Genomic DNA, 72,089 nt, shown 5'->3' on the forward strand with positions numbered 1-72,089 from the left:
TTGGCCCCTAAAATGCAATTTTAAATCATGCAACATTTTTCTAGGAGCAAATAAAATCCCGAATAAACTCAAATAAAAACCCAAAAATGATTTTAACATTTTTCCTCCGATATTTCAATTATTTTGGAGAAGTCATATTATCTCCCCTCATTTATTATTTTAAAATGAAATATTTTCCGGAGAGAAAATAATTAAAATCAAATCCTCGTCTTCACTATTTGATAAAATTTCAAATATGAAAATTAGAAAATCCCCAACTCTCTCCGAAGGTCCTTGAGTTGCTTAGGATTTCGAGGATTGCAAAAGAAAAAGCAATAAAATATGGTATGCATGTATGACCTATGTATAACATGCCAAATTGGAAATTTGGGATGTTACGAAACCTACCCCCTTAAGATGAATCTCGCCCTCGAGATTCAGGTTGGCTAGAAAATAGGTGCGGATGGTCCTTGCGAATATCTTCCTCTCGTTCCCAGGTGGCTTCCTCCTCAGAATGATGACTCCACTGAACTTTGCAAAATTTGATCACCTTGTTGCGAGTGATTCGGCTATCAAACTCAAGAATCTTAACTGGCTTCTCCTCATAGGTCAGGTTATTATCTAGTAGAATCGCCTCCAACGGTACTGTATCATTCAATGGTATATCGGCCATCTCAGCATGGCACTTCTTCAGCTGTGATATGTGAAACACATCGTGAACTCCTGACAATCCTTCTGGTAACTCCAGCTTGTAGGCAACTTCTCCCATCCGTCCCAAAATACGATACGGTCCTACGTATCTCGGGGCTAATTTTCCCTTAACTCCAAATCGTTTTACTCCCCTCAAGGGTGATACTCGTAGATAGGCTCTATCTCCAACTTCATAAGTTACTTCCTTGCATTTTGAGTCTGCGTAACTCTTCTGTCTGGACTGAGCAACCTTTAGTCTGTCTCTGATCAGTTTGACTTTCTCCTCTGATTCTTTGATCAAATCTGGTCCAAACAACTGACGATCTCCTACCTCGTCCCACATCAATGGTGTTCTACACCTGCGTCCATATAGAGCTTCGAATGGTGCCATCTTCAAACTGGCCTGGTAACTGTTGTTATAAGAAAACTCTGCGTACGGCAAATTGTCATCCCAACTAGATCCATAATCTAGCGCGCAAGCTCTTAGCATATCCTCCGAAATCTGATTAAATCTCTCTGTCTGTCCATCGGTCTGCGGGTGAAAAGCTGTACTAAACTCCAATCGGGTTCCCAAAGTCTGGTGTAGCTGATGCCAAAACTTTGAAGTAAACTGGGTCCCTCTATCTGATATGATGCTCCTTGGAACTCCATGTAAACATACGATCCTGGTCATATATATCTTGGCCGACTTCGCACTGGTATATGTTGTTTTCACCGAGATGAAATGAGCTACCTTAGTCAATCGATCCACAACTACCCATATAGAATCATATCCTGTCTTGGTTCTGGGTAATCCAGTAATAAAGTCCATACCAAGTTTGTCCCACTTCCATTCGGGTATTGGCATAGGCTGTAACAGTCCTGCTGGCTTCTGATGTTCTGCCTTCACTCTCTGACATACATCACATACGGCTACATACTCGGCAATATCCTTCTTCATTCCAGTCCACCAGAAACGTTCCTTCAACTCCAGATACATCTTGGTGTTTCCGGGGTGAATCGAGTATGGTGAGTCATGGGCCTCCTGAAGTATCAACTTCCTGATCTCCAAATTGTTGGGCACATAAATTCGGTCCTCAAACCATAAGGTATCGTGCTCATCTTCGCGAAAACCTTTGGCTTTACCTTCGCCCATCCTCTCTCTTATCTCGGCAATCTCTTTGTCTTCCTTTTGAGCTTCTCGAATCTTGTCCAACAGTGTTGACTGAACTTCCATTGTTGCAAGAAAACCTCTTGGAACAATCTCCAATCGAAGTTCCATGATCTCTGCAGCTAATTCTTTTGGCATTCCATTGCTCACAAGAACATTAGCATAACTCTTCCGGCTCAAAGCGTCTGCTACGACATTGGCTTTTCCTGGATGATAGTGTAGCTTCATGTCGTAATCCTTTATAAGTTCCAACCATCTCCTCTGCCTGAGGTTCAACTCCTTCTGTGTGAAAATGTACTTCAAGCTCTTATGATCCGTGTACACATCACAACGGTTTCCAATAAGATAATGTCTCTAGGTTTTTAGTGCATGCACCACGGCTGCTAACTCCAAATCATGCGTGGCATAGTTCAACTCGTGTGGCTTCAGTTGTCGTGAGGCATACGAAACAACCTTTCCTTCCTGCATAAGCACACATCCAAGTCCCAAGCAAGAGGCGTCACAATACACTTGAAACTCCTTATGTATGTCTGGCAAGGTCAGCACTGGGGCTGTAGTCAATCGTTCCTTCAGCTCTTGAAAACTTGTCTCGCACTCCTCCGTCCATTTGAACTTAGTATCCTTCTTCAGCAATTCAGTCATTGGTTTAGCAATTTTGGAAAAATTCTCAATGAATCTCCGATAATATCCTGCTAGTCCAAGAAAACTGCGGATCTCGCCAACTGAAGTGGGTGCCAACCATTCAGTGATCGACTGAACCTTACTGGGATCTACTGCTATACCCTCTCCTGATATAACATGCCCAAGAAATCCAACTTCTTTCAACCAAAATTCGCACTTGCTGAATTTGGCATATAACTGATGTTCCCTGAGTTTCTCGAGAACCAAACGCAAGTGTTCTGCGTGCTCCTCTTCGTTCTTCGAGTATATCATAATATCATCAATGAATACCACAACAAACTTGTCCAAATACTCCATGAATACCTTGTTCATCATACTCATGAAATAGGCAGGGACGTTAGTCAGTCCAGATGACATGACCGTATACTCGTATAATCCATACCGAGTGGTAAACGCTGTCTTGGGTATATCCTTCTCTCAGATCTTCAACTGATGGTATCCTGATCATAGATCAATCTTCGAAAACACCTTAGCTCCTTGTAACTGATCAAATAGATCATTGATCATTGGTAAGGGATACTTGTTCTTTATTGTTACTTCATTTAGAGCTCGGTAGTCAACAACCATCCTTAGGGATTTATCCTTCTTCTCCACCAAAAGTACTGGGGCTCCCCAAGGTGATGAGCTTCTACGAATGTAACGTTTCTCCAACAACTCCTTAATCTGCTTCTTAATTTCCTCCAGATCATTTGCTGGCATCCGATAGGGTCTCTTGGATATCGGTCCTGTTCCTGGCAATAGCTCTATCAAGAACTCGATGTCTCTATCCGGTGGCATACCTGGTAACTCTTCGGGGAAAACATCCGGAAAATCCTTTACTACAGGTACTTCCTCCTATACAACTCCCGTGAGGGTGTTTACTTGGCTCCTCCTAGGCACATGCCTAGATACATACTTAACCCTTGTTCCTTCCGGGGTGGTAAGATAAATCGACTTACTAGCACAGTCAATACTTCCTTCATACTTTGACATCCAGTCCATACCTAATATCACATCCAATCTTTGTGACTCCAAGATAATTAGGTCGGACGGAAATACATGCGTGCCAATGATTAGGGGTATCTGGGTCCACCATCTGCTAGCCATGTACTCTGATCCCGGCGAGCTCACTAAGAGGGGTGTCCTAAGGGTTTGGGTTGGCAGCTTAAACTTTTCCACAAATCCCCTTGATATGTATGAATGCGATGCACCAGTATCGAAAAGAACAATAGCGGTAAATGACTGAACCAAAAACTTACCTATTACCGCGTCCGGCTGCTCTTCAACCTCCTCCACGTTAACGTGGTTCACTTGACCTTTGTTGAATGGATTGGGCTTCTTCCCTGCGCTCCCGTTTCCATTCCCATTCTTTCCTTCAGAGCAGTCATTAGCGTAGTGCCCTGTCTTCCCGCACTTGTAGCAAACGACTTGGCTTAAGTCCCTCTTTGCGGGTGTGGATGGGTTAGAGCGGTTCTGATTGTTGGCTCCATTCCCATTCCCGTTCTTCGCACCATTATGGTTATGCGATCCTCCTCCAGCATGATTATGTCCTCCATGGTTATGAACAAGTCCTCCTGAGTTCGGAGTCAAACGGGGCTTCTGGTGAGCTCTTGAATTGTATTTTCCTTGTACATACTTCCTCTTACGATTATCAATCTGTTGCTACTTCCCTTCAATCATCAGGGCCTTGTCTACCAACTCCTGGTAGTTGTTGAAGGTTGCTACCATCAATTGCATACTCATCTCATCATTCAGCCCTTCCATAAACTTCTCCTGCTTCGTGGCATCTGTGGCCACATCATCAGGGGCATAACGTGACAACTTGCTAAACTCATCCACGTACTGACCAACAGTACGATTCCCCTGGCGCAGGTTGCGAAACTCACGCTTCTTCATCTGCATAGCTCCAGTCGAGACATGGGCAGTGCGAAAGGCCTGCTGAAACTGAGCCCATGTGACAGTGTCGATAGGATAGGTGGCTGTGAAATTCTCCCACCATGTTGTTGCAGGTCCATCCAGTTGGTGTGCGGCAAAACGCACCTTCTCAACATCTGTGCATCCAGCGGTGGTTAACTCCCTTCCAATACGTCATAGCCAATCATCTGCAACTATTGGCTCAATGCTACTAGAGAACACCGGCGGCTGTAACCTTAAGAAACGGGCGAGGTTATCCACTAGCGGCGGGTTGTTGTTGTTGGCATTGTTGTTATTGGCATTGCCCTGGTTCTGAACTAACAACTGCATCAGGGCATTCTGCTGCTGAATCAACTGGGTGATCTCCGGTGGGAAAACAAAATCGGGGTTTCTTCTCGGAGGCATCTGATGGGTTTAGATGGAAGAGATTTAGAATAGAAAAAGATCTAGGGGAAACACTACCCATATGTATATGAGGCAAACACAAGCATTCATTCAATCAATCAAGCAAGGGCATACAAAGCGGTCTAGGACTATCGCAAAAGTGCTCACTACTACTAGTTACATGGGGGAATACTAGTATCATATGGTGGTCATCTAAAAATTTTGATCGGTGGAAGACTCCATGATGTCTGCTCCAGCTTCATCTTCGTAGTCATCATCACTTGAATCTGAGTCGGTGTCGTCGATGATGATGTAGTTGAAGGAAATATGCCCTAGAGGCAATAATAAAGTTATTATTTATTTCCTTATATCATGATAAATGTTTATTATTCATGCTAGAATTGTATTAACCGGAAACATAATACATGTGTGAATACATAGACAAACAGAGTGTCACTAGTATGCCTCTACTTGACTAGCTCGTTAATCAAAGATGGACCTATTGCAGGAGCAGATGCAGACGTTATGAACGTTTGGCTAGCTCAATATGATGACTACTTGATAGTTTAGTGCATCATGCTTAATGGCTTAGAATCGGGACTTCAACGACGTTTTGAACGTCATGGAGCATATGAGATGTTCCAGGAGTTGAAGTTAATATTTCAAGCAAATACCCGAGTTGAGAGATATGTAGTCTCCAACAAGTTCTATAGCTAAAAGATGGAGGAGAATCGCTCAACTAGTGAGCATGTGCCCAGATTGTCTGAGTACAACAATCGCTTGAATCAAGTGGGAGTTAATCTTCCAGATAAGATAGTGATTGACAGAATTCTCTAGTCACCATCACCAAGTTAGTAGAACTTCGTGATGAACTATGATATGCAAGGGATAACGGAAACAATTCCCAAGCTCTTCGTAATGCGGAAATTGACGAAGGTAGAAATCGAGAAAAACATCAAGTGTTGATGGTAGACAAGACCACTAGTTTCAAGAAAAGGGCAGAGGGAAGAAGGGGAACTTCAAATAGAATGGCAAGCAAGTTGCTGCTCAAGTGAAGAAGCCCAAGTCTGGTCCTAAGCCTGAGACTAAGTGTTTCTACTGCAAAGGGACTGGTCACTGGAAGTGGAACTACCCCAAGTGATTGGCAGATAAGAAGGATGGCAAAGTGAACATAAGTATATTTTATATACATGTTATTGATGTGTACTTTACTAGTGTTTATGGCAACCCCTCAGTATTTGATACTAGTTCAGTTGCTAAGATTAGTAACTCGAAACGGGAGTTGCAGAATAAACAGAGACTAGTTAAGGGTGAAGTGACGATGTGTGTTGGAAGTGGTTCCAAGATTGATATGATCATCATCGCACACTCCCTATACTTTCGAGATTAGTGTTGAACCTGAATAAGTGTTATTTGGTGTTTGCGTTGAGCATGAATATGATTTGATCATGTTTATTGTAATACGGTTATTCATTTAAGTAAGAGAATAAATTGTTGTTCTGTTTACATGAATAAAACCTTATATGGTTACACACCCAATGAAAATAGTTCGTTGGATCTCGATCGTAGTGATACACATAATCATAATATTGAAACCAAAAGATGCAAAGTTAATAATGATAGTGCAACTTATTTGTAGCACTGCCGTTTAGGTCATATTGGTGTAAAGCGCATGAAGAAACTCCATGCTGATGGGATTTTGGAATCACTTGATTATGAATCACTTGATGCTGGCGAACCATGCCTTTTGGGCAAGATGACTAAAACGCCGTTCTCCGGAACAATGAAGCAAGCAACAGATTTGTTGGAGATCATACATACTGATGTATGTGGTCCGGTGAATATTAAAGCTTGCAACAGGTATCATTATTTTCTGACCTTCACAGATGATTTGAGCAGATATGGGGATATCTACTTGATGAAACATAAGTTTGAAACATTTGAACAGTTCAAAGAATTTCAGAGTGAAGTGGAAAATCATCGTGACAAGAAAATAAAGTTTCTACGATCTGATCGTGGAGACAAATATTTGAGTTACGAGTTTGGTCTTCAATTAACACAATGTGGAATAGTTTCACAAACTCATGCCACATGGAACACCACAGCATAATGGTGTGTCCGAACATCATAACCGTACTTTATTAGATATATAGTGCAATCTATGATGTCTCTTACGGATCTACCACTATCGTTTTGGGGTTATGCATTAAAGACAGCTACATTCACATTAAATAGGGCACCATCTAAATCCGTTGAGGCGACACCATATGAACTATGGTTTGGCAAGAAACCTAAGCTGTCGTTTCTTAAAGTTTGGGGTTGCAATGCTTATATGAAAAAATTTCATCCTGATAAGCTCAAACTCAAATCGGAGAAGTGCGTCTTCATAGGATATCCAGAGGAAACTATTGGATACACCTTCTACCACAGATCCGAAGGCAAGACTTTTTTTGCTAAATTCGGAAACTTTCTGGAGAAGGGGTTTCTCTTGAAAGAAGTGAGTGGGAGGAAAGTAGAACTTGACGAGGTAACTGTACCTGCTCCCTTATTGGAAAGTAGTACATCACAGAAAACTGTTTTTGTGACACCTACACCAGTTAGTGAGGAAGCTAATGATGATGATCATGAAACTTCAGAACAAGATACTACTGAACCTCGTAGATCAACCAGAGTAAGATCCGCGCCAGAGTGGTACGGTAATCCTGTTCTGAAAGTCATGCTACTAGATCATGATGAAACCTACGAACTATGAAGAAGCGATGATGAGCCCAGATTCCGCAAAGTGGCTTGAAGCCATGAAATCTGAGATGGGATCCATGTATGAGAACAAAGTATGGACTTTGGTTGACTTGCCCGATGATCGACAAGCAATTGAGAATAAATGGATCTTTAAGAAGAAGACTGACGCTGATGGTAATGTCACTGTCTACAAAGCTCGACTTGTCGCAAAAGGTTTTCGGCAAGTTCAAGGGATTGACTACGATGAGACCTTCTCACCCGTAGCGATGCTTAAGTCCGTCCGAATCATGTTAGCAATTGCCGCATTTTATGATTATGAAATTTGGCAGATGGATGTCAAAACTGCATTCCTGAATGGATTTCTGGAAGAAGAGTTGTATATGATGCAACCGGAAGGTTTTGTCGATCCAAAGGGAGCTAACAAAGTGTGCAAGCTCCAGCGATCCATTTATGGACTGGTGCAAGCCTCTCGGAGTTGGAATAAACGTTTTGATAGTGTGATCAAAGCATTTGGTTTTATACAGACTTTCGGAGAAGCCTGTATTTACAAGAAAGTGAGTGGGAGCTCTACAACATTTCTGATAAGTATATGTGAATGACATATTGTTGATCGGAAATAATGTAGAATTATTCTGTAAAGCATAAAAGGAGTGTTTGAAAGGAGTTTTTCAAAGAAAGACTTCGGTGAAGCTGCTTACATATTGAGTTTCAAGATCTATAGAGATAGATCAAGACGCTTGATAAGTTTTTTCAATGAGTACATACCTTGACAAGATTTTGAAGTAGTTCAAAATGGAACAGTCAAAGAAAGAGTTCTTGCCTGTGTTACAAGGTGTGAAGTTGAGTAAGACTCAAAGCCCGACCACGGCAAAAAATAGAAAGAGAATGAAAGTCATTTCCTATGCCTTAGTCATAGGTTCTATAAAGTATGCCATGCTGTGTACCAGATCTATTGTATACCCTGCACTGAGTTTGGCAAGGGAGTACAATAGTGATCTAGGAGTAGATCACTGGACAGCGGTCAAAATTGTCCTTAGTGGAATAAGGATATGTTTCTCTATTATGGAAGTGAAAAAAGGTTCGTCGTAAAGGGTTACGCCGATGCAAGTTTGACACTAATCTAGATGACTCTAAGTCTCGATCTAGATACATATTGAAAGTGGGAGCAATTAGCTAGAGTAGCTCCATGCAGAGCATTGTTGACATAGAAATTTGCAAAATACATGAGGATCTGAATGTGGCAGACCCGTTGACTAAGATTCTCTCACAAGCAAAACATGATCACACCTTAGTACTCCTTGGGTGTTAATCACATAGCGATGTGAACTAGATTACTGAATCTAGTAAACCCTTTGGGTGTTGGTCACATAGCGATGTGAACTATGGGTGTTAATCACATGGTGATGTGAACTATTGCTGTTAAATCACATGGCGATGTGAACTAGATTATTGACTCTAGTGCAAGTGGGAGACTGAAGGAAATATGCCCTAGAGGCAATAATAAAGTTATTATTTATTTCCTTATATCATGATAAATGTTTATTATTCATGCTAGAATTGTATTAACCGGAAACATAATACATGTGTGAATACATAGACAAACAGAGTGTCACTAGTATGCCTCTACTTGACTAGCTCGTTAATCAAAGATGGTTATGTTTCCTAACCATAGACAAAAGAGTTGTTATTTGAGTAACGAGGTCACATCATTAGTTGAATGATTTGATTGACATGACCCATTCCATTAGCTTAGCACCTGATCGTTTAGTATGTTGCTATTGCTTTCTTCATGACTTATACATGTTCCTATAACTATGAGATTATGCAACTCCCGTTTGCCGGAGGAACACCTTGGGTGCTACCAAATGTCACAACGTAACTGGGTGATTATAAAGGAGCATTACAGGTGTCTCCAAAAGTAGATGTTGGGTTGGCGTATTTCGAGATTAGGATTTGTCACTTCGATTGTCGGAGAGGTATCTCTGGGCCCTCTCGGTAATGCACATCACATAAGCCTTGCAAGCACTGCAACTAATATGTTAGTTGTGAGATGATGTATTACGGAACGAGTAAAGAGACTTGCCAGTAACGAGATTGAACTAGGTATTGGATACCGACGATCGAATCTCGGGCAAGTAACATACCGATGACAAAGGGAACAACGTATGTTGTTATGCGGTCTGACCGATAAAGATCTTCGTAGAATATGTAGGAGCCAATATGGGCATCTAGGTCCCGCTATTGGTTATTGACCGGAGACGTGTCTCGGTCATGTCTACATTGTTCTCGAACCCGTAGGGTCCGCACGCTTAAGGTTACGATGACAATTATATTATGAGTTTACATGTTTTGATGTACCGAAGGAGTTCGGAGTCCCGGATGAGATTGGGGACATGACGAGGAGTCTCGAAATGGTCGAGACGTAAAGATTCATATATTGGATGATATGGTTAGGCCAAGGGGTCAAGCCCATGAGGCTTTAGATCGGTGCAAAAGGAGTTTTGCGGAGTCCAGGGGGCCAAACGCCGGAGACCCTGGCGTCTGGCCCTGGGCCAGATGCCGAGGCCCATGGCGTCTGGGCCAGACGCCAAGGATTGTGGCGTTTGGTCCTGGAGTCCGAGTGGGACTCTTGCCTTTCGGGAAAAACCGACTTTGAGGAGGCTTTTGCTCCAAGTTTCGACCCCGGGGCTCAACATATAAATAGAGGGGCAGGGCTAGCACCAAAGACACAACAATTGATCCATTGGATCTCTTAGCCGTGTGCGGTGCCCCCCTCCACCATAGTCCACCTCGATAATATCGTAGCGGTGCTTAGGCGAAGCCCTGCGACGGTAGAACATCAAGATCGTCACCACGCCGTCGTGCTGACGGAACTCTCCCTCGACACTCGGCTGGATCGGAGTTCGAGGGACGTCATCGAGCTGAACGTGTGCTAGAACTCGGAGGTGCCATAGTTTCGGTGCTTGATCGGTCGGGCCGTGAAGACGTACGACTACATCAACCGCGTTGTGCTAACGCTTCCGCTTACGGTCTACAAGGGTATGTAGACAACACTCTCCCCTCTCGTTGCTATACATCACCATGATCTTGCGTGTGCGTAGGAAATTTTTTTGAAATTACTACGAAACCCAACAGTAGTTGTCTAGACGAATGAGGTCTTCTTTCGGAACTGGTCCTCCCATGAAAATTCCGGTCTTCTCGACTAGGTCATCATTCTTCTCCAATAGCGTCTTGATTTCCTCCTCATATCCATCACGTGTGAACTTAAGTTCTTCCTCCAGCTCGATGATCCTGGTCTTCGCTTTCTTTAACTCGATCATGTCTGCGCACATCTGGTTCTCCTGACGTCAAATGTGCTGGTTTTGCTCCTGGATAAAGGCTGCGACAGATCTATCCTTCCTGGTGCTGATCATCTCCCATTGTTCATCTCGGCGCCCACATATTTGATAGGTGGTATCCTCTAGTTCTTTGTTGTAGATTTCTCCAATGCGTCCCATGGTAATATGAGCTTCCATACTCTTGCCAAGGCTCCAGGTGGGTGCTTCGAAAGAAAACTCTATAGGTTTGGAATTTGGCAAGAACGTCCTTCCTGGAACTCGTACTTGAATCATCCAGCGCTCTTCTTCCGGTAGGGTGGCGTTGTTCGTCCCGGCGAAGCTTGGTATTCCAATATTCAAGTACCTAGTGACTTCCCTCAAGTGGCGTCCAAAAGGTGTGTCTTCATCTGGTTGTGCAAACTTGGTCTTCATCTCCTTCATCCTAAAGGGTGGAAAGAGAAGAGGAGTCAAAAATGAGAAGAGAGTGTGATCTATGGTTTATCTTAGTGGTCGTGTCCTACACTCAGCGTGTGCTCTGATACCATCTTGTAGCGACCCGACCTCAGACGGTCAAGTCTCTGTGCTTAGGTGTCATCCCTGGATCAGTAATGCTGACACTACACAGTACTTCGAAAGATTTATAACAGAGTAGCAATCACACACTTATTACATCGAATGTCTCAAAAGAGAACTTATTACAATAATATGGCTTAAGGCCATCTAATGCGATAACAGCGGAAGGCTTGGAAGATAAAGTGAGTCCATCAACTCCAACGGCATAACTGAGCTGCACGACAACGACCTACGAACCTTACTCATCGTCTGAAAAGTCTGCAACATAATACGTTGCAGCCCGAGAACGGGTCAGCACATGGAATATGCTGGCAAAGTAACACAAAAGAGCAATAACAGAATAATGCTACTACTACATGCATATTTGGCTGGTGGAAAGCTCTATGGTTACAGTTTTTGCAAAAAGCCAATTTTTCCCTACTACAAAGGAATCAATTTTAATTTAACTATCATGGTAGTTGAAACATCATTTGAGAAGGTAACCCCAACTCAATGATCCCAATTAAAAAGTACTTAACAACCCATCAATATTAATTTTAAGAGTGTTGAGATACATGCGAATACTCAAGTACTAGATACTCAGAATTGTCCATAACCGGGGACACGGCTAACCATGATTAGATTGTACACTCTGCAGAGGTTTGCGCACTTTTCCCTGCAAGACTCGATTGCCTCCGTTGATTCTCGCACTGCATGGTGTTTGAGAGACGGATGACCGAGACACAGTCTTTCAAAAGCATTAACTCTCTACTCCGGGCAGACCATACCAAACCTACAAACCCACTACCTGCTGATCCACCTCTTCAAGAGCTTCACACAACTTACTCAAACTATGCTAGAGCCCATAATAGCTTGCGGCTGCACACGAAAGTTTCTAGCATGAATAGACTCAGTTCCCTTTGAGCCTGGGTGGCGGTCCATAGGAGAATCACACGGTAACCCCGAGATTTCCAAAAATAAAACAGGCAATCACTGGTAACCCCAGGTGCCTCAATCCATCCAGATGTGTATTAAAGTTGCCACCTTAAGTAAACCATTAAGTTACAATCTCACACCTGTCATGGATATCACTCAAACCCAATCCACATCTACGAGCATAGCATGGCAATATAAGCATAACGTAGAAGTAACTCCCAAGGGTTTGATAATAAACAGGGCAATAGGTTCTACCTCAGCAACTACTTCCCAATACCCACATGTTAAAGACATCCTAGTCATGCAATGTTTGAGGGTAGAAACTAATGCATAAAAACTGGGTATGAAAAGAGTATGATCAATGTGTTACTTGCCTTGCTGACGATCCGGGTATCCTAGAGACTCGTAGTAACACGCTTCGCACTCCGGGAATTCTAGCGCAAGCAAACAATAACATACATAAGCAACAATCAAAGATGCACAAGTAGAACTCCAGATAAAAAGAGTCTGACCGGAGAGTTCAACTTAAGAACTTCGGTTTTGCAAGAAGAATCAATCAAACGAAACAACGAAACTCAAACGGCAAAAGAAACAACGTCGTTTTACTAATCTGGATCTAAGCCAAATTTTACAGAAGAAAAATCTTGTTTGAGTTGATTATTCGGAAAGAGGGTTTCGAGACGAAACTCCAGGCGCTTGAATCGCCTGATTTCAATAAACGAGCGAAAAGATAAACATGTTTGAACATCGGATCAGAAATCGCGATCAGAATAATCGTGGAATAAATCCGATAAAAAGAAAAGCGACGAACTGCTAAACGAACGAATGTTCGTTAACAGAAACTAAACAGTGATCGCGTTCGTTAGAACGAACGGACGAAGAGACATTCGCTAAGTAAATAAACCGACGAAATAAACCGATCTATATATATATATAAAATGATCTAGGGGTTTTAAAAAACCGAAGGGTTTAATTAAGAAAACCGGCGGCGGGGTCGGGTACCTCCGGCGAGGCTCGTCCGGCGGGGCGGCGGCTCCGGCGGGGCTCGGGTGGCTGCGGGGTGGTGGCTGGAGGCGGCGGCGACGCGGGGCTCCGGCAGCGGCTCCGGCGGCAGTGGATCGGGGCTCGGGGCGGCTCGGGCTCCGGTGGTCCCTAAAATGATTTTAAATCATGCAACATTTTTCTAGGAGCAAATAAAATCCCGAATAAACTCAAATAAAAACCCAAAAATGATTTTAACATTTTTCCTCCGATATTTCAATTATTTTGGAGAAGTCATATTATCTTCCCTCATTTATTATTTTAAAATGAAATATTTTCCAGAGAGAAAATAATTAAAATCAAATCCTCGTCTTCACTATTTGATAAAATTTCAAATATGAAAATTAGAAAATCCCCAACTCTCTCCGAAGGTCCTTGAGTTGCTTAGGATTTCGAGGATTGCAAAAGAAAAAGCAATAAAATATGGTATGCATGTATGACCTATGTATAACATGCCAAATTGGAAATTTGGGATGTTACATATTGGTTGGAGTATCACCCAACATGCTTGTAATCCACCGCCACTAGTTAATGTTGTTGGAGAAACAGAAGCATTGCCGAAGAAGATGTTGTATTTGCCAAATCAATAGCCAGCCAATAGATCTACTTGAAAGACACATCAACTCCCAAGATCTGAAGAGAGTCAATAGATCTTGGAACACAAAATATCGCAACCCTTCGTCTTCGCTAAACCGGACGTCGTGGGTGTATGGAGAGACCAGAGATACCTTATTCCAACACGCCATTGCTGCCACCACCTTGTCGATATCTCCGGAGAAACAAAAACCTAATAAGTAATAACAAAATGAGAAGGATGGGCCAGCACTCCTCTTGCTGCCGCCGAGGCCCCTGGACAGGCAAGAGGAGTGGGACCGAGGCTCGGCGTGCAGGAAAGCTTTGACGGCTAGGGTTGGGAACCTTATGCACCACACACAAAACCATAAATCTCTCCTCCCCTTGAAATTTACCGTCGTGGTACCCACCCGCTAATCTTAAATCAATAGATTTGCTCCACGTCAGCCCATATGATGAATCACGTAAAAACTGACCTTGGCTCTAGCAATACTCAGCTCGGCTTGTTTAAAAACACATAACTAGCACATTATGTAAAAAAAAAGAACACAACGAGCTCAGTGATTGGCAGAACCAGAGGAGGGATATCGCATGCATGTGAAACGTCTATTTTGCCCTAGGTTGAATAAACCAGATTCTCTCAAAGGATTGTTGATGCATTCATATGCTGACAGCTTAGTTTCCATGACTATTTTCATAAGTAGAGCATGTATATACAAGTCTAGGACTTAAATCCAGATGGTTAGGACCTCCAAATACAATGATTGTAACAAGTGGTAGTTTTTCCTTAAGCAGATGACTTAGATTCAATGATTGTAACAGAGGAATGGTGGTAATTGAATCCAAATAAAAATTTCAACACGTGTCTGTCGAACGAGCAGTAATCACCACCGATGCTACCCGTAGCACAGATCGCAAAGCACAAGACGGCAGATATCTCGTAGACCGGGTTCACGAATATTCTCTTGCCCACCCTGCGCCCAATCTCGTCACCCCCAAACCCCATCCATCCCTTCCTCCTCCGGAGCAGCCTCCTCGCCGACGAAAGGGGCGGAGAACTTTCCAGAAGGTCAGGAAGAAGGATGGGCGAGTTCGACGATTACTGGGCGCGGGCGTACAGGGGCGACCCCGCGGTGCCGCACTCCGACCCGCAGCGGCTCATCTCCACCTGGACCGGCGCCTTCGCCCTCGGCGCCGCCGCCTGCGTCCACCACCACGTCACCGGCCTCGCCTCCAACCTCAAGTCCCTTCCCCACAGGCATGCCGTTCTACCTAGCACCTATCACCAACCGCCCTTCACGCTTAGGTTTATATGAATTTTTGTCTTCTTGATTGAGATTGATTGGCATCATCTATCTATATATCTAGAGCTTCAGTGAATTACCCACCCTTCTTACTGGATTTAGGAGTACCGGGTTATGGGAATTATGTTCTTATGATTGCTGTTTGAACGGGGTTAATGCTCGGTTTGATGTATGTAACGTATTGTGCTGGTGGATTCCAGATTGGATAAGCGATATATATGTTCTTGAAGGTACCTTTATGATCGATCTATATGTGTCTGGAAAGATTATCTGAATTGTGAAAGAAATAGTCGACCTGGTCGTCAGCACTCGCTCTATTTGCGGTCTTCCTTGTAGTATCAACAGATGCCATATCTCCATTGGATATGCTTTGCTTGGGACTAGGAGGTCTTTTCCTCGATCAAACGTTTTCCCCTGGTTATACTAGTAAATTGAGATCCCTTAACCTTAGCTTCTTTATGCCGAGCCTAGCCATGCCCCAGCTAGTTCTTGCTATCTTTATCTTATTTACATACCTGCCCTTCTGGCAGTGTTTAGACTTGCATTACTTGGACACAGGTGTTATAATACAGCATGGACTGGAGTGTCTTATATGGTAAACAAATTAGACAACTAATATGTTACTCCCTCCGTCCCATAATATAATACGTTTTTGCAAGCTAACAAGCTTCGGCTGAAGAATTGGGTGTATGCTTCAGACCAGATTGTGTGCCATGCAAAGGTCACATGTGGCATGCCACCATGATATGTTTTTTTTTCCTTAGCATTGCTTATAATTATGTTCTTGCTAGGTTGTCAACTATGTACTTCGCGTTTTTAGTGAAGTTTGATCGTTATTTTTATTTCCCACACAACGTTTTGTGAAATTTATGTTTATGCATGCTAATAGTATCTGACTGGTTTAAACTGCAGATGGTATATGGGACCTAATTTTGTACTAGCTTAAGTAATGGTACAAGAATTGACACAGAAAATCATTTTATGAATAATCTTGCCATAGTTCCTTATGTCTATCCTTTTATAAGGTTAAGGGTGCATGGGGCTGTTGAACTTGATTTTTTTATGGAAGAACTATATGGAGCGCCATAGTAGTTTCAGTGTGCGCTGAAATAAATTTATCCAGGAAAGGAAAACAGCAAAGTTGAAGCGGAGTGAGCAACATCGTGCTCATAAATATGTAAGATGGTGCCGAGAGCTCTGCTGCCAAATTTATTAAGCTGATATAAACTTTTAATTCAGCAGCCGAGTTAAATAAAACCATTATCAAATATCAAGTGATTTTATCCTTTCCATTTAATATAAATATGGTTGGTGTATCTAATGCACCATTCTCTTCAAAAACTTGTGTTATACTAAGAAACGTAAACAATTATACTGGCTAGTGCATTTGTGTTTATAACAATGGCAAAGATGGTATTTATATACATGTATAATACCATGCACTTCACCGTTGAAATGTGTAGATGTAGAAAATTAGTTTACCCTACAGAGAAGATACTAGTTGTGGTTATTAGTTAGTCTATATTGGTGATGTTCTAAAAGTCCATGGTTGTGGACAAGGTGTGTTTGGTATGGTGTACCTATTCCTCTGGCAAGCCACCTGCCCATTGCATAGTGGCATGCACTATAGTTTGAGTAACCTCTTGTGTTCATGAAGCCTGCGTTCTCAAGGTGCATAATCTACAGCTCCACGACCGGTGGTACTTCTTGGCAACCTCAATTATCGACCGCTATCCTGACCTTGTTCTGAGGAGCTCAAGTGCACTGGGCTCATAGTTCCTCAAGTTGTCCGCATCCACTTCATTCCGTCTGGGAGAGTTGATCTACCTCCCCTACAGCTTGTTGCACTTCTGGATGAGCCCTCTGTGATGCTGTTGAACTTGCTGAGGCTTAAGAACACCGTCTTGACCTTGCTTCCTAGTGTGATCTTATCCATTGTTTCATCGAATAGGACTGGATGCTCTCTAATCCTATAGTAAGACTCCTTGTGCTACACCATGTGCCCATACACTCGTCTTTGTCTTCAACACTCTCAAGCACCTCCATTCCAGCAAGCCACTTCTATTTTGATGTTTTGACATCAACATTCTTTATAAACTAGTTGCTGCTCTTGGAAAAAGGACTATTATGCAGAACTATTTCATTATGTTAAGTAGTAGTGAGGTTATTCTTGACTGCCGGGATTGAACTGTTGAGTATTCAAAAGTCTCAATCCAAGAAAACACGAAGGATGGCACCCATTTGTGTTATTGACTAGCAAAAGCATGTCTGCACCTGGAATTATGGGATAGGCACGTGTGATTTGCACACTTGAGTTTTACATTCAAGTTGTTTATTTATAGGGGGAGGGCGGGAGGCCGATCTAAGATGCGGCATTTTGTCAAAATTTCCACCATACATATCTGATGTTTTGCTAGTTGAGCTACCAATTGATTGTCAAAATTGTCAAATAAACCTTTTATTTTTAGACAAGTCACTATGCTTGTGAGATCTCCACTATATTTTTGTGGTCTTCATAAAATCTGCCTTTAAAATTATTATGTCTTAGAAAAAGGTTTACTATAACGCATGTTCTGTCCATTCAATTGGGTATGCGGTTTGGATATTGATTTGGTTGGATTGGCAACAAAGCTAGTGCGTTAAAGGGGATTTTCTGTATATTCCTGGACCTGCTGTTTCCAAATCCTTTATAACTGTCTTGAGTTTAATCATATGATTTGCTCATCTCAGCTGGCAAGACATGACAATGATGCTCGATCAGAAGCGCTGGAAGAAAATTCTTGACAAGAAGCAGCAACAAGCTTAAGGTGAGCTTTCTTTCAAACCATCTTTAGTTTGCTGCATTTTTTAAAACAATTTCCAAGTAACTGTAAGTTAAACCTGATCCATTTTCGCTCCTGTCAATATAATTCGCCATCCACTCCATTGCTTGCAAATTACTCCCTCTGTAAACTGATATAAGACGTTTTAGTGGTGCCCTTGTCGCCATGTCTTGACTTGTTTGGGGCTCTTGTTCATTGCAGTTCCATAACCTTCATCGCTTGGGCCACAGTTGGAAGAGCTCCTTTCTTTCTGGCTGTTGGGCATGGCAGAGGAAGTTCTGCATCAGTTTGGTTTCGTGGATAGAGTTTTCTACCTATTGTTTTTCTTTCATATTGTTGGAACCTCATTCTTGAAGTTCAACGTGTAAGGGGTTGTATTCATCTGCTGCCGTTGTGATCCACTATTAAACAGCACCTCAGATGACATTGATTTATCGAGAAAAGTGGCGTGTTTTGGTGATACTAAGCGTAGATTTTGCACGGCCCGTGTGATGCGTGACATGTTTTAGTCCCTGGAAAAAACCGCACACAACGCCAGCAGAAGCTGCATCCTCCATCGTTAAAGTATATACTCCGCATCAATTGGGTATGAGTACACTGCATCTTGTCTCACCGCTCCACATGCCATTCATCGTGCGTTAGACGACTCTACTGTCCTCGTCCAGGACGAACTAGCAGCTTCTCTCATGCGTGTCCCCTCATCCGCATTCTCGTGGCCGCTTCTCAACACGTAGGCGGACTGTCACGGACACGCGCCACCTCCAGTATCACACGTGTATGCATGAGCCTACCCACGCCTTAAAATTAGCTGACGCCGCGTCTCTCCCCTCCTCTCCTCTCCACCATACTCTAGCGCTTTCCCGAACACAAAACTCGCACAGCATCGAAGATGGCGGCCTCGTGCCACGACGTGGACGTGCCGGGGAAGCCGACGGAGACGGGGACGGCGCTGCTGGAGACGGCGACGGGCGCCATCCAGGGGTTCGCCCCGATCAACCAGATCCACCAGCACCTCTGCGCCTTCCACTTCTACGGGGACGACATGACGCGGCAGGTGGAGGCGCACCACTTCTGCGCGCACCTCAACGAGGACGTGCGGCAGTGCCTCATCTTCGACGGGCCGGAGGCCGGCGCGCGCCTCATCGGCCTCGAGTACATCGTCACCGGGGAGCTGTTCCTCACGCTGCCCGACGAGGAGAAGCCGCTGTGGCACACCCACGAGTTCGAGGTCAAGGGCGGCGTGCTCTTCATGCCCGGCGTGCCCGGCGTCGTCGAGCGCCGCGACCTCGAGGTCGTCGCCAGGACCTACGGCAAGACCGTCCACTTCTGGCAGGTCGACCGCGGCGACGCCCTCCCGCTCGGCCTCCCGCAGATCATGATGGCGCTCACCCGCGAGGGCCAGCTCCGGCAGGATCTCGCCGACTGTAAGCGCGCGGCGCCGAGTTCACCGTGATTTCCTTTTTGGTTTCTTGGTTCGTGCACCGAGTGTCGTGTCGGCTTACTGATGATTGTAACGTGGGTGCAGGTGTGGAGAAGAAGTTCAGCGTGTCGTTCCACAAGGAGAGGGAGAACAGGGCGTACATGAGCGGCCCGGCGCACGGCATCCACCCGCTGGCCAATGCGGCTGGGAAGGGCTTGAAGACAGAGATCCGCGAGGTCGATCTTCCGGCTGCCAATACCGGAGCCAGGATTTTCACCTGATCTGCCCTTGGCGTGCGTACGTGTCCGCGAGATGGGTGTATGATAGCCGGAGATATATAGGGTAGTTAATAAAATGTCTCCCACCCTTTGTTTTTCCTCTTGGAAATGGAGTGAGTGCTCGAAGAATTGACTTTCGAAAAACAGTATAGGCAGTGGCGGAGCGAGGAACCGGATGTAGAGTTAGAAGGAATCAAATGAATCAACAACCTCTTTATAAGAGCCAAACCATATTCTACTAAGATTTTCCCTACATTTCCAGAGATTATTTAGAAGATAAACAAGCACTCGGCGAGAACAACATCTGTTTTCATATTTTTATAAGAAGCTGAAACTAATACAGAACCCCGCAAACAAATACTTCCTCCGTCCGCTTTTTGACATTGTACTCCTTCTATAAACTAATATAAGAGCGTTTAGATCACTAAATAGTGATCTAATATATTAGTTTACATAAGAACGTTTAGATCACTAAAGTAGTAACCCAAACGCTCTTATATTAGTTTACGGAGGGAGTACTACTGAAAACAACAAATACTACTGAAAACAACAAATACAACAAATACTACTGAAAATGAATACATACTACTGAAAATGAATACATAAACCTTCTGCACAACAATACTAGTGAAAACTAATACAGAACCCTGGAAACAAATCTTCCGAAAACATGTACTTAAGGAAACAACAAATAACCTTATGCACAACAAGGATCCGGCTTGCCTGCTTTCATTCGTATTCCTACTTCATCCTGTGACTGTCTTTTTTTTTCTAATCTAATCATCTTTCCTCTGATTTTAAAGGGATGGGGTCGGACCTTATTTTGTTTCAATCAAAACAAGCCATATACGCGGAAGTACAGATGGGCACACGCAAGGGGAGCAGGCAAGTCTCGTTCACACAACAATACTACTGAAAACATGTACTTAAGGAAACAACAAATAACTTTATGCACAACAATACTACTGACAATAAATACAGAAACCTTCTTCACAAAGTGAAACGAATACAGAAACCCCCAAAACAATATATAATTACTTCCTTTGTTTTTCAATATTTGTCTTTTTACAAATTTTAAATGGCTACACATACGGATATATATAGATATATTTTAAGTGTAGATGTCCATACAGATATATATAGATGTCCATACAGATATATATATATAGACATATTTTAAATATAGATTCATTCATTTTATTTTGTATGTAGTCACTCGCTGAAGGACAAATATTTAGAGAAAAAAATAAACATTTAGGAACGGAAGGAGTACTATCGAAGAAAAACAAAGTAACAAGTACTATCGGAAGAAAACAAAGCAAATACGACAAAAAAAAGGAGAAAACCAATACAATATTCAACTTTCGCAACACAAACACTTGAAGGCATTTTTGAGAAACCACACTTTGAAGGCATCGAACAACAAAAAACAATGAACACAAAACCATGGCATAACAGTGTTAGGTCAAATCGTAAATAGTGCTCTAGTGACGATACTCACGGTAATACTAGTTAGCTCACACATGGGCCAGCATGTAATAGCTGGCTAACATATGGGCCATAACAAGTGCGGAGAAGAGAGAAATTATATTTATTTAAAAGTTGATTTTTTTGGATAATATGTCACATCATATTTTTAGGGATTGCTAATTATTGAACGGAATTGTTAGTTATTAAAGATAAAACTAACAAATATTCATTGTAGGTAGTTTTTAATGTTATCTTTAAATTACACAAGTTATATGTAAGACTTAAGATAAGATTAGCTTATCAACCATGGTACATGTCAAGGCTTAATTTTCCTCTTAACACAATATGTCTCAGCTCTGCGCTCTTAGCTATGTCTCATCATATTTTTAGAAATAAAATTAATTATTAAAGATAAAATTAAAAAATACCTCATTATAGACCTATTTTTATTGCCATTTATAAATTACATGCAAGACTTAAGATAAAATTATATCATATACACATATTCAAAATGAAAAATCTGGTTCCAGGGAAACTAGAATTGAATTGAAATTTTGTTTCCATGCTTGTTCTACGAGAAATATCGTTCTTTTTTTATATATATTTTGGTAAGTATTCTGGCTTCTATCCTCTAATTTTTTTTAATTTCCATTTTTTCTCTCAGTTTCCTTTTTTCCACCGGAACACATTTTCAAATAAATGATAACATTTTCCAAATGCACATTGTACATTTTTTAATGGCAATACATACTTGTTTAAAGTATGCGCACATCTTTTTATATTGCATAGGCAGTGCAAGGACATTTTCTGGAACATGAATATTTCCTGAAAATGTCATGTCCATTTTTAATAGAAATAAATTTTCTTTTTTACCTACTCAAACATTTCTTACATTGTATCATTCTTTTAAGAAATTCACAAATATATTTCTGAATAAACAATTTTTTGAATCTATTAAGAAAAATACATGATATTTCCAAAGCTAGGGAGCCACTGATTTTTCTGGATCCGGTTATTTTGTAGCTAGAGCCTGAGGCCCAGCTGGCGTACTCGTATCCATTGGAGAGCTAAATGGGCCGTCGGCTTGCTGGACATTTTTGCGCCAATTCACCAAAAAAGGCGTGCAATAGGAGCTTCTACCGAAATTACTAGTTATAAGGGTTACCCTAAGCAAAGGTCACTCCCACCTTCTCAAGGTCACTCCCACCTTCTCACGCGCTGATAAATGACACATTGTATGTACGTCACTTGCTGGAACCTAGTTTTATCTTTTAAACCACGCGTCTAAATCTTAAACCGTTTTTAATGTTGGATTTCTCGCATCGAGATCTTCAAAACTATATCCCATATTAATAGGTTTGAACAAACTTCTCTTCATGAATAAAACTGGAAACCCAAAAAATCCAAAAAAGGTACAATACAAAAGAAATATAAAATTATGAAAAACCAGAAAAAAAATAGCAACAATAGAAATGAATGACAAAAAAGGAAGAAAAAAGGGAGTCAGAAGCACTTTTTTTCTTCATGTTTTTACCCTCTCCGAGAATCACATATCTGTTTCTCGCGGAAGCAAATCTGTGCTTTTCGTTAAAGCACAGTTTTCTTCCCGAGAAACACAACCGCACTTTCACGCAAGCAAATTTGTGCCTACACGAGAAGCAAAACTATGCCGCTCGTGGAAGCAGGAAAAAACCCACACATTAATGTTGTAAACTTTTCCTTGTCTGAGAAACACAACTGTATTTCTTGCGAAAGTAAGTTCGTGCCTCCATAAAAAACAAATATGAGCTTCTTCTGGAAGCACAAAAAAATCGCACACAAATTTCTCTCTCTTTCTCTCTCTCCAAAACCTAGGGAAAACTGGATGAAAACCGAAAAGCCAAAAAAAACCAAGAAAAAATCTATCTAAAACCCAAAAACATGTACAGATTTTTTTTTAGAAGAAGCACCCATTACGAGACATGTGACAGGGGCTGGAGACACCACTTGGCATGCTCTAAGAGCACTAAATATGACAGCTGGAGGTCCCCCATAAGGGGTAACCTCCAGTTAGTTGCTCTCTGCTTCCACAATTTTTTTTGAAACAACTCTGCTTCCACAATTGTTCACTAGTAGTCTCGTGTTGGCACAGCGCGGCTGTGTGCTGCCTACAACGATTCCAAGCATAGGGTTACCTGTAGAGAGCCATTGCTGGGCCGGTCCAGTAACCATGTGGCTGCATCATGCTGAGGTCACACGTTTAAAAAAAATGCATGTGATGACACTTCAAAAATATATTCATACAATGAAAAAAATGGTCAGGTAATAAAAACAAATGTTTCATACATTTTTTTGCATTCACGAGTTTCAAAAATGTGTATACAATGTACTTTTTTTTGTGTAATGTAAAATATATATTTTTTAACATTAAAAAATACACATGACATTTTAAAAAGGGTTTTACAGTGTAATTTTTCTGGTAGGTAAAAAATGTTTAGTTCTTTAAAAAAATATAGTTGACATTTTAAAGAAATATTTATGTGTTTTCCAAAAAAGGATTGCGAAACTTTTAAAACATTTATACAAAAAAAAATCTTTACGTAGTTTTAGAAAGTTCCATGCCATTAAAGTATTTACAACATGTATTTGAAAAATGTTACCATGTATCCGAGAATGCATTCAAAATATGTATTTAAAGAAATGCACATCATGACAAAAATGATCATGTATTTGAAAAACATCTAACATGTATCAAAAAGATATTTCATGTGTTCTCTAAATTTTACATTGTTTACTCTGAAAAAGCAGATATGTGTTAAAAAAGTTAAAAATAAGAAAAAAGATAAAAAAAAACTGACAAAGAAACAAAGAAAAGCAAAGTATAACAAAGAAAAATAGAAGAAAACCGATGAAAACAAAGAAAAAACAAAAGACAATGACAAATAAAAAACTGTAGAAAGCCGGAGCAGAGCGAACCTACAACGACACGGTCGACGAGTGCTAATAGGCCGACCCAATAGTCGCTCACCCATAGGCGATTCCTGATAGGAATTGGTACAGGCGAGACATAGCTCTTGCGGTGTTGGCGCTGCGTTTACAGGTTTTGTAATACATTTGTCGTTAATCTGTTGCACAATTTTCTATCCCCTATCAAATGGGCCCACCCAGTCTCAAACAACCCCGATTTACTAGAAGAGCTCCAATTCTTGGGAGCTTAGTAACTTTACTACAGGTTAATGCGTGCTTCGGTGCATCATTCTTCACTTGTGGAATTAACTCTTTTTTTCTCTAGCAGGTTATTGTGGTTGGGTTTTTTCTTTTGGATTATCTATATTGGCTTAGGTTTTAATTATGTTCTGATGCTGTATTTTTCATTCGTATATCTTGTTGTGCTACTGTTATAGACGCTATTTTTTCGGAGAGAAAAGCGGAGTTGTTCGGTGCGTGGCGCTGGCCTTACACACTTCTGTCTCGGTGTTAGTCGATGGCGATTGTGTGAGCCCCTTGGAAGCTCTTATTTCACGGTCAAATCGTGAAATTGTTAATATAACACTTAAATGGCTGGCCCGTGAAGCCCTCCCTCGCTCAGTTTGGCTTTCTGAGGAGGGCGTTCAAGCTACTTACCGAGGAGGGTGTTTAAAACCATGTTGCGCAATAGGTCTCCAAACCAAAAAGCGATGTCCCTAAGCATATTGAAAGCCTAGGACCCGTATTTTTTGTCCTGCCCGACGAGGACAAAGAGTGTCTTTTTCGCTTTGGACCTTTCACGGTAGACCTCGACCTAAGACACTTTTGTGGGAGGATAAGTGGTCACGAAACACTACTCTCCAAAAATAGTATCCATCCATGTACCGTATTTTCCGCGATAAGAATGATACTCTTGCGCACGTGCTCAACTCCACCCCGCCGGATGTATCATTTAGGCGGGATTTGGTTGGCCCCTGTCTTGTGTCATGGCAACATGTGTTATCCTGTTTGGAATTAGCTAACCTAACACAAGGATAGAATGTGTTTCTTGGAATCTCACTACATCTGATTATGTACCTTGCCTTCATGCACTCAAACATTTCAGTGGGTAATAATAAACAAATATAGAAATCAAAGATACCATTAAAAGTTAAGATTTTCATGTGGTATCTTCGAAGGGGAGTTGTGCTCACTAAAGACAACCTCACTCATCGCAACTGCAAGGAAGCAAGAAGTGTAGCTTTTGTATCAAAAATTAAACACCTCTTCTTGCAATGCAAGTTTGCGTGTTCTACATGGTCAGTCATCCAAACAACGTTCAATTTGTATCCACTCATAAGTGTTGTCAATGTATATAGCCCCTCACTTCATGAAATATCTGATAGGTTTAACACTCTAGCGATGGTGATATCATCTATCTTATTGTGGTCGCTCTGGCTATGTAGAACTGATATTACTTTTTAATGGCAAAAAACTCTCCTTTGCAAGTTACTTTCTGTTGTATATAATGGCCTTGTACGCGATCTATGCTACTTCAAACGGAGTCCCAATCGCTATTCAAGATGATGTGTATGTGGTTGAACCGGATAGCCAGAAGTTTTTTTACCAACATGGGCGGCAGCATAATCTTCGGATCGGTCCACCTCCTCCTTCGACATAAGCATATTGTCGGTCTCTATGACTTTATTGCTGCCATCGTATCTTTTTATTTCATTTGTTGTGTACATCGTAGCAATGCGGAAGCTGGGTATCACTCGGTGTGCTATCCGCTTGATAATACATTTTGAGTTAATGAAACCGTCCTTTATCAAAAATAACTTAGCTCGTTTCTCTTTGCAAGGGATGCCAAGTTTGGCCGTTAAACCTCCACGATGCTTTATATATGCCTGTAAACATATCTAGTTAAATATAAGGCAAAAATTTCTCGAAAAAAGAGGGGATAGGACAGACTGGTGTTCATGATGGGGTGATGATATTTCTCAACTGTGAGATGATGAGAACGAGGTTCTCACCGCCCCATTTTCGGAGAAGGAAGTGCTTGAGGCTATTTCGTAAATGAAAAATAACAAAGCACCTGGTCCGGATGGCTTCCCAGTAGTTTTATAAGAAATATAGGGATATTTATTAAAGGCGACTTGATGCCTATGTTCCTTGATCTATTTAATGGTCATTTACAATTATTTAAATTGAACTTTGGAACGATGACCTTGTTACCAAAGAAGGAGGAAGTGATTCGCATTGAGCAATTCAGACCGATTTGTTTGCTGAATGTGAGGTTCAAGATTTTTACTAAAGTGGGTATGAATCACCTGAGAAAGATATCACATCTTGTTGTTCAGCGAAGCCAAACTGCTTTCATGCTAGGACGCCACATTCTCGAGGGAGTGGTCGTCCTACATGAAACCTTGCACGAAATCCATTCGAAGAAACTCGATGGAATGGTCTTCAAAGTGGACTTTGACAAGGCTTATGATAAAGTGAAATGGCCATTCTTACAGCAGACTTTGCGTATGAAAGGGTTTGATCCGGCTTGGAGGAAGCAGGTCGAATCATTTGTACAGGAAGGCAGCGCTAGAATCAAGGTTAATGACGATATTGGTCATTTCTTCCAGACGCAAAAAGGTCCAAGGGAGATTCGATGTCTCTGATCTAATTTAATGTTGTCGTTGATATGTTGGCCGTTATAATCAACAGAGCGAAAGAGGACGCTGGGTAGGTGGTCTCATCCCACATTTGGTGGATGGGGTGTAACCATTGTACAATATGCAAACAACACTATTATTTTCATGGAACATGATCTAGCTAAGGCAAGAAACATGAAACTAGTTCTATGCCTTTTTGAACAACTGTCCGGACTGAAGATCAACTTTAATAAGAGTGAGTAGTTCTATTTTGGATGTGCCAAAGAATAACAAGATCATTATAAATAGTTGTTCGGCTGTGAACCAGGTTCTTTACCTTTTACTCACTTGGGGATCCCAATTCATCATCGCAAGCTCACTAATAAAGAGTGGAAGTGTATCGAAGATTGATTTGAAAACAATTTGAGTTGCTGGAAGGGCAAACTCTTATCTTATGGAGGAAGACTGGTTCTGATAAACTCGGTGCTCACTAGTATGCCGATGTTCCTCCTTTCCTTCTTTGAACTAATAGTAGGGGTAAGGAAAATATTGGATTTTTTTATCAATCTCGCTTCCTATGGAAACTCGATGAAAATAAAACTAAATATAGGTTGGCCAAATGAGACTTTATCTGTAGACCAAAGGACCAAGGTGGCTTGTGTTGGGGAACGCAGCAATTTCAAAAAATTTCCTACGATCACGCAAGATCTATCTAGGTGATGCATAGCAACGGGAGTGGAAAGTGTTGTCTACGTACCCTCGTAGACCGAAAGTGGAAGCGTTATGACAACGCGGTTGATGTAGTCGTATGTCTTCACGATTCGACCGATCCTAGCACCGAAGGTACGACACCTCCGCGATCTGCACACGTTAAGCCCGGTGACATCCCATGAACTCTAGATCCAGCTGAGGTCGAGGGAGAGTTTCATCAACACGATGGAGTGTTGACGGTGATTATGAAGGTACCGGCGCAGGGCTTTGCCTAAGCACTACGATGATATGACCGAGGTGGAAATCTGTGGAGGGGGGCACCACACAGGGCTAAAAGATCAACTTGATCGATTTGTGTCTCTATGGGGTGCCCCCTCCCCTGTATATAAAGGAGTGGAGGAGGGGAGGGCCGACCCTCTATGTCGCTCCCAAGGGGGGAGTCCTACTCCTAGTAGGAGTAGGTTCCCCCCCTTCCCTAGTTGGAGTAGGAGAAGAAGGAAGAGGGAGAGGGAGAGAAGGAAAGGGGGCCCGACCCCCTCCCAATTCGGATTGGGCTTGGGGGGGGGGCATCTTGGCCTCCTCCTCCTCTCTTCCACCATGGCCCATTAAGGCCCATTGACTCCCCGGGGGGTTCCGGTAACCTCCTGCTACTTCGAAAAAATGCCCGAACCACTCGGAACCTTCCTGGTGTCCAAACATAGCCTTCCAATATATCAATCTTTATGTCTCGACCATTTCGAGACTCCTCGTCATGTCCGTGATCACATACAGGACTCCTAACAACCTTCGGTACATCAAAACACATAAACTCATAATATCGATCGTCATCGAACGTTAAGCGTGCGGACCCTACGGGTTCGAGAACTATGTAGAGATGACCAAGACTCATTTCCGGTCAATAACCAATAGCAGAACCTGGATGCTCATATTGGTTCCTACATATTCTACGAAGATCTTTATCGGTCAAACCGCATAACAACATACGTTGTTCCCTTTGTCATCGGTATGTTACTTGCCCGAGATTCGATCGTCGGTATCATCATACCTAGTTCAATCTCATTACCGGTATGTCTCTTTACTCTTTCCGTAATACTTCATCCCGCAACTAACTCATTAGTTACAATGCTTGCAAGGCTTATAGTGATGAGTATTACCGAGAGGGCCCAGAGATACCTCTCCAAAACACGGAGTGACAAATCCTAATCTTGATCTATGCCAACCCAACAAACACCTTTATAGACATATGTAGAGCACCTTTATAATCACCCATTTACATTGTGACATTTGGTAGCATACAAAGTGTTCCTCCGGTATTCGGGAGTTGCATAATCTCATAGTCCGAGGAACTTGTATAAGTCATGAAGAAAGCAGTAGCAAAGAAACTGTTACGATCATAATGCTAAGCTAACGGATGGGTCATGTCCACCACATCATTCTCCTAATGATGTGATCCCATTCATCAAATGACAACACATGTCTATGGTTAGGAAATATAACCATCTTTGATTAACGAGCTAGTCAAGTAGAGGCATACTAGGGACTATATGTTTTGTCTATGTATTCACACATGTACTAAGTTTCCGGTTAATACAATTCTAGCATGAATAATAAACATTTATCATGAATTAAGGAAATAAACAATAACTTTATTATTGCCTCTAGGGCATATTTCCTTCAGTCTCCCACTTGCACTAGAGTCAATAATCTAGATTGCATAGTAATGATTCTAACACCCATGGAGTCTTGGTGTTGATCATGTTTTGGTTGTGGAAGAGGCTTAGTCAATGGGTCTGCAACATTCAGATCCATGTCTATCTTTCAAATCTCTATGTCCCCTTCCGACACTTGATGACAGATGGAATTGAAGCGTCTCTTGATGCGTTTGGTTCTCTTGTGAAATCTGGATTCCTTTGCCAAGGCAATTGCACCAGTATTGTCACAAAAGATTTTTATTGGAACCGATGCACTAGGTATGACACCTAGGTCGGATATGAACTCCTCCATCCAAACTCCTTCATTTGCTGCTTCCGAAGCAGCAATGTACTCTGCTTCACACGTAGATCCCGCCACGACGCTCTGCTTGGAACTGCACCAACTGACAACTCCTCCGTTCAATAAAAATACGTATTCGGTTTGTGACTTAGAGTCATCCGGATCAGTGTCAAATCTTGCATCGACGTAACCGTTTACGACAAGCTCTTTTTCACCTCCATAAACGAGAAACATATCCTTAGTCCTTTTCAGGTATTTCAGGATGTTCTTGACCGCTGTCCAGTGCTTCCCTCTGGGATTACTTTGGTACCTCCTTGCTATGCTTATAGCAAGACATACATCAGGTCTGGTACACAACATTGCATACATGATAGAACCTATGACTGAAGCATAGGGAATGACTTTCATTTTCTCTCTATCTTCTGTAGTGGCCGGGCATTGAGTCCGATTCAACTTCACACCTTGTAACACAGGCAAGAACCCTTTCTTTGACAGATCCATTTTGAACTTCTTCAAAACTTTATCAAGGTATCACTACTAGGAAAACCCTTACCAGTAGCGCTGTTTTTTTGCTATTAGTAGCGCGGGTAGGTGCGCTACTGCTACGGTGATACAGCTATTTTATAGCAGTAGCGCTTGTTTTGACCCGCACTACTGGTAAATGAGCGCTGCTGGTAATATTTTGGCCCGCGCCACTGCTAAAGTTTATGTTTTTTTTTTCATATTTTGGCGCTGTACATGTTTAAATAGATATATCTTTTATACAATAACAACTCATCATGAACTAGTCTTTTAAATAGCATATTCATTACTACTAGTCATCACCACCAAACAATGTTCGTCAATGAGACATCATATATATAACAAGTTGGTCACTAGTCATAATCACAACTCCTCATCCTCCTCATCAACTCTAGCTAACACATTGTAGCACATAATAACACATTCTACCTAGGACCTACTTTACCCTCTCTTAGGTAAAATATCATAAAACAAGATAGGCATTGACTCTTTATTAAGGAAACTGGACTCTCCATAATGAAGAACGGAGATCATCCTGTCTCCCAGTCTTGGCCTACGCACAATGTTGCTTCCAAGTAGCTCTCTACGATGGTCGAAACATTTTTTCCAATCATTTATTATCATGGCTTCCTCGCTTTTAGAAATCCGGTATGGACATGAGTGATGTGGATACTGCGGCTGACCTGGCCGTGGTGGCCATCATCTCATGACATCAGCGCGACCTCTTGGCAACATCAGATAAGGCACACAATCCATCGGGATTTTCTGTTAAAAAACATAGTAATTACTTTGTAGTTAGCAATGTAGTTTAGTTTTAGAAAAAATTATGCAAAAGATGCACGAATGTCGTAATAGTAGAAAATCTTACCATGCTATCTCCATTGATGTTACCGTAGCACACCGTGTGCACTAGTGGCACATATTGACCATAATTTTGAGGAATTCGATAATAGCTATTGTAATTCTCAAGATCAGTAAAAAATGCGATAAGACCATCTTTCTCCTTATAAGTTAATTGTGCTTCATCATTGTAGTAGTAGGTTCTGTCTACCATCTTCCGTACATTTTTTGAAATAAGCTGTCAATGAATAAGCTCAAATACTTTGAAATAAACAATATAAATTACTTAATAAATATGTTTGATAAACTCACACAGCGGTAGAACTGGAAGCGTGTCAACAAGGACCCAAATGGTCATATTCTTTTCGTCGATGTCAGGATCACCAAGATCGAAGGTGACAAGCATACCCTCATGAAAATCATACGCCTTGCAAAGGGCTTCCCAATTTAGGCAACCAAAATTGGATGAGTTCACAGAATTGTATAGTTTTACAGCAAAATCATAACCATGATGGGTCCTTAGTTGAATTATCTTTGTCTCCATGCTTTCATGATCTTCAAAACCCATCTTCTCCAAGACATAGCGTCTTGCATGGCATGGGATAAGCTAGTCGAATTGTAAAAGACGGAAATTACACGTTGAAGAAGCAGAGAAGTCGTGCAAAAATAACAAAAAACACTTGTCATCGTTGCGTACCGTATCAACATCGAAGGTCTCTTGGAGCTTGATGCTGAAGCGCCGACCTTCCACCAGGTGAGGCATGTCGCACAGACCGCGCTCATCTTCGCAGTAATCGCACATATCGAATTCCCTTTCGTCGTCAGACATTTCCTAATAGGTAATTAATAATCCATCATCGAATACATATATAATAGTTTGTAGCAAAGATCATCATATAACAACTAGAAGACCTAAAATTTGTAGTTTGTAGTACTTTGTAGAAAAGATCATCATCGAACCTAGTTTGTAGCAAATATCATCATATAATCCATCATCGAATACATATATAGTAGTTTGTAGCACAAACCACGCTCATCTTTTGCATTCAATAAGCAAATAACTAATAGGTAATTAATAATCCATCATCGAATACATATATAGTAGTTTGTAGCAAAGATCATCATATAATATCACTAATACATCTCGAATAATAGCTCCTCTAGGTTCAGTGGGCCGCGATGGACACCCAAAGAGAAGGAACCATCACAGGATCATAGCTCCGGTGAGGTCCCCAAAGAATCTGCCAGGTATTCGAGAACCTGCCGTTCTCCAACGAAACCAAGTAGCGGTGGATGTGCGTGTTCTCTGTGACACGGTGCTGTACCACCTGCGCGGGGGAATCAAGCCTCTGCACCGATGCAGGCCCACGTGACCGCCACCAAAGAAGCCCCGGGTTGACGACGGGCTGGCTCCTCACTAAGCTGCGCTCACTAGAAGGTAGCACAACCCAGTACCAGCCCGGCGGAGCCCAGTCCCGGAAATGGCCCCTCAGCTCAAGCAGGAGTCCTCCGCCGAGTCGACGACAAGGATGCGGGATAGGCATCATCGTCGTCGATAACAAAATGCTTAATCATGAAACAAAATTAATAAACACTTAGCAAAATTCGGCATGACCTTTGCTAAAAGCAGGACATATTGAGCGCCTAAAATTTGCCAGAATGTAAATGAATTGACATTTCTGGCAAAACATAGGCCACTCGGAAAAATATGACATGTCCAAAATGTGACATGTTCAAAATATGACATGTCCACTACATATTTGCATATAATAGGAAAAATTGCTTTAACTAAAAAATAACAACAATTGCTTTAACTAAAAAAATACCTAGAATTCTGTTAACTACACCTAAAACAACTAAAACACCTAAAATTTTGTTAACTACACCGAAAACAACTATAACACCTAAAATTCTGTTAAATACACCTAAAACACCTAAATTCTATTAACTACACCTAATTAAAAACCTAGCTAATTTTCTGTCCTAACTTTAAAACCTAGCTAAATTTAAAAACCTAGGGTTCATACAAATTAACTAGGGTTCATACCTAATCTGTCCTAGCTAGGTTTCGATCATAACCTACATTATTCTAAAAACCTACATTTTTTCAACTATATAGGATTCAAAATAACTACTCACTAATAACTATAACTAGGGAGGGAGGGAGGAGGAGGAAGGAGGGAGGAGTACCTCTTGGTGGAGGAGAGGGCCGGCGCGCGCGGGGGGGGGGGGGGGGGGAGGGGGGACCGGCGGAGGAGGATGGCCAGTGCGGGGGGGGGGGGGGCAGGGGAGGAGGGCCGACGTGGGAAGGGCGACCGATGGGGGAAGAGGGCCCACACAAGGGAGGGCGGCCGGATCGGGGGATTGAGGGATTCGATCTGTGAGTGTGAGTGAGTGAGAGGGGAGGGGCGCGTGGGGGAAGCAGAGGTGGGCTTAGCGGCAGCGCGGGGAAGGAGGCCCAGCACTATAGCTAAAGCTGCAACAGTGGGCTGAGAGCGTGGCCCATCAACAACAACGCTGGACAGGATATCCCGTGCTACTGCTAACCCTTACTTGCAGCACTGGTGTTGTCAGGCGCTACTGCTAAATAGCAGTAGCGCGGGGTCTTTAGCCAACGCTACTGCTAAATGTCTACCTATAAGCATTTTCCTAGTAGTGTATGTGCTTTGTGAAAGTCCAATTAAGTGTCTTGATCTATCCCTATAGATCTTGATGCCCAATATGTAAGCAGCTTCACCAGGGTCTTTCATGGAAAAACTCTTATTCAGGTATCCTTTATGCTATCCAGAAATTCTATATCATTTCCAATCAACAATATGTTATCCACATATAATATCAGAAATGCTACAGAGCTCCCACTCACTTTCTTGTAAATACAGGCTTCTCCAAAAGTCTATATAAAACCATATGCTTTGATCACACTCAAAGCGTTTATTCCAACTCTGAGAGGCTTGCACCAGTCCATAAATGGATCGCTGGAGCTTGCACACTTTGTTAGCACCCTTTGGATTGAAAAAACCTTCTGGTTGCATGATATACAACTCTTCTTCCAGAAATCCATTCATGAATGCAGTTTTGACATCCATTTGCCAAATTTCATAATCATAAAATGCAGCAATTGCTAACATGATTCGGACAGACTTAAGCATCACTACGGGTGAGAAAGTCTCATCGTAGTCAACTCCTTGAACTTGTCGAAAACTTTTCGCAACAAGTTGAGCTTTGTAAATGGTAACATTACCGTCTGCGTTGGTCTTCTTCTTAAAGATCCATTTATTTTCTATGGCTTGCCGATCATCGGGAAAGTCCACCAAAGTCCACACTTTGTTCTCATACATGGATCCCATCTTAGATTTCATGGCTTCAAGCCATTTCACGGAATCTGGGCTCATCATCGCTTCCTCATAGTTCGTAGGTTCATCATGGTCTAGTAACATGACTTCCAGAACAGGTTTATCATACCACTCTGGTGCGGATCTTATTCTGGAAGACCTACGAGGTTCGATCAGAAGCTTCATGATCATCATCATTAGCTTCCTCACTAATTGGTGTAGGAATCATGGGAACTGATTTTTGTGATGAACTACTTTCCAATAAGGGAGAAGGTACAAATACCTCATCAAGTTCTACTTTCCTCCCACTCACTTCTTTCGAGAGAAACTCCTTCTCTAGAAATGATCCATTCTTAACAACAAAGATTTTGCCTTCGGATCTATGATAGAAGGTGTACCCAACAGTTTCCTTTGGGTATCCTATGAAGACACACTTCTCCGATTTGGGTTTGAGCTTATCAGGTTGAAGCTTTTTCATATAAGCATTGCAGCCCCAAACTTTAAGAAACGACAACTTTGGTTTCTTGCCAAACCATAGTTCATAAGGCGTCGTCTCAACGGATTTTGATGGTGTCCTATTTAAAGTGAATGCAGCCGTCTCTAAAGCATAACCCCAAAACGATAGCGGAAATCAGTAAGAGACATCATAGATCGCACCATATCCAATAAAGTACGGTTACGACGTTCAGACACACCATTTCACTGTGGTGTTCCAGGTGGCGTTAATTGTGAAACTATCCCATGCTGTTTCAAATGAAGACCAAACTCATAGCTCAAATATTCTCCTTCACTATCAGATCGTAGAAACTTTATTTTCTTGTTACGATAATTTTCCACTTCACTCTGAAATTCTTTCAACTTTTCAAATGTTTCAGACTTATGCTTCATTAAGTAGATATAACCATATCTGCTCAAATCATCTGTGAAGGTAAGAAAATAACGATACCCACCACGAGCCTCAATACTCATTGGACCGCATACATCTGTATGTATTATTTCCAACAAGTCAGTAGCTCGTTCCATTGTTCCGAAGAACGGAGTTTTAGTCATCTTGCCCATAAGGCACTGCTCGCAAGCACCAAGTGATTCATAATCAAGTGATTCCAAAAGTCTATCAGCATGGAGTTTCTTCATGCGCTTTACACCGACATGACCCAAACGATAGTGCCACAAATAAGTTGCACTATCATTATTATCTTTGCATCTTTTGGCTTCAATACTATGAATATGTGTATCGAGATTCAACAAAAATAGACCACTCAACAAGGGTGCATGACCATAAAAGATATTACTCATATAAATAGAACAACCATTATTCTCCGATTTAAATGAATAACCGTCTCGCATCAAACAAGATCCAGATATAATGTTCATGCTCAACGCTGGCACCAAATAACAATTATTTAGGTCTAAAACTAATCCTGAAGGTAGAGGTAGAGGTAGCGTGCCAACTGCGATCACATCGACTTTGGAACCATTTCCCACGCGCATCGTCACCTCGTCCTTAGCCAATCTTCACTTAATCTGTAGCCCCTGTTTCGAGTTGCAAATATGAGCAACAGAACCAGTATCAAATACCCAGGCGCTACTACGAGCATTAGTTAAGTACACATCAATAACAAGTATATCAAATATACCTTTCACTTTGCCATCCTTCTTATCCGCCAAATACTTGGGGCAGTTCCACTTCCAGTGACCAAGCACTCAGTTTTAGGCTTAGGTACAGGCTTGGGTTTCTTCTCTTGAGCAGCAACCTTTTTGCCGTTCTTCTTGAAGTTCCCCTTCTGCCCTTTGCCCTTTTTCTTGAAACTAGTGGTCTTGTTGACCATCAACACTTGATGCTCCTTTTTGATTCTACCCTCGCAGCCTTTAGCATTGCGAAGAGCTCGGGAATAGTCTTGTTCATCCCTTGCATATTATAGTTCATCACGAAGCTTTTGTAGCTTGGTGACAGTGATTGAAGAACTCTGTCAATGACACTATCATTAGGAAGATTAACCCCCAGTTGAGTCAAGTGGTTATGGTACCCAGACATTCTGAGTATGTGTTCACTGACAGAACTATTCTCCTCCATTTTACAGTTGTAGAACTTATTGGAGACTTCATATCTCTCAATCCGGGCATTTTCTTGAAATATTAACTTCAACTCCTAGAAAATCTCATATGCTCCATGACGTTCAAAACGTCGTTGAAGTCCCTCTTCTAAGCCGTAAAGCATGGCACACTGAACTATCGAGTAGTCATCAGCTTTGCTCTGCTAGATGTTCTTAACGTCATTAGTAGCATCTGCAGCAGGCCTCGCACCCAACGGTGCTTCCAGGACATAATTTTTCGGTGCAGCAATGAGGATAATCCTCAAGTTACGGACCCAGTCCGTGTAGTTGCTGTCACCATCTTTCAACTTAGCTTTCTCTAGGAACACATTAAAATTCAAAGGAACGGTAGCACTGTCATTTGATCTACAACAATATAGAGATGCAAAATACTATCAGGTACTAAGTTCATGATAAATTAAAGTTCAATTAATCATATTACTTAAGAACTCCTACTTAGATAGACATCCCTCTAATCATCTAAGTGATCACGTGATTCAAATCAACTAAACCATGTCTGATCATCACGTGAGATGGAGTAGTTTTCAATGGTGAACATCACTATGTTGATCATATCTACTATATGATTCACGTTCGACCTTTCGGTCTTAGTGTTCCGAGGCCATATCTGCATATGCTAGGCTCGTCAAGTTTAACCTGAGTATTCTGCGTGTGCAAAACTGGCTTGCACCCGTTGTATGTGAACGTAGAGCTTATCACACCCGAGCATCACATGGTGTCTCGGCACTACGAACTGTAGCAATGGTGCATACTCAGGGAGAACACTTATACATTGAAATTTAGTAAGGGATCATCTTATAATGTTACCGCCATACTAAGCAAAATAAGATGCATAAAAGATAAATCACATGCAATCAAAATATGTGACATGATATGGCCATCATCATCTTGTGCTTATGATCTCCATCACCGAAGCATCGTCATGATCTCCATCGTCACCGGCGCGACACCTTGATCTCCATCATAGCATCATTGTCGTCTCGCCAAGTATTGTTACTACGACTATCGCCACCGCTTAGTGATAAAGTAAAACAATTATATGGCGATTGCATTGCATACAATAAAGCGACAACCATATGGCTCCTGCCAGTTGCCGATAACTTTGTTACAAAAACATGATCATCTCATACAACAATTTATATCACATCATGCCTTGACCATATCACATCACAGCAAGCCCTGCAAAAACAAGTTAGACGTCCTCTACTTTGTTGTTGCAAGTTTTACGTGGCTGCTATGGGCTTCTAGTAAGAACCGTTCTTACCTAGGCATCAAAACCACAACGATTTTTAGTCAAGTGTACTGTTTTAACCTTCAACAAGGACCGAGCATAGCCACACTCGATTCAACTGAAGTTGGAGAAACAGACACTCACTAGCCACCTGTGTGCGAAGCACGTCGGTAGAACCAGTATTGCGTAAGCGTATGCGTAATGTCGGTCTGAGCCGCTTCATCCAATAATACTGCCAAATCAAAGTATGACATGCTGATAAGCAGTATGACTATTATCGCCCACAACTCTTTGTGTTCTGCTCGTGCATATAACATCTACGCATAGATCTGGCTCGGATGCCACTGTTTGGGAACGCATCAATTTCAAAAAATTTCCTACGATCACGCAAGATCTATCTAGGTGATGCATAGCAAAGAGAGGGGAGAGTGTTGTCTACGTACCCTCATAGACTGAAAGCGGAAGCATTATGAAAACACGGTTGATGTAGTCGTACGTCTTCACGATCCGACCGATCCTAGCACCGAAGGTATGACACCTCCGCAATCTGCACACGTTCAGCTCGGTGACGTCCCACAAACTCTAGGTCCAGCTGAGGTCGAGGGAGAGTTTCGTCAGCATGATGGTGTGTTGACAGTGATGATGAAGTTATCGGCGCAAGGCTTCTCCTAAGCACTACGATGATATGACCGAGGTGGAAATCTATGGAGGGGGGCACCGCACACGACTGAAAGATCAACTTGATCAACTTGTGTCTCTATGGGGTGCCCCCTCCCCCATATATAAAGGAGTGGAGGAGGGGAGGGCCGACCCTCTATGGCGCTCCCAAGGGGGGAGTCCTACTCCCAGTAGGAGTAGGTTTCCCCCCTTCCCTAGTTGGAGTAGGATAAGAAGGAAGAGGAAGAGGGAGAGAAGGAAAGGGGGGCCGGCCCCCCTCCCAATTTGGATTGGGCAGGGGGGCCCACCTTGGCCTCCTCCTCCTCTCTTCCACCGTGGCCCATTAAGGCCCATTGACTCCCCGGGGGGTTCGAGTAACCTCCCAGTACTCCGGAAAAATGCCCGAACCACTCGGAACCTTTCCGGTGTCCAAACATAGCCTTCCAATATACCAATCTTTATGTCTCGACCATTTCGAGACTCCTCGTCATGTCCGTGATCACATCCGGGACTCCGATCAACCTTCGATACATCAAAACACATAAACTCATAATACCGATCATCATCAAACGTTAAGCGTGCGGACCCTATGGGTTCGAGAACTATGTAGACATGACCGAGACTCACTTCTGGTCAACAACCAATAGCGGAAACTAGATACTCATATTGGTTCCTACATATTCTATGAAGATCTTTATCGGTCAAACCGCATAACAACATATGTTGTTCCCTTTGTCATCGGTATGTTACTTGCCCGAGATTCGATCGTCGGTATCATCATACCTATTTCAATCTCGTTACCGGTAAGTCTCTTTACTCGTTCCATAATACTTCATCCCAAAAATAACTCATTAGTTACAATGCTTTCAAGGCTTATAGTGATGAGTATTACCGAGAGGGCCCAGAGATACCTCTCGGAAACACGGAGTGACAAATCCTAATCTTGATCTATGCCAACCCAATAAACACCTTCGAAGACACCTGTAGAGCACCTTTATAATCATCCATTTACGTTGTGACGTTTGGTAGCACACAAAGTGTTCCTCTGGTATTCGGGAGTTGCATAATCTCATATATGAGGAACTTGTATAAGTCATGAAGAAAGCAGTAGCAAAGAAACTGTTACAATCATAATGCTAAGCTAACGGATGGGTCATGTCCATCACATCATTCTCTTAATGATGTGATCTCGTTCATCAAATGACAACACATGTCTATGTTTAGGAAACATAACCATCTTTGATTAATGAGCTAGTCAAGTAGAGGCATACTAGGGACTATATGTTTTGTCTATGTATTCACACATGTACTAAGTTTTCGGTTAATACAATTCTAGCATGAATAATAAAAATTTATCATGAATTAAGGAAATAAATAATAACTTTATTATTGCCTCTAGGGCATATTTCCTTCAGCTCGGGTATTGAAAATCTAGAGGTGAAGAATAAGTGCTTACTTAGCAAATGGGTTTATCGGTTGGCGGTAGAGAGGGACGGGGTTTGGATTCAGCTGCTGCATAATAAATATTTACATTCTAAAACACTGGCTCAAGTGACGGCACAACCATCCGACTCTCCTTTTTGGAAGGGGCTTATGAGGGCAAAGGTTGCCTTCTTTAACATGAGCAAATTCATTGTAGGGAATGGACAGGGTACTAGGTTTTGGGAGGACACCTGGTTGGGTGAGATTCCATTAGCCTTGCTGTATCCCTCCCTATATAACATTGTAAAGTGGAAAGAGGTTTTTGTTGGTACAGTGTTGGGATTTGTTCATCTGAACATTCAGTTTTGACGGTCTTTATTGGTTGATTGATGGGATAGATGGCAGCATCTCGTGCGTAGGTTAATGAAGATTAACCTTTCTGATGTAGCAGACTCCTAACATTGGAAGTTGTCTGCGTCAGGAGTATTCTCGGTTAAATATATGTATATGGATTTGATTAACACCGGGCCTGTCCCAAGGACGATACATATTTGTTAAGTTAAAGTGCATGAGGGAGTAATTTTGACAAAATATAACTTGGCCAAGTGTAGTTGGGAAGTGAGCAAAAGATGCTACTTCTGTGATCAGGATGAAACAATAGAACATCTTTTTATCCAATGCCCACTTGCCAAGTTACCGTCGAGAACTATTCACGCTGCTTTTAAAGTTGTTTCGCCAGTCTCAATCTCGCATTTATTTGGGACCTGGTTAACTGAGATAGAGCCTAAGACCACGGGGCATATTTGAATTGGAGTATGTGCATTACTTGGGGCCATATGGAATTATCGGAATGAACCATCATTATTTTTTGCAGGTTATCTTCAGGGCGTCTATTGGATCCGTATATGGTCATTACTCAGCCATGTCCCACAAGGAGCATATTGATATTGGGTTCAACGGATGGGAGATACTCGCACGGAATACTTACAACCGGTTTGGATGGCGGTCCAATAATAGGATAGATATTTAGTCATCTTTTCCTATTTTTCGCTGGTTGTGGCAAATTTATTTTTTGGAGTTGCCGTACTACAGTTTAAGATTCCTTTTAAAAAAAATGATGGGGTGATGCTTGAATATGCATTTTGAAAACCTACACACTTGGCTGTTCACCATTTATCAAGTTATAGCTCAGTCGATGCTTCATTAGTTTTTCTTCATGGATCACGTTTCATGGAACAGATCATCAGTGACGCCATTTAACTAGTATAAGATATCCCCTCTTTCCCAAAGGCAGCCGCATATGGAGAAGAGACATTTGTGACATGCACAAGCCATTCATGCATCTAGTGTTGAACTCGAAAGGAGCAGCGAAGGTAGACGCAAGTATAATATAAAGCGGGACAGATGTACGAATCCACTGTAAAGCGTAAACTGAAAGCAGATCAGAGAAGTGGAGAACCTTGCAAAGAGGCTGAAAACTACGGCGCGATGCAAACCCGAGAAGGAACAGAGCAATCAACATCGTACTGTAACGTGAAAGACCCGGCGCATCAGTCAAGAACATACTAATAACCTAGCTATATCACCATTTTATGCCAGATTTTAGTGCATAATTTTGGCAAGTAGATCGTAAGTCAAGATTTGAATTCGGGTTAGGTATGTAGCCCTTTCAGAATGATCCGAAGAATATGATTCGATAGAAAAGCAAATCCATTTCCTTGGCAGGACTTTTTATCCCCTTGTCTTGATTGAGTGCATGATTGAGGTGCGGTCACGCTCAGGGCACCTCGCGCTGGATGGAGCTGCGGGGGCATGTCCCATCCTAGGAAAAGAAATGCACGCTTGCCCAACACACTTCATTTAGTCCGAAACCTCTGAGGTTTAATCACTCTCGCTGTGTCTTGCACCAACCCTAACCATGCAGGATTAGGCACGCTGTCCTTGTCTCTATTCTTTCTCCTGGGTATATAAATGGCCCCTTTCATCGCCTAAGGTTCTGTACTTGGCCTCATCAGTGGTTCTTGCTGGAAGCAAAAGTTGAGTGATCATGGGCGCCTTGGATCATCTGTCCCGTCTGTGTAACTTCACACATACAAGGGAAGCCATCAGGATCAAGAAAAGGCGGCCACTGACGGTGAGGATTGTGGAATTCAAGCACGTTTGTGTTCTATTTTTTTGGTGTAGGTTTGTTCATCGATCGGAAGCAGCTCCATCTTCCGAAGATGGCCTTCTGATCTTGTGAAGGGATCAATGTATTTTTTTTTTTGCACTTTTTTTGTCATTTTGTTAATTGAGCTGCCACAAACGTGTGATTAACTGGAGTTTCATTTAACTATCTATCTATCTATCTATCTATCTATCTACAGACGGTGAACATCAAGGTGAAGATGGACTGTGATGGCTGCGAGAGGAGGGTCAAGAACGCCGTCAAATCGATTCGGGGTACATATACACATACTGACCGATATCGATCTGAAACGTCAAACCAAGCGATCTAATTCTTTTCTTTTGAAAATATTTTTTTTATTTTGAGGATAGAAAATATAACATTTAGTTCATATATTTATTTGGTGAACGTTCATATGCATATGCCAAAGGTGTAACGACGGTGGTGGTGAATCGCAAGATCAACAAGGTGACGGTGACGGGGTATGTGGAGCCTCGCAAGGTGCTGGCGAGGGTGAAGAGAACTGGGAAGACGACGGCGGATATGTGGCCGTACGTGCCCTACACGGTGGCCACCTACCCCTACGTCGGCGGCTCCTACGACAAGAAGGCGCCGGCGGGCCTGGTCCGCAACGTGCCGCAGGCCATGGCCGACCCGGCCGCGCCGGAGGTCAAGTACATGAACATGTTCAACGACGAGGACGTTACCGCTTGCACCGTCATGTGATTCGATCATATCATATTAGCATCTGCACTCCGGCCATCTGCACCCAGCCACGACGACATGCCGAGATTACTACTGTAGATATATCGGTGTTCTCGCAGCGCTGGGGAAGAATGATACCAAGAAGATGAGCTTGTGCATGTACGGTACTGATGGATGATGTACTCCAAATTAAGAGCCATAATTCGGAACGATGCCCATGCTCATCTACTACACCTGGGTGAACAGTCAATTAAAAATAATAATAGTAAATTCAAAAAACATCTACTTCTTTTAGAAATCCAAGATGCTCATGTGCGCGGAAAATTTCGGGGTGTTCGGACATTTGATGAGCGAACAAAAAAAAAATCAGCTATGAACAGTATTCTTTTTCAAAGTTTCTTAGAGAGCTAAATTGTTTTTGGCACGAGCTTCTCAGATGTTCAAACACCATAAAATATTGCATGCATGAGCATCTTGGATGCCTAAATTTTTAGATTTTATTTTGAATTTTTTACTATTTTCTTCACGTCCGAGGTGTAGATAAGCCTGAGTTACAACTTTATAGTACGGCTTTATGATCTTCGATATATACATACCTGTCAGTCTCAAGCCTTCTCTTTTGTCCTACTTGGTCATCGTTATCTTTCTTTTTGCAATGGGGGAAAGCATGCAAAATTGAATCTTCCAACTCTTGATTGTCAAAAAAGATTGTTCCAATTCATTGTCAGCCTACAGTTCTGACCATGCACCTGAAAGCAGGGGCAGACCCAGGATTGGGCTAAGCCCCGGGCCCTAGGCCGCCTACAGTGCCCATAAAACATATGCATTACCAGAAAGGGTGAATCTAAGCTTATAAAGTGGAACAAATTTATTTTCTGATGGAATGTGGTAGGTAGTAATCGTTCTTCTCCCAGAAGTAGTGACCTAAATGCTCTTATATTTTTTTTACAGAGACTACTACTTTTCTAATATGAACTTAGTAAATATGCATTTTTATCATCGGGTGCAAAGGTCAGGGATAAATCCTCCTTTTCTAAAAAATTATATTCTAAACTTAATCAATATGGCTATGTGTATCCTTGGAAAAAAGGCTATGTGTATTGTCTGATGCAAAGGTTTGGGTAAACCCTCCTTTTCAAAGTAATAGTTCTGGTGCATTGTCATGGAACAATGAACTTATACACAGACATTGATCAAACGTTATTGTAATTCACAACATGTATGTTGCATACGACGCCTTTGTGGCTCTTCTCTGTTGGCTACGCATACCATGCTTTGTGCTCACGGCTGACTTTCGCATGGATCACACCTTGTGAAAAGCGCTCCTTCCCGAAGATCAAGATCTTTGCGTGGCATTTTCTACGTGATCGCCTCTCGTCCGGGACTGAGGTGCTCTAGCAGAATGGGAATGGCGATGGACTATGTCCTCTTTGTGTCATCTCGGAGAATGGGGCCCACTTCTTCTTCACCTCAACGGCTGCTCGGTTTCTTTGGTGCTTTGCCGGTGAGGCTCTGGGACCTGATTGGGAGGCCCTGGACCTAGCAGCGTTTCTCAAAACTCAAACCAACCAGACCAGGAGTAGGAGATGACTCTTCTGGTTAGTGTTCATGGCGTTCACTTGGATTCTTTGGGCGACTCGTAACAGGATGGTGATTGAGCGGGACTTTCTGTGGTGAGCCACTAATTCTATATTCAAATTTACCCGCTCTCTAGGGAGCGGGATTGGGATCGGCTTGGCAGCATGAGGGACCCGATGACTGTGGCAACTCTAGTCGCCTTGCTACGCCTCATAGCCATTGAGCTACCGGCCACCTAGTGGCTTTCCCCCTATTTTTAGTAGGGCATGTTTGTGTTGTTGGCCCAATAGATTTCTTCTTAATTTTCTTACACTTGAACTTATTGTATGGATTTGGTGATTTTTTATCTATAAAGCATGCGGAAACCCGTTTCGAGGAACATGTACATTGCATGCAGCTTATGACTTTGTTTGGACAAATATCGTCCTAGATTCTATCCTTGCTGCCTCCTCAGCTCCGCCACATCCGCCGCTGACGACGCGGGTCTCTTCTATGTTCTCCTGATCGTTGCTTACCATGTGAGCTTGATAATAATGACAAACACCCATTTATTTTGTCCATTTTAGCCCTCTACCACGTGCCCTCCTGCATAGTACTATCTAGTACCGCTCGCCATGCCTACTGTGTTACTCAACCTTGTCATTCTCCTCCGACTCGATCTGCTTCCTTGTAGTTCAACCACTGTATGGTGTTCCTTGCCTTCCTTTCCAACACCCTTCTCCCATATCCGAGATGAAGTACCATGCATTTTTTCTTTTGAAAGATCCCGCTAAGTGTTTGATTCTTTCTATTATATCATTAGCATGGAGCAAATGTTTGTAGGTAGATCCAAAGGATCAAATGATGGGAAATAAAAGAAGGTAAAAAAGGCCCCTCTGGAGGCCCCTATGGAGACGTATCCCTAAAAGGGGACTCCACAAACTTCGCGTAGGCTACTCGCCTAGCTCTATGCATCTCCTGATTGACACGGTGACCCTCTGGAGGGGCGGTTGTTTCATGCTTTCCAAAGCTCCCCCCGATCACCATGAGGAGTAAGGATATGATGCTTTTTTTCTTCTTGTTTCCTCGCATGCCATTAGTTACCCATGTCGTTGGATCTAGAAAGGTGCATGCCTTCCATCTTGAGAGGCGGCTCCACACCGCCCTCGACACCGGGCATGTGCAGAATAGGTGACTAGAGGTCTCGAGCTAAGGGGAGAGCCACTTAGCCAAGTGCTCTACCAGAAAGAGGCCTGCTCTATGTTGCCTATAGTGACCGTGGTTGCAGAGACAAAGAACACCAGATCTGAGTTGTCACAGGATAGCTTAGTGCCGAAAGCACTATAATTTGATTTATCATTATGTGGAAAGTCATATATCATGATGAAACTTATCTAGCATGGTCTCTTACATATACCATGGGGTTTGAAGCTAGTATGAAATTAATTTTTTTTAGTATTAATGGCAGAGGAAGGGATAACTGTTGAGAATCATAGTAGAAAAAAATTGTCCTACGAAACTAATCTAGGATCACTATGAAGATATGCATACAAGGTTAGATATGATCTTACCAACAATGGGTTTCCGTGGAAGAAGGGTTGGTGAAGATCATTCTTGAAGTCCTTCGAAATGTTCCACAATTATTTCCCTCGAACAAGAATCAAGAGAACGATCCCTCTATGGATTGCATGCGTATGACTGTAGAGATCTGGCAAAGCTTCATTGTCCAGAACTTGACAATGCTGGAGTAGAATAAGAGGGAGGAGAAGCCGTTTCAGAGAAGAGTCTATGACAGAGAACTAGAGGGAGAGGGGGGCTTCCAAGAACACATGAGAGAAGTTGTGTCTCTAGGGGGCACCCCCTTTGGTATATATAAGGTGGACGAGGAGACCAACTTGGAGGAGGGGCTCCCCCCTTGTGGAAGCGAGCAAGGGGTGGCGACCCACCCCTCAAACCATAGCCGCACCCCCAACTTGGAGGACAAGGCTAGGGGGTGGGCAACCTTATTGGGCCCTAGGCCCATGTGGCTGCCCCATAATAGGCTTTAGCCTATTTGGGAAGCCCATGGCGCATAGCAAAATCCCGGGGTGCCCTCGATAAATTCCGGAGCACTTCTATATTATTTTTACACCCTTCGGAACTTTGCACCTATCCCGTTTTATCTGGTTTTCTCCAAATGCTTCTGATTTCTCCGAAACACTTCCGGTTCTCTCTCAAAACAATTTCCATTATCTCCAAACTTTTTTCGGTGATTGATACGTCTCCAATGTATCTATAATTTTTGATTGTTCCATGCTATTATATTATCCTTTTTGGATGTTTATGGGCTTTATTTTAAACATTTATATCATTTTTGGGACTAACCTACTAACCGGAGGCCCAACCCATATTGCTGTTTTATTGCTTGTTTCAGTATTTCGAAGAAAAGGAATATCAAACGGAGTCCAAACGGAATGAACCTTCGGGAGCGTGATTTTTTAGGAAAAATATCATCCGGCAGACTTGGAGTTCACGTCAGAAGATCCTCAAGGAGGCCACGAGACAGGGGGGCGCGCCCCCTCCCTGGGCGCGCCCTACCCTCTCGTGGGCCCCTCGAGGCTCCCCTGACCGATTTCTTTCTCCTATATAAGCCTACGTACCCTAAAAACATCAAGACAGAAGATAGATCGGGAGTTGCACCGCCGCAAGCCTCTGTAGCCACCAAAAACCTCTCGGGAGCCCGTTCTAGCACCCTGCCGGAGGGGGATCCCTCACCGGTGGCCATCTTCATCATCCCGGCGCTATCCATGACGAGGAGGGGGTAGTTCACCCTCGGGGCTGAGGGTATGTACCAGTAGCTATGTGTTTGACCTCTCTCTCTCTCTCTCTCTCTCTCTCTCTCGTGTTCTCTCTATGGCACAATCTTGATGTATCGCGAGCTTTGCTATTATAGTTGGATCTTATGATGTTTCTCCCCCTCTACTCTCTTGTGATGAATTAAGTTTCCCTCTTGAAGTTATCTTATCGGATTGAGTCTTTGATTTGAGAACACTTGATGTATGTCTTGCCATGTTTATCTATGGTGACAATGGGATATCACATGCCACTTGATGTATGTCTTGCCGTGTTTATCTATGGTGACAATGGGATATCACGTGCCACTTGATGTATGTTTTGGTGACCAACTTGCGGGTTCCGCCCATGAACCTATGCGTAGGGGCCGGCACACGTTTTCTTGACTCTCCAGTAGAAACTTTGGGGCACTCTTTGAAGTACTTTGTGTTGGTTGGATGAATCTGAGATTGTGTGATGCATATCATATAATCATGCCCACGGATACTTGAGGTGACAATGGAGTATCTAGGTGACATTAGGGTTTTGGTTGATTTGTGTCTTAAGGTGTTATTCTAGTATGAACTCTATGATAGATCGAGCGGAAAGAATAGCTCTATGTTATTTTACTACGAACTCTTGAATAGATAGATCAAGAAGGATAACTTTGAGGTGGTTTTGTACCCTACCATAATCTCTACGTTTGTTCTCCTCTATTAGTGGCTTTGGAGTGACTCTTTGTTGCATGTTGAGGGATTTTTATATGATCTATCTATGTTATTATTGTTGAGAGAACTTGCACTAGTGAAAGTATGAACCCTATGCCTTGTTTCCTAGCATTGCAATACCGTTTACGTTCACTTAATCATTAGTTACCTTGCTGTTTTTATATTTTTAGATTACAAAAACCTTTATCTACTATCCATATTGCACTTGTATCACCATCTCTTCGCCGAACTAGTGCACCTATACAATTTACCATTGTATTGGGTGTGTTGGGGACACAAGAGACTCTTTGTTATTTGGTTGCAGGGTTGTTTGAGAGAGACCATCTTCATCCTACGCCTCCCACAGATTGATAAACCTTAGGTCATCCACTTGAGGGAAATTTGCTACTGTCCTACAAACCTGTGCACTTGCAGGCCCAACAACGTCTACAAGAAGAAGGTCGTGTAGTAGACATCAAGCTCTTTTCTGGCGCCCTTGTCGGGGAGGCTTGGTAAGCGGCACTCACACCCCGTCAACTAAGCTCTTTTCTGGCGCCGTCGGGGAGGTGAGTGCTTGAAGGTATATCTTTAGATCTTGCAATCGAATCTTTTTGTTTCTTATTTTATCACTAATTTAGTTTATAAAAGAAAACTACAAAAAAATGAAGTTAAGTTTGTCTCATACGCTTTATCTTTTTAATATCTTTCATGAGAATAATGGAAAAGAAAATTGTGCTCAAGTGCTAGAAGAAGAATGCATTAAAATGCTTGGTATTAGATCTTCGTATGATGAGCATGATTGCAATGTTGTTAGTATGAATTCCTTGAATATCCATGATGCTAATGATATGCAAAGCCACAAGCTTGGGGAAGCTATGTTTGATGAATATGATATATTTTGTCCCCCAAGCTTTGATGAGCAAATTTATTTTGATGATAGCATGCCTCTTATTTATGATGATTATATTGATGAAAGTGGGTTTGGAAGAGTGTCAACTTTAGGAAGTAGTGATCCCACTATTTTGTAGGATGTTGAATTTTATTGTGATGAACATGAAAGTGGATTTGGAAGAGTGTCAACTTTATTTAGTAACGAATCCACTATTTCGGAAGAAGTTCCAATTGATTATGAGAACAAAGTTGCTATCTATGATGATTATTGTGATGACTTGTATGCTATTAGGAATAATGATAACCATGAAACTGTTGGGGAACGTAGTAATTTCAAAAATTTCCTACGCACACGCAAGATCATGGTGATGGCATAGCAATGAGAGGGGAGAGTGTTGTCCACGTACCCTCGTAGACCGTAAGCGGAAGCGTTATGACAACGCGGTTGATGTAGTCGTAAGTCTTCATGATTCGACCGATCCAAGCACCGAACGTACGGCACCTCCGTGTTCAGCACACGTTCAGCTCGATGACGTTCCCGGGGCTCCAATCCAGCCAAGCGTCGGGGATGAGTTCCGTCAGCACGACGGCGTGGTGACGATGATGATGTTCTACCGGCGCAGGGCTTCGCCTAAACTCCGCGACGATATGACCGAGGTGGAGTATGGTGGAGGGGGGCACCGCACACGGCTAAGGAATGATCCGTAGATCAAATTGTGTGTCATGGGGTGCCCCCTGCCCCCGTATATAAAGGAGTGGAGGAGGGGGAGGGCCGACCCTCTCTATGGCGCGCCCTAGGGGAGTCCTACTCCCACCGGGAGTAGGATTCCCTCTTTCCTAGTAGAACTAGGAGCCCTTCCATGTAGTCGGAGTAGGAGAGAAGGAAAGGGAAGAGAGAAGGGAAGGAAGGAGGGGGTGCGGCCCCTCCCCCTAGTCCAATTCGGACTAGGGCTTGGGGGGGGGGGGGGGGGGCGCGGCCTGCCCTAGGCAGCCCCTCTCTCTTTCCCGTATGGCCCAATAAGGCCCAATACTTCTCCCCGGCGAATTCCCGTAACTCTCCGGTACTCCGATAAATACCCGAATCACTCGGAACCTTTCCGAACTCCGAATATAGTCATCCAATATATCGATCTTTACGTCTCGACCATTTTGAGACTCCTCGTCATGTCCCCGATCTCATCCGGGACTCCGAACTCCTTCGGTACATCAAAACTCATAAACTCATAATATAACTGTCATCGTAACGTTAAGCGTGCGAACCCTACGGGTTCGAGAACTATGTAGACATGACCTAGAACTATTTCCGGTCAATAACTAATAGTGGAACCTGGATGTTCATATTGGCTCCTACATATTCTACGAAGATCTTTATCGGTCAAACCGCATAACAACATACGTTGTTCCCTTTGTCATCGGTATGTTACTTGCCCGAGATTCGATCGTCGGTATCCAATACCTAGTTCAATCTCGTTACCGGCAAGTCTCTTTACTCGTTCCGTAATACATCATCCCACAACTAACTCATTAGTTGCAATGCTTGCAAGGCTTAAGTGATGTGTATTACCGAGAGGGCCTAGAGATACCTCTCCGACAATCGGAGTGACAAAACCTAATCTCGAAATACGCCAACCCAACATGTACCTTCGGAGACACCTGTAGAGCACCTTTATAATCACCCAGTTACGTTGTGACGTTTGGTAGCACACAAAGTGTTCCTCTGGTAAACGGGAGTTGCATAATCTCATAGTCACAGGAACATGTATAAGTCATGAAGAAAGCAGTAGCAACATACTAAACGATCGTGTGCTAAGCTAACAGAATGGGTCAAGTCAATCACATCATTCTCCTAATGATGTGATCCAATTAATCAAATGACAACTGTTTTGTCCATGGCTAGGAAACTTAACCATCTTTGATTCACGAGCTAGTCAAGTAGAGGCATACTAGTGACACTTTGTTTGTCTATGTATTCACACATGTATTATGTTTCCGGTTAATACAATTCTAGCATGAATAATAAACATTTATCATGAAATAAGGAAATAAATAATAACTTTATTATTGCCTCTAGGGCATATTTCCTTCAGTCTCCCACTTGCACTAGAGTCAATAATCTAGTTCACATCATCATGTGATTCAACACCAATATTCACATTTGTATGTGATTAATACCCATAGTTCACATCGTCATGTGATCAACACCCAAAGGGTTTACTAGAATCAATAATCTAGTTCACATCGCTATGTGATTAACACCTAAAGAGTACTAAGGTATGATCATGTTTTGCTTGTGAGAGAAGTTTAGTCAACGGGTCTGTCACATTCAGAGCCATATGTATTTTGCAAATATTCTATGTCTACAATGCTCTACACGGAGCTACTCTAGCTAATTGCTCCCACTTTCAATATGTATCCAGATTGAGACTTAGAGTCATCTGGATCGGTGTAAAAGCTTGCATCGATGTAACTCTTTACGACGAACTCTTTTATCACCTCCATAATCGAGAAACATCTCCTTAGTCCTCACTAAGGATATTCTTGACCGCTGTCCAGTGATCTACTATTAGATTAAAATTGTATTCCTTTGCCAAACACAGAGCAAGGTATACAATAGTTTTGGTTCACAGCATAGCATATTTTATAGAACCTATGACTGAGGCATAGGGAATGACTTTTCATTCTCTTTCTATCTTCTGCCGTGGTCGGGCTTTGAGTCTTACTCAACTTCATACCTTGCAACACAGGCAAGAACTCCTTCTTTGACTGTTCCATTTTGAACTACTTCAAAATCTTGTCAAGGTATGTATTCATTGAAAAACTTATCAAGCGTCTTGATCTATCTCTATAGATCTTGATGCTCAATATGTATGCAGCTTCACCAAGGTCTTTCTTTCAAAAACTCCTTTCAAACACTCCTTTATGCTTTGCAGAATAATTCTACATTATTTCCGATCAACAATATGTCATTCACATATACTTATCAGAAATGTTGTAGTGCTCCCACTCACTTTCTTGTAAATACAGGCCTTTCCAAAAGTCTGTATAAAACTATATGCTTTGCTCAACTCATGAAAGCATATATTCCAACTCCGAGATGCTTGCATCAGTCCATAGATGGATCGCTGGAGCTTGTACATTTTGTTAACACCTTTAGGATTGACAAAACCTTCTGGCTGCATCATATACAACTCTTTTTTAATAAATCCATTAAGGATTGCAGTTTTGTTATCCATTTGCCAGATTTCATAAAATGCGGCAATTGCTAACATGATTCAGACAGACTTTAAGCATCGATACGAGTGAGAAAATCTCATCGTAGTCAACACCTTGAACTTTGTCAAAAACCTTTTTTGACAAGTCTAGCTTTGTAGATAGTAACACTACTATCAGCGTCTGTCTTCCTCTTAAAAATCCATTTAATCTCAATGGCTTGCCGATCATCGGGCAAGTCAACCAAAGTCCATACTTTGTTCTCATACATGGATCCCATATCAGATTTCATGGCCTCAAGCCATTTTGCGGAATCTGGGCTCACCATCGCTTCTTCATAGTTCGTAGGTTCATCATGATCTAGTAGCATGACTTCCAGAATAGGATTGCCGTACCACTGTGGTGTGGATCTTACTCTGGTTTACCTACGAGATTCGGTAGTAACTTGATCTGAAGTTACATGATCATCATCATTAGCTTCCTCACTAATTGGTGTAGTAGTCACAGGAACAGATTTCTGTGATGAACTACTTTCCAATAAGGGAGAAGGTACAATTACCTTATCAAGTTCTACTTTCCTCCCACTCACTTCTTTTGAGAGAAACTCCTTCTCTAGAAAGGATCCATTCTTAGCAACGAATGTCTTGCCTTCGGATATGTGATAGAAGGTGTACCCAACTTTCTCCTTTGGGTATCCTATGAAGACACATTTCTCCGATTTGGGTTTGAGCTTATCAGGATGAAACTTTTTCACATAAGCATCGCAACCCCAAACTTTAAGAAATGACAACTTTGGTTTCTTGCCAAACCACAGTTCATATTGTGTCGTCTCAACGGACTTAGGTGGTGCCCCTTTTTAACGTGAATGCAGCTGTCTTTAATGCATGACCCCAAAACGATAGTGGTAAACCGGTAAGAAACATCATAGATTGTACAATATCCAATAAAATACGGTTATGACGTTCGGACACACCATTACGCTGTGGTGTTCCGGGTGGTGTGAGTTGCGAAACTATTCCGCATTGTTTCAAATGTAGACCAAACTCGTAACTCAAATATTCTCCTCCACAATCAGATCGTAGAAATTTTATTTTCTTGTTACGATGATTTTCAACTTCACTCTGAAATTCTTTGAACTTTTCAAACGTTTCAGACTTATGTTTCATTAAGTAGATATACCCATATCTGCTCAAATCATCTGTGAAGGTCAGAAAATAATGATACTTGCCGCGAGTCTCAACACTCATCGGATCGCATACATCAGTATGTATTATTTTCAATAAGTCAGTTGCTCGCTCTATTGTTCCGGAGAACGGAGTCTTTAGTCATCTTGCCCATAAGGCATGGTTCGCAAGCATGAAGTGATTCATAATCAAGTGATTCCAAAATCCCATCAGCATGGAGTTTCTTCATGCGCTTTACACCAATATGACCTAAACTGCAGTGCCACAAATAAGTTGCACTATCATTATTAACTTTGCATCTTTTGGTTTCAATATTATGAATATGTGTATCACTACGATCGAGATCCAACGAACCATTTTCATTGGGTGTGTAACCATATAAGGTTTTATTCATGTAAACAGAACAACAATTTATTCTCTTACTTAAATGAATAACCGTATTGCAATAAACATGATCAAATCATTTTCATGCTCAACGCAAACGCTAAATAACATTTATTTAGGTTTAACACTAATCCCGAAAGTATAGGGAGTGTGCGATGATGATCATATCAATCTTTGAACTACTTCCAACACTCATCGTCACTTCCCTTTCAACTAGTCTCTGTTTATTCTGTAACTCCTGTTTCGAGTTACTAATCTTAGCAACCGAACAAGTATCAAATACTCAGGGGCTACTATAAGCACTAGTAAGGCACATATCAATAACCTGTATATCAAATATACCCTTGTTCACTTTGCCATCCTTCTTATCCACCAAATGTTCAGGGCATTTCTGCTTCCAGTGACCATTTCCTTTGCAGTGTAAGCACTCAGTTTCAGGCTTTGGTCCAGCTTTGGTCTTCTTCACGAGAGTGACAACTTGTTTGCCATTCTACTTGAAGTTTCCCTTTCTTTCCCTTTGCCCTTTTCTTGAAACTAATGGTCTTGTCAATCATCAACACTTGATGTTCTTTCTTGATTTCTACCTTTGTTGATTTCAACATCACGAAGAGTTCGGGAATCATTTTCGTCATCCTTTGCATACTATAGTTCATCACGAAGTTCTACTAACTTGGTGATGGTGACTAGAGAACTCTGTCAATCACTATCTTATCTGGAAGATTAACTCCCACTTGATTCAAGCGATTGTAGTACCCAGACAATCTGAGCACTTGCTCACTAGTTGAGCGATTCTCCTCCATCCTTTAGCTATAGAACTTGTTGGAGACTTCATATCTCCCAACTCGGGTATTTGCTTGAAATATTAACTTCAATTCCTGGAACATCTCATATGGTCCATGACGTTCAAAACGTCTTTGAAGTCCCGATTCTAAGCTGTTAAGCATGGTGCACTAAACTATCAAGTAGTCATCATATTGAGCTAGCCAAACGTTCATAACGTCTGCATCTGCTCCTACAATAGGTTTGTCACCTAGCGGTGCATCAAGGACATAATTCTTCTGCGCAGCAATGAGGATAAACCTCAGATCACGGATCCAATCCGCATCATTGCTACTAACATTTTTCAACACAATTTTCTCTAGGAACATATCAAAATAAACATATGAAAGCAACAACGCAAGCTATTAATCTACAACATAATTTGCAAAATACTACCAGGACTAAGTTCATGATAAATTTAAGTTCAGTTAATCATATTACTTAAGAACTCCCACTTAGAAAGACATCCCTCTAATCCTCTAAGTGATCACGTGATCCAAATCAACTAAACCATAACCGATCATCACGTGAAATGGAGTAGCTTTCAATGGTGAACATCATTATGTTGATCATATCTACTATATGATTCACGCTCGACCTTTCAGTCTCCGTGTTCCGAGGCCATATCTGCATATGCTAGGCTCGTCAAGTTTAACCTGAGTATTCCGCGTGTGCAAAACTGGCTTGCACCCGTTGTAGATGGACGTAGAGCTTATCACACCCGATCATCACGTGGTGTCTGGGCACGACGAACTTTGGCAACGGTGCATACTCAGGGAGAACACTTTTATCTTGAAATTTAGTGAGAGATCATCTTATAATGCTACCGTCAATCAAAGCAAGATAAGATGCATAAAGGATAAACATCACATGCAATCAATATAAGTGATATGATATGGCCATCATCATCTTGTGCTTGTGATCTCCATCTCCGAAGCACCGTCGTGATGACCATCGTCACCGGCGCGACACCTTGATCTCCATCGTAGCATCATTGTCGTTTACGCCATTTATTGCTTCTACGACTATCGCTACCGCTTAGTGATAAAGTAAAGCAATTACAGGGCGTTTGCATTTCATACAATAAAGCGACAACCATATGGCTCCTGCCAGTTGCCGATAACTTCGGTTACAAAACATGATCATCTCATACAATAAATATAGCATCACGTCTTGACCATATCACATCACAACATGCCCTGCAAAAACAAGTTAGACGTCCTCTACTTTGTTGTTGCAAGTTTTACGTGGCTGCTACGGGCTTAGCAAGAACCGTTCTTACCTACGCATCAAAACCACAACGATAGTTCGTCAAGTTAGTGCTGTTTTAACCTTCGCAAGGACCGGGCGTAGCCACACTCGGTTCAACTAAAGTTGGAGAAACTGACACCCGCTAGTCACCTGTGTGCAAAGCACGGCGGTAAAACTAGTCTCGCGTAAGCGTACGCGTAATGTCGGTCCGGGTCGCTTCATCCAACAATACCGCCGAACCAAAGTATGACATGCTGGTAAGCAGTATGGCTTGTATCGCCCACAACTCACTTGTGTTCTACTCGTGCATATAACATCAACGCATAAAACCTAGGCTCGGATGCCACTGTTGGGGAACGTAGTAATTTCAAAAATTTCCTACGCACACGCAAGATCATGGTGATGGCATAGCAACGAGAGGGGAGAGTGTTGTCCACATACCCTCGTAGACCGTAAGCGGAAGCGTTATGACAATGTGGTTGATGTAGTCGTACGTCTTCACGATTCGACCGATCCAAGCACCGAACGTACGGCACCTCCGTGTTCACCACCCGTTCAGCTCGATGACGTTCCCGGGGCTCCAATCTAGCAAAGCGTCGGGGATGAGTTCCGTCAGCACGACGGCATGGTGACGATGATGATGTTCTACCGGCGCAGGGCTTCGCCTAAACTCCGCGACGATATGACCGAGGTGGAATATGGTGGAGGGGGCACCGCACACGGCTAAGGAACGATCCGTAGATCAACTTGTGTGTCATGGGGTGCCCCCTGCCCCCGTATATAAAGGAGTGGAGGAGGGGGAGGGCCGGCCCTCTTTATGGCGCACCCTAGGGGAGTCCTACTCCCACCGGGAATAGGATTCCCTCTTTCCTAGTAGAACTAGGAGCCCTTCCATGTAGTAGGAGTAGGAGAGAAGGAAAGGGAAGAGAGAAGGGAAGGAAGGAGGGGGTGCGGCCCCTCCCCCTAGTCCAATTCGGACTAGGCCTTGGGGGGGGGGGGGGGGCGGCCTGCCCTAGGCAGCCCCTCTCTCTTTCCCGTATGGCCCAATAAGGCCCAATACTTCTCCCCGACGAATTCCCGTAACTCTTCGGTACTCCGATAAATACCTGAATCACTCGGAACCTTTCCGAACTCCGAATATAGTCATCCAATATATCGATCTTTACGTCTCGACCATTTTGAGACTCCTCGTCATGTCCCCGATCTCATCCGGGACTCCGAACTCCTTCGGTACATCAAAACTCATAAACTCATAATATAACTGTCATCGTAACGTTAAGCGTGCGGACCCTACGGGTTCGAGAACTATGTAGACATGACCTAGAACTGTTTCCAGTCAATAACCAATAGTGGAACCTGGATATTCATATTGGCTCCTACATATTCTATGAAGATCTTTATCGGTCAAACCGCATAACAACATACGTTGTTCCCTTTGTCATTGGTATGTTACTTGCCCGAGATTCGATCGTCGGTATCCAATACCTAGTTCAATCTCGTTACCGGCAAGTCTCTTTACTCGTTCCGTAATACATCATTCCACAACTAACTCATTAGTTGCAATGCTTGCAAGGCTTAAGTGATGTGTATTACCGAGAGGGCCCAGAGATACCTCTCCGACAATCGGAGTGACAAAACCTAATCTCGAAATACGCCAACCCAACATGTACCTTCGGAGACACCTGTAGAGCACCTTTATAATCACCCAGTTACGTTGTGACGTTTGGTAGCACACAAAGTGTTCCTCTGGTAAACGGGAGTTGCATAATCTCATAGTCACAGGAACATGTAATAAGTCATGAAGAAAGCAGTAGCAACATACTAAACAATCGTGTGCTAAGCTAACGGAATGGGTCAAGTCAATCACATCATTCTCCTAATGATGTGATCCAATTAATCAAATGACAACTGTTTTGTCCATGGCTAGGAAACTTAACCATCTTTGATTCACGAGCTAGTCAAGTAGAGGCATACTAGTGACACTTTGTTTGTCTATGTATTCACACATGTATTATGTTTCCGGTTAATACAATTCTAGCATGAATAATAAACATTTATCATGAAATAAGGAAATAAATAATAACTTTATTATTGCTTCTAGGGCATATTTCCTTCAGAAACTTGTCATTATGATTTTACTTTTCCATTGGATTACGCATCACATGATAATTATTTTGTTGAGTTTGCACCCACCATTCCGAATGAGAAGAATTTTGCTTATGTGGAGAGTAGTAAATTTTCTATGCTTGTAGATCACGAAAAGAATGCTTTAGGTGCTGGTTATATTGTTGAATTCATTCATGATGCTACTGAAAATTATTACGAGGAAGGAATATATGCTTGTAGGAATTGCAATAATATCAAGTTTTCTCTCTATGTGCTTAAAATCTTGAAGTTATGCTTGTTTTACCTTCCTATGCTAGTTGATTATTGTTCTCATAAGTTGTTTGCTCACAAAATCCCTATGCATAGGATGAGGGTTAGACTTAAATGTGCTAGTCATATGCTTCATGATGCTCCCGTTATGTTCCAATTCTTATCTTTTATGTGAGCATCATTGTCACCATCATGCCTAGCTTGAAAAGGCATTAAAGAAAAGCGCTTGTTGGGAGACAACCCAATACTCATACTTACTGTTTTTCTGTGTCCACATGATTATTCTACTGTATCAATCATGTTTTATAGCTTTTTTTCAATAAAGTGCCAAGTAAGACCTTTAGGATAGCTTACGGTGATAGTTGTGTTGATCCTGCTGAGAATCAGAAACTTTTGCACCCAGTAAATTAGTTTTGTTAATTCACAGAAACATGCTTCTGATATGATTCTTTTTGATCTGGATTGGTACACAAATTGCTTAGGACTTCCTAATTTGGTAGGATGTTTGTAGTTCCAGAAGTATACGTTTGATACAGATTACTACAGACTGTTCTGTTTTTGACAGATTCTGTTTTCTATGTGTTGTTTGCTTATTTTGATGAATATATGAGTAGTATCGGAGGGTATGAACCATAGAGAAGTTAGAATACAGTAGATATTACACCAATATGAATTTAGAATGAGTTCATTACAGTACCTAAGTGGTGGTTTTATTTTCTTATACTAACGAAGCTTACGAGTTTTCTGTTGAGTTTTGTGTTGTGGAGTTTTCAAGTTTTGGGTAAAGATTCGATGGACTATGGAATAAGGAGTGGAAAGAGCCGAAGATTGGGGATGCCTAAGGCACCCCAAAATATTCAATAATATCCAAAAGCCTAAGCTTGGGGATGCCCCAGATGGCATCCCCTCTTCCGTCTTCGTTCATCGGTAACTTTACTTGGAGCTATTTTTTTTTCACCACATGATATGTGTTTTGCTTGGAGCGTCATTTCCTTTTGTTAGTATTTGCTTGATTTTATTTAGAATAATGTTTTGCATCTTTAGTTTCAATAAAAAAAGTCAAGGATAGCCTTTGCCATGCTTATTTTGCTAGTATACATGTTGCTGTTTGAAAACAGAAAGTTTACAGCTGTTGCAGAAATTCCCTAGAAAAGTCAGAGAATGATATAATGATGAAACCTTTTGCATAATGAGCTCTGATAAATTTACTACAGTGGGAAGTTTCTCTCATAATTTTTGGAGTTAGGTAAGTATTGATACTTTTGCATTCTTTACAGACTATACTGTTTTGGCAGATTGCTGTTATGGTTGCATTGTTTGCATATGTTTGCTTGTTTAATGATTCTATTTGAGGATAGGAGTATTAAATATGCATAGGCATTTACTATGCAATTTTGAATAATAATTTTAGTGATTTGTTACATTAGAAAATGATAAGGTTTTGCATTGGTTTATACTAACCTATCTCACGAGTTCTTGTTGAGTTTGGTGTGGATGAAGCTTTTGATAAAAAGAGAAACCATGGTATGAGAGGAATTAAGGAGACACAAAGGTTCAAGCTTGGGGATTCCCAAGGCACCCCAAGATAATATTTCAAGAAGTCTCAAGCATCTAAGCTTGGGGATACCCCGGTAGGCATGTCACCTTTCTTCTTCAACCACTATCGGTTAGTATCGGTTGAGCCTAAGTTTTTGCTTCTTCACATGAGTTGTGCTATCCTTGAAATGTCATTTTATTTTGTTTTTCTTGCTGTTTGAATACAATACCAAGATCTGAAATTCCTTAATGTTAGAGAGTCTTCACATATTATTCAACTACTCATTGATCTTCACTTATATCTTTCGGAGTAGTTTGTCATTTGCTCTAGCGCATCACTTATATCTTTTAGAGCACGACGGTGGTTATATTTTGTAGAAATTGCTAGTCTCTCATGCTTCACTTATATCTTTTTTAGAGTCTTTTAGAACAGCATGGTATTTTCTATGGTTATAAAATTGTTCCTAGAATGGTAGGCATCCAAGTTGGGTATAATAAAAACTATCATAGGAAGTGAATTGGATGCTATGATCAATTTGATACTTGATAATTGTTTTGAGATATAAAGGTAGTAATGTTAGAGTCATGCTAGTGGGTAATTATGAAATTGAGAAATACTTTTGTTGAAGTTGGCAAGTCCCGTAGCATGCACGTATGGTAAAAGTTGTGTGACAAATTTGTTGCATGAGGTGCTCTTTTGATTGTCTTCCTTATGAGTGGCAGTCAGGGACGAGCAATGATATTTTCCTACCAATCTATCCCTCTAGGGGCATGCGTAGTAGTACTTTGCTTCGAGGGCTAAGTAGACTTTTGCAATAAGTATATGAGTTCTTTATGACTAATGTGAGTCCATGGATATACGCACACTCATCCTTCCACTTTGCTAGCCTCTATTATATCGCGCAACTTTTGCCGGCATTGCACCGATTATTTACCTTCCTCAAAACAGCCACCATACCTACCTATTATGGCATTTCCATAGCCATTCCGAGATATATTTCCATGCAACTTTCCACCATTCCGTTTATTATGACACGTTACATCATTGTCATATTGCTCTTTGCATGATCATATAGTTGACATCGTATTTGTGGCAATGCCACCTTCATAATTTTCATACATGTCGCTCTTGATTCATTGCATATCCCGGTACACCGCCGGAGGCATTCATATAGAGTCATATCTTGTTCTAGCTTTGAGTTGTAATTCTTGAGTTGTAAATCCATAAAAGTGTGATGATCTTCATTATTAGAGCATTGTCCCAGTGAGGAAAGGATGATGGAGACTATGATTCCCCCACAAGTCGGGATGAGACTTTGGACTTTACAAAAAAAAGGCCAAAAAGAAAGGAAAAAAGGGGGCCAAAGAAAAAAAAGAAAAAGAAAAAAAAGAAAAAAAGAAAAAGAAAAGAAAAAAATAAAATGAGAGAAAAAGAGAGAAGGGACAATGCTACTATCTCCTTTTCCACACTTGTGCTTCAAAGTAGCACCATGATCTTCATGATACAGAGTCTCATATGTTGTTACTTTCATATACTAGTGGGAATTTTTCATTATAGAACTTGGCTTGTATATACCAATGATGGGCTTCCTCAAAATGCCCTAGATCTTCATGAGCAAGCGAGTTGGATGCACATCCACTTAGTTCTTTTTGTTGAGCTTTCATATATTTATAGCTCTAGTGCATCCATTGCATGGCAATCCCTACTCACTCATATTGATATCTATTGATGGGCATCTCCATAGCCCGTTGATATGCCTAGTTGATGTGAGACTATCTTCTCCCTCTTTTTGTCCTCACAACCACCACCCTATACCACCTTAGTGCTATGTCCATGGCTTACGCTCATGTATTGCGTAAGAGTTGAAAAAAAGCTGAAGCGCGTTAAAAAGTATGAAACAATTGCTCGGCTCGTCATCGGGGTTGTGCATGATGGGAGTATTTTGTGTAATAAAAATGAAGCATGGCCTAACTATATGAATTTGTAGGGATAAGCTTTCTTTGGCTATGCTATTTTGATAGGACATGGTTATTTGTTAGTATGCTTTGAAGCATTATTATTTTTATGTTTTATAAGCTTTTATCTTGAATCATTTGGATCTGAACATTCATGCCCCAATAAAGAAAATTACATTGAGAATTATGCTATGTAGCATTCCACATCAAAAATTCTGTTTTTATCATTTACCTACTCGAGGACGAGCAGGAATTAAGCTTGGGGATGCTTGATACGTCTCCAACGTATCTATAATTTTTTATTGTTCAATGCTATTATATTACCCTTTTTGGATGTTTATGGGCTTCATTTTACACATTTATATCACTATTGGGACTAACCTACTAACCGGAGGCCCAGCCCATATTGCTGTTTTATTACCTGTTTCAGTATTTCGAAGAAAAGGAATATCAAACGGAGTCCAAACGGAATGAAACCTTCGGGAGCGTGATTTTTAGGAAGAATATCATCTGGGAGACTTGGAGTTCACGTCAGAAGATCCTCGAGGAGGCCACAAGACAGGGGCACACTCCCCCTCCCTGGGCGCGCCCTACCCTCTCGTGGGCCCCTCGAGGCTCCCCCGACCGACTTCTTTCGCCTATATAAGCCTACGTACCCTAAAAACATCAAGACAGAAGTAGATCGGGAGTTCCGCTGCCGCAAGCCTCTGTAGCCACCAAAAACCTCTCGGGAGCCCGTTCCGGCACCCTGCCGGAGGGGGGATCCCTCACCGGTGGCCATCTTCATCATCCCGACGCTATCCATGACGAGGAGGGAGTAGTTCACCCTCGGGGCTGAGGGTATGTACCAGTAGCTATGTGTTTGATCTCTCTCTCTCTCTCTCTCTCTCTCTCTCTCTCTCGTGTTCTCTCTATGGCACGATCTTGATGTATCGCGAGCTTTGCTATTATAGTCGGATCTTATGATGTTTCTCCCCCTCTACTCTCTTGTGATGAATTAAGTTTCCCTCTTGAAGTTATCTTATCGGATTGAGTCTTTGATTTGAGAACACTTGATGTATGTCTTGCCGTGTTTATCTGTGGTGACAATGGGATATCACGTGCCACTTGATGTATGTTTTGGTGACCAACTTGCGGGTTCCGCCCATGAACCTATGCATAGGGGTTGGCACACGTTTTCTTGACTCTCCGGTAGAAACTTTAGGGCACTCTTTGAAGTACTTTGTGTTGGTTGGATGAATCTGAGATTGTGTGATGCATATCATATAATCATGCCCATGGATACTTGAGGTGACAATGGAGTATCTAGGTGACATTAGGGTTTTGGTTGATCTGTGTCTTAAGGTGTTATTCTAGTATGAACTCTATGATAGATCGAGCGGAAATAATAGCTCTATGTTATTTTACTACAAACTCTTGAATAGATAGATCAAAAAGGATAACTTTGAGGTGGTTTCGTACCCTACCATAATCTCTATGTTTGTTCTCCCCTATTAGTGGCTTTGGAGTGACTCTTCATTGCATGTTGAGGGATTGTTATATGATCTATCTATGTTATTATTGTTGAGAGAACTTGCACTAGTGAAAGTATGAACCCTATGCCTTGTTTCCTAGCATTGCAATACCGTTTACACTCACTTTTATCATTAGTTACCTTGCTGTTTTTGTATTTTCAGATTATAAAAACCTTTATCTACTATCCATATTGCACTTGTATCACCATCTCTTCGCCGAACTAGTGCACCTATACAATTTACCATTGTATTGGGTGTGTTGGGGACACAAGAGACTCTTTGTTATTTGGTTGCAGGGTTGTTTGAGAGAGACCATCTTCATCCTACGCCTCCCACGGATTGATAAACCTTAGGTCATCCACTTGAGGAAAATTTGCTACTGTCCTACAAACCTGTGCACTTGCCGGCCCAACAACGTCTACAAGAAGAAGGTTGTGTAGTAGACATCAGTGACATTCTTCGATTTTTCTTACTCATTTACTACTCAACAGATCCAAGGTTCTTAAGCATGTGGACCTGCAGGTTCGGTGAGATATAGACATGATCGGAAACCTTTCGATCAATGATCAATAGCGGAACCGTTAATATCCATATTGACCCCTATACTCGCACGAATGATTACCGAGTTAACCTTTAGCTACCATATGCTATTCCTTTTGCTTCACAATACTTTACAAACACCGAGATGAGATATATCGACATTGTCACTATGCTAGTCTTCTCATTACCCGTCTTCTTCTCTTTTCTCGTTCTTGTGTACTGACATCCCCGTGATCAAGTCACATTGTGTCTGGCTAGACGATTATGTATACCGTCACACCGAGAGGTCCCTAAAAATATGTCTCTGTCATTGGACAAGCAAATACCAGTCTCGAGCTATCCAATCCATTATCATACGTTTTTGATGAACCTGTAAGTTACCATTATGATCAGTCACCCGGTTACAGTTTATGTTAGAACAACCCCAAAGTGCACGGTGTGGTATGGAGTTGATATACTCTCATGGTCTTAGTAATTTTGCATGCACTAACTTTCCCATGTTATGGACTATAGACTTGTGATGGTTACATCTCTTAGTATAACATACAACTTGGGTAAATTCAACACGAATGTTATTCTACCATCATTCCCCCAATGTTGTTGGCATCATCGTTACACTTAACTATGCCCATGATCAGGAAAACAGAACCATCATGCAACACTTGAGCTAGTCCTAGAGGCGAGACATGAATCTTATCTTATCGTTTATAAGTCTACACATGCATATGAGTTTTCCTCTGAACCTCTTGGTTTTTGTAGGTTTGAGAGCCATAGCAGTTATAACATAGATTACAAAGATTAATTACAAACATGAAAACAAATAATAACACAATTATTATTACCTCTAGGGTATATTTCCAACAATGACATATACACATAAGATCCTCTTTAACTACCGGTTTACACTGAATTCCTCGATGAAAGAAACTAATAAATTTACTATGGACATTAGTGTGAGAAGTTCATGTAGCACAATATTAAATTCCAATTGTACTTCTTGTGGCTCAGTTGACGAGGTAAGATATCTCTATATTCACCATGTGGGTGAAGCAATAAAATGACAAAAGGGTACTATGAAGATATGGTACATGTTGAGGGTGAAAGAAGCAACATAGATCACAGTCCATAAATATGTAGGGTACACTCCAGTTTGATGTATTATGCATTTTTGCAATACCCAGATAATTTTATGAAGCATACTGATGCTACATCAGAGGGATAAAATCAGTAACTTGAAAATATGTATGAAACAGTCAAGCAGATAACTTGGTGACACGACATATGATGTGATAACTAAAGGAGATAACTTCATGTATTTACCCCATGCGAATCAACTCTATAAACTTTTGTTGTTGCTGATGGAAGTATTATTGGGAATGTGTACCGTGAATTTGCATGTCAGAATTCATGTCAAGAAAGAACTTAAAATCAAATGAAGGCTCTTTAGAGAAAAATCTCTTTCTAGACATGGCTGTGGCCAAACCCCATTGTAACAAAACATGCACAATAGAACCCTATACCTGCTTAGAGTTGTAATAATACAAAACTTGACAGCAGTATACAAACAATATCATTTTACAACTGACTTGAAGGCGCAAATACAATTTTGTCGGTCAAATAAAGATGTATCAAAAAAAGATGTACCTAAGTTCCGTGTTGAAAAAGAACAACTTATACCAAAAAAGATGGTCCAAAGACTAGTCACATCGACCATCAATGAAGGATTAACATTTTGTTTTACTATGCTATGGGGTATTTTAGATGTGAAACTATATTTTATTACATATCGCTCACCGTCAAACATTGTGGAGAACCTAGTAGATCATTAGCACATACATGCATACAACAAAGTTACCCAAAATTGCAAGGTCATTGCGCTTCTCCATCGACTATTTTGATAGAGAAAGGTCCAAATGCAAACTAAAATTAGGAGAAATAGATCTAGAAGAGAACCGTGGGGGTTAAGATCATTAATCATCTCGATAGTCTACTAAAATTTCCCCGTTTGAGCCACTATCTTCACCTCCATTTGGCTACTAATGGTCATTTGGTCAATGTCTGCTGCGAATGCCCAATTCAGTACTACCCTAGGAGAACAAAGGAGTAAGAGGTGATCTATGTAATGTGTGGGCACACAATATGTTGGTCGGCGGTGTTGAGGAAACCAAACATGACCAGAAAATTCATCTCCTCCTTGCGAACCTTGACACCGCGCAGTTGCCACTCCCACTCCTTGCGTGTCCCCACCTTCTTCAAAGATGCGACGAAGGAGAGGGGATGATTTGACTGCATCATGATGAGGGAGAATGGGTGCGGTAGACAAAACCAGGGATGACAAGACTAGGGGCCTATCGGCCACCATGGGCACACAATGAAGAATCAAGACGAAGATGACATGCACATTAGGTTTCAAGTACGGTGAGGGCAGATACGAGAGCAACAATGCGAGGCCGGAGATGGTGAAGGTGAGTGATATGCTAAGGTCGTGCATTGCGGGGCGATGATTTCAGGGCTTTGTTTCATGGCTTGGTTGATCAGGATCGAACGACCCAAAATTTCTCTGTCGAGCACTTGCATGCGAGGCTGGAGGACGAGTACCAACATAAGGACATACCAAAATGCACCATCATGACCACAAAATCCCATTTAATTGTAAAGATTTTTTTCCAGTCATGTAAGAATTATGTGCCAGCTCTATTGATGAAAGTAGGACACCTGCCCCCTTCTTCTGCCTGCCAAAAAAACAAACATGCTATTGGCTTATTGAGCGAGGTAATAACAAAAGGAAGGTAGAAAAGATTCCAGAAGGGGGGGGGGGATGACGTCCCCTTAGATTTGAAAACTTGCTAATTTCTTGAAATAATAAGATTCTAAATTTCAGGAGAATCCAAAAACATAATTCAAATCTCCCTAAAATTTAGAAATAATAATTCAAATCTATAAAATAAGAATGTTCTGGAATGGTCAATGGGGGGGGGGGGGTTGAAGCTTTCCCACCTAAAAATGCTACCACTCAAGCCATAACGGTATCCGTTACATGAGAGCATCAAGGGGCGAGGATAAGACTAGCAACTAAGACTTGCCAACATCTCTTCTTTTCTAAGTTTTTAACTTGAGCAATCCCAAGGGAGAACGTGAAGACAAGATAAATTTTATACACAAAAAAGTTAACCACGTGGACATTTTCTTAAAAAACACCCCAAATTTAGAAAACAAATTATTTCTATTTACAATGCCCATAACTTTGTGGGAATTTTTCTTAAGAAAAAAATTACGGGGTACGCAAGCTCCATTTTCCCTAAGGCTTGGATGTGAAACAAGAAGCTGTAGCTAGTTGCTTCATGATGGTAAATCAATTATGTTGATCTCTAGGTTTATTTAGTTTGGATCACACTCAACCATCTCTGTGAGGTGATATGCCAGTCTGGTCGGTCCCTAATGACGGATTGCACATGCAAGGTGATACTATTGGGGTGTATGACTTTGAATTGTTGAAGTTAGGAATATATCATTTCTTTTCCTCAACTGTCTAACATATAGTTTATACTATATGAATGTTTGGAAACATGACAACACTTGTGATTATCATTTTGTTAATGTACGTGACGAGTACCTGACATTGACATGTGCCCATGTGAGCACACACACCCCATGTGACACCACAAAGATAACCCTAAGTAGTGATGTGTGCATTTAGCATAGTGTTACATCATCTTGGTATGCGTGGACCATGTTAATTGTGAACCATCTTCCTATCAGGTTGGTTTCATGGTGCTGTCATGCAATTCATATATACTCCTTCCCATGAGTGGTGCCCCGAACATATGGAATATGGTGATCTTTGGTGCTGGCTAGTGCATCGCCGAGCATTGTTGTCCTGTGCAGCTGCAAAAGGGCGATCTGTCTCGATGGAGTTGCCACAAGTAGTTCTGGCTAAGCTCAGGCATAGGTGTGTTGTTGTGCCCATGTTGTCCATAATAGACTGCATGATTTGGTATGCAAGCATCTTGGCTCTAGTGGGTAGTTTAGTGGCGACATTTGCTATGTGTTGGCTCACCGTCCTTGGATTGCATGGTTAGGAGCAAGGGATCGCATGCCATAGCATCTTAGCGACGTGTGCTTGGCGAGCGATCTATTAAAGTTTCTCTTGATGTTACGATTGGCAAGTGATAAGTATTGTGGTTGTGTAGGTTCAAGGAGCCAGTGGAGCTTACTAGATATGGTGCCTTTGCACCACTAATGAGATGCCTTATGTATGCTTTCCGTCCTGCTGACGACATATATCCTCTCCCTACTTATTGGGCCACATTGTATCTTATTGGGCCACACTATATCTAGCCCATGGGGGGTTGGGGAGGGGGGGGGGGGGGGGGTGTGGGGGGTGGGGCGGGAGTTCATCCGGTAGGGATGTCTGTGAAGTTTGTGTGACACTGGTAATTTGGGTCCATTGAAGATTTACTGCCTTCTTCAAGTGGTAGAGGTCCAATTCTATCCATTCTATGTGGAGTTGGATTCTCCCTCAATGTGACAGACATTTTGACAAATGTGTAGCTTCTATGGAAAGTGCATTCATATCCAATTATTCATAAGGCCCGCGGTTTGTTTTTCTATTGTGTGAGTTATAATGTTTATCCAACAAACATCTCTTGTTGTCTTGTCATGGGTGTTCGAATAATTGCCTAGACTTAGCCTTGTAAATATCTTACCTTTTTATCAATACAATAAGATGCAACATTTGCGTTTTCAGGAAAATAATCGACGGTAGACATAAAATATGTTTATCTTTATATAAGATCTTGTACTAGATTCGTTCAAAAGAAATCCATGTCCACTAGGCAACCATTCTCAACAGTAACCGGATACAAGTATATTAATTAAACCACACATTAAGCAACAAAAAAATTCCAAGAGATTGAAAGACTATGGAAACTCCATCCACATTTAGGTTGTCATGAAGCTTGGCGATAACCAAGACTTCTCATGGATGGAGTTTTAAGGGCACCATGAATCACTGCTGTTCTACGTAAGGTGGGAGCACGCCTTGCAGGAACGAGCTCAACATCACCAATGCCCTCTCAGGCTGGAAGGATGGAACCATATGGCCAGCTCCCCTCACAGATAGGAACGTGAATCCCCCGGCATACTGCTGAACATAGCCTCCCACCTGCAAGTGCAACCATCCTTGTCAAAAGCCACCAGTTTCAAGGTGATCTATGATGAATGCTAGTTTCCACCACAGGGTTTACCTCCTCCTTTGCTGTCCATGGGCGCCATGGAGTGGTGACAGAGAGGGCCATGTCTTGGATAGAATACCTCGTCGCCGGCAGCGGGCACACAGAATCAAAATCACCACTGAAATATGCAGGCAGGTTTGTTACTATCGAAGTACTTTCAAACGGTGGTGTGAGCGTATTGGATTGTACTAGTACTTGTCTGTTACCTGAATATCCAAATCGGGAGCTTGCTTTCGATCAACCATTTCATGGTTGGCAGCATGGACATTGGCCCATCTGTCCAGTTCAAGTGTCTGCATACATGTACAAGTCACATGAGGTACGAATGTGTGGGTGAAATTTGTGTGCATTAGCTCCAGTGGGAGGACCTTACGCGCAGCCTGACCACTTTGTCGTTCTAGCGTGGAAAGCCATCTGCACCGCTGGATCATTGAGGTAGGCATCCGTAGGATAATAACTGCACGGATCATACCCAGGTAACTGCAATTTGAAGAGAAAAAATACAACGGTTAGCTGTTCAGCACATAGAGCTATTTTTTTAACAGAATGTTGTCCATTTTTATCTCTCGTTTTGATAAGAAATGATGTTCTTCAGAAAGATAAGAACTGTGGACTCACGTAGCCAGCGGGGTAATACGTTCCATTGGGCGCGTCAATGCAGACCGGAGCGTATATGTTGTAGCCATCGATGTAGCCAGAGTCGAACGCCACGGCAGCTCCCATGCATGCGGCATCTGTAAATGTACCATTCAAGTTGTCGAAGTCGCAGTTCTTGGTGATATTGGCGTAGACCTCGTCCGACATCACCGCGTGGGTCCAGAAGTAGTCAACCGCCCCCTTAATATTCCTGTTGGCATCAAGGTACGGATTTCCCACCTTCAGTCGAAGACAGGATCCAAATTAGTTGTTTTCAGCGGAAGAAAAACCAAAAATTTTATAATGTTTCATCTAATTATAGCTAGTTAGTTAATTTGACGTACCAAGATGCCCTGAAGGTTTATGACGGTTCTGTTGTTGTATGTGTTGTGGAGTAGGATGGTGGCGGCAAGCTCCGGTACGTAGTGTCCGGCGTAGCTCTCCCCGGAGATGTAGAAGGCCCGGTCCTTGTACTCCGGGAACCTCTCCAGCCATTTCACCAGAAACACGTAGGCGTCATCGGCTGTTCTCTCGTCTCCGCTGAGATCATAGTCGGAAGACGTGTTCGAGTAGGAATAACCCACTCCGGCGGGCGACTCGAGGAAGATCACGTTAGCCACTGTCACAAGAAAACTATTAGTATTTCTGAATTTGATCATTTCTCAGTTCCCACACTTTACTTTACTCCACCCACACTTCAAAATTATTTATTTGCCCCCGTCCCCCCCACCCCTCTGAAACTTCCATGTGGCCCCGGGTTGATTTTCCAGTGATATAAGGCAGGGCAAATTCAAAGATTGTAACGAGTACAGGAAGACATGGGTTACCGTTGTTCCATGCGTTCATGTTTCTGCTGAGCGTTTTGTTGTCCTCAGTTACGCGGAACGGGCCGAGCTCCTGCATTGCGCCGAATCCGAGCGACGAGCATCCCGGCCCTGTATATGCAAGTGTCAGTACTGTCCTAGAGAAATTTCTACAAGACATGTTCAGTTATCAACATATGGATCATTCTAACCTCCGTTAAGCCACAGGACGAGAGGCTTGTCCGAGGCACCGGAAGGCGATTCGACGAGGTAGTAGAAGAGCGCGCGGCCGTTCTCCGCATCGACCGTCACGTACCCGCCGTACTGGTCGAAGTCGACGCCCTCTGGCTGGCCGGGCAACGTCGTGATCTTGTCGGCGGCCTTCATGGAGCTCTGGTCAGAGACAGTGCTCTCCGTACTCAGGCTGCCGGCAACCCTGTCAGCTATGTTACGCACTCGGAACGTGTCGGTGCTGCTGGCGCTGTTCTTCCTGGAGGAGATGAATTTCTTGAGCTGAGCCTCCTGAGACAGGGAGTGGGAGGCATTGGCGTGCAGTTGCAGTGCAGCCAGAAAGAGGACAAGCAGGGAGAATGAAGAAATGGTCTTCATCTTTGGTGAGTCTGAGATGAGAGATATCATTTGCATGCATGGCTTATATAGGCGCAGGAAGAATGGAAGAGAACACTCTGTACCAAGGAGCTTTGGATTCTTCGCTGTGTAAATTTCGGGTCCAAACAGCGTTGCAGGCTTGCAGCTGTGCCTGTGCGCTTGTATGTGTATGTTCTTGTTTGCTCTATCTAAAACGTTGAGAGGATGACAGCTTTGTTGCTCCGTGGACACGGTCATATGATTGGTCGAATTGACATTCGGCCGGGCACTGAGAGCGAAAGGGGGCGATTAGGACGTTTTTTTTCCCGCGTAGTGTAGGATTTCAGACGGTTTTTATCTTCACAATCTCTTTGTTTAGAACGATGATTTGGACGATAACCAATAGCTATTCGTGAATGTACTGTGTGCTCCCGGCACAGGTATATGCTTTGGTGACATGTACGGCAGCAAGGAAATTTCCCTTCGGTGTATGGGAGTGCCAAATGGAAGTCTAAGGTTCTTTTCTTTTCCTTTTCTTTTGCGGCCAAAGTCTAAGGCTATTTTCAATGTGATACTAAGAGCATCTCCAACAGCCGCACTATGCGCCGCGCGCAAAAAACCTGTTTGCCGCGCGCGCTTCGGCTGGTTTAGCGCGGCCGCCAGCGCTGGCTCCAGCGGCCGCGCTATAATGCAGCGCGCGCGCTGCTCCAGCAGCGCGCAAAAATACAGCGCGCGCGACTCGCCGGACATGTCATTTTAGCCACAAAATGAGTTTGAAACAATCATCAAAAAGCAATGAACATGTGAAATTTGTCACAAACAAGTTGAGGAAAATAAAAGTACATGCCCACAAGTTCATTCAACCAAGTTCAAAATGCAAACTGACATAAATGAAAGACACATCAAACATCTTCCTCGTCTTCGTCCTCATCTTCCGAAGACGATTCTTCCGCCTCCGAAGATGAATCTTCCTCCCTATCCTCATCACGCATCGCATCACGTGAAGCTCCGACGGTGTTGGCAAGATCTTCAACGGCATCTTCATGGGAATGTGTGTGAGGAGCGAAACTCATGCCTCCCATGGCCGGAGGTGCACCCATGCCTCCCATAAGAGAAGCGAAACTCATGCCTCCCATGGCGGCCATATTGTCAGAGGGTGCTCCAAAGCCACCCATGCCTCCCATGGCGGCCGGAGGTGCACCCATGCCTCCCATGGCTCCCAAGCCACCCATGCCTCCTATGGCGCCAAGGCCACCGCCACCCATGCCGCCAAGGCCACCGCCACCCATGGCGCCGAGGCCACCGCCACACATGGCGTGGATCATGGCTCTTTTTTGGATCAAGACTTCTTCACCGGCATTTTTGAGCCTTCACAATAGCTTCCATAGCATTTTTGAGCTCATCATCTCCTTTCCTCTTCTTCTTTTCGGTTTTGTCTTTCTTGCACCCATCCGGTCATTTTGGCTTCGAGTATGAAACCGAATTGGGTGTGGGGCTTCTCTTGCCGTCATCACTTGATGCATCCTCCTCCTCATCATCATCATCCAACTCAATTGTTCGCTTGCATTTGTTGCTCAAATGCAAATCATCCAAACCATCACGC

General features: G+C 42.3%; 4 protein-coding genes across 4 annotated transcripts; 3 read left to right on the forward strand and 1 right to left on the reverse strand.

Moving 5' to 3' along the window:
- Positions 1-14,890: 14,890 nt before the first annotated feature.
- Positions 14,891-18,527, forward strand: LOC123112247 (uncharacterized). Its single transcript, XM_044533193.1, has 3 exons — positions 14,891-15,193; positions 17,970-18,046; positions 18,263-18,527. Exons 1-2 carry the CDS (start codon positions 15,018-15,020, stop codon positions 18,043-18,045), a joined length of 252 nt encoding a protein of 83 aa, XP_044389128.1. The 5' UTR covers positions 14,891-15,017; the 3' UTR covers position 18,046; positions 18,263-18,527.
- Positions 18,528-18,884: 357 nt separating this feature from the next.
- On the forward strand, positions 18,885-19,987 carry LOC123112246 (oil body-associated protein 1A). The gene is made up of 2 exons (XM_044533192.1): positions 18,885-19,485; positions 19,587-19,987. The coding sequence occupies exons 1-2, from the start codon at positions 18,951-18,953 to the stop codon at positions 19,760-19,762; spliced, it is 711 nt and encodes a 236-aa protein (XP_044389127.1). The 5' UTR covers positions 18,885-18,950; the 3' UTR covers positions 19,763-19,987.
- A 21,486-nt stretch (positions 19,988-41,473) lies between these two features.
- Positions 41,474-42,792, forward strand: LOC123112248 (heavy metal-associated isoprenylated plant protein 20). The gene is made up of 3 exons (XM_044533194.1): positions 41,474-41,751; positions 41,984-42,059; positions 42,215-42,792. Exons 1-3 carry the CDS (start codon positions 41,665-41,667, stop codon positions 42,508-42,510), a joined length of 459 nt encoding a protein of 152 aa, XP_044389129.1. The 5' UTR covers positions 41,474-41,664; the 3' UTR covers positions 42,511-42,792.
- Positions 42,793-68,233: 25,441 nt separating this feature from the next.
- LOC123116293 (serine carboxypeptidase 1-like) lies at positions 68,234-70,507 on the reverse strand. The gene is made up of 8 exons (XM_044537273.1): positions 70,111-70,507; positions 69,923-70,030; positions 69,440-69,714; positions 69,078-69,335; positions 68,833-68,939; positions 68,666-68,752; positions 68,472-68,577; positions 68,234-68,389 (listed from the first exon to the last, which is right to left on the reverse strand). The coding sequence occupies exons 1-8, from the start codon at positions 70,505-70,507 to the stop codon at positions 68,234-68,236; spliced, it is 1,494 nt and encodes a 497-aa protein (XP_044393208.1).
- Between the last annotated feature and the right edge of the window lie 1,582 nt (positions 70,508-72,089).

This window comes from Triticum aestivum, chromosome 5B (genome assembly GCF_018294505.1).
Source record: "Triticum aestivum cultivar Chinese Spring chromosome 5B, IWGSC CS RefSeq v2.1, whole genome shotgun sequence".
Taxonomy (NCBI): Eukaryota; Viridiplantae; Streptophyta; class Magnoliopsida; order Poales; family Poaceae; genus Triticum; species Triticum aestivum.

What these genes read in the sequence shown, in the direction of transcription:
- LOC123112247 (XM_044533193.1), top strand. Translation starts at nt 15,018, where the DNA reads ATGGGCGAGTTCGACGATTACTGGGCGCGGGCGTACAGGGGCGACCCC. An exon ending in CTCAAGTCCCTTCCCCACAG is followed by an intron (nt 15,194 to 17,969) that starts GCATGCCGTTCT and finishes TGCTCATCTCAG; the next exon opens with CTGGCAAGACATGACAATGA.
- LOC123112246 (XM_044533192.1), top strand. Translation starts at nt 18,951, where the DNA reads ATGGCGGCCTCGTGCCACGACGTGGACGTGCCGGGGAAGCCGACGGAG. An exon ending in CCGGCAGGATCTCGCCGACT is followed by an intron (nt 19,486 to 19,586) that starts GTAAGCGCGCGG and finishes ACGTGGGTGCAG; the next exon opens with GTGTGGAGAAGAAGTTCAGC.
- LOC123112248 (XM_044533194.1), top strand. Translation starts at nt 41,665, where the DNA reads ATGGGCGCCTTGGATCATCTGTCCCGTCTGTGTAACTTCACACATACA. An exon ending in AGAAAAGGCGGCCACTGACG is followed by an intron (nt 41,752 to 41,983) that starts GTGAGGATTGTG and finishes ATCTATCTACAG; the next exon opens with ACGGTGAACATCAAGGTGAA. An exon ending in CGCCGTCAAATCGATTCGGG is followed by an intron (nt 42,060 to 42,214) that starts GTACATATACAC and finishes CATATGCCAAAG; the next exon opens with GTGTAACGACGGTGGTGGTG.
- LOC123116293 (XM_044537273.1), bottom strand. Translation starts at nt 70,507, where the DNA reads ATGAAGACCATTTCTTCATTCTCCCTGCTTGTCCTCTTTCTGGCTGCA. An exon ending in ACAAAGTGGTCAGGCTGCGC is followed by an intron (nt 68,753 to 68,832) that starts GTAAGGTCCTCC and finishes ACATGTATGCAG; the next exon opens with ACACTTGAACTGGACAGATG. An exon ending in CTCCCGATTTGGATATTCAG is followed by an intron (nt 68,578 to 68,665) that starts GTAACAGACAAG and finishes TGCATATTTCAG; the next exon opens with TGGTGATTTTGATTCTGTGT.